Raw genomic sequence first — 72,089 nt, forward strand, 5'->3', positions numbered from 1 at the left:
ACATTGCATTCAGCAATCTTGTACATGAATTCCATATCTATGAGAACTTCACAAAGTTACTCATGAAATCTTCACGACTTAGTACTTCATCAATCGGTCCTATTCAGAATCACATAGTGAGTCCAAACTCTGACTTTCTCAAATGAGAATACGTAAGCTATGAAATGGCATGTCTCATTTCAAGATTAAGGTAAGCATGATGCAATTCATACGTAGTGACTTCAAGACATAAGAGGTTAAATGGTTTGTTCTTATTTTGTCTCTAGAAGTGCACTGGTCAATTCAGTACCTTCTAGAGATACCTAGAAGAACTATAGAGTCTCCAACTCTCAATGTCCCATAACCAGACATCATTGATTCTCCTAACAATCGTACTGAGGTCAATAGTCCTTTGACCCTTAGATTGCGAATATATCGTTTTAAGTAAACCATGAAGAGTTTGTTCATGCAAATCTACATTTGTCTCTTCATGTGCTGTTAGATTTGTTTATGGACTAAAGACTAAGGTTTTATCATAAAGCTTCAGACAAGGAATAATGAATGAACGTTTCAACTTTTTATTAATGAATAAGCAATTACAAGCAAGAGTCTTCGTGAGACTTTATTACATCAAATGTACAATAGTAAAGACTACAACTCTTCTTGTGGGCACCATAGACAACAACATAAGAGGTTAAATGGTTTGTTCTTACAATGTCTCTAGAAGTGCACTGGACAATTCAGTATCTTCGGAAGATACCTAGGAAGAACTATAGAGCTCCAACTCTCTATGTTTCATAACCAGACATCATAGATTCTCCTAACAATCATACTGAGATCAATAGCCATTTGATCCTTAGATTGTGAATATACTGTTTTAAGCAAACCATGAAGAGCTTGTTCATGCAAATCTATATTTGACTCTTCATTTGTTGTTATGTTTGTTTAAGGACTAAAGACTAAGGTTTACCATAAATCTTCAAACAAATAAGGAAGCATAGATGAAAGTTTCAACTTTTATTAATTATTCAGCAGTTACAAGAAAGTGTCTTCGTGAGACTCCATTACATCAAATGTACATAAGTTATAACTACTTCTCTTCTTGTGGGCAACAAATGCCAACATATTCTACGGTCAATACTAGTATAAGATGTTGGAATAGATCTAGGATTAAGAAAAGATTTATTGCTTCTAGCAAGCGGCGGAATATAAAAAATTTCTTTATAAACTCGTAAAACGTTTTTACAACCTAGACAAAGTGCATTAACATATAATTTAAAATTTTAAAACTAAATTTAGTTTTTATTCAGTACAAACCTTGAATGGAGCTTGAACGTAGAGAAGAATTAGGAAGGTTGAAACACTCGTCTCCCCACTCAGCGCGCCTCTCCCACTAGTCTTCTTGAACCTGTGAGCAACTAAGAAAGTTTCTACCACTCGAGCCTTTAGAGTTTAGGTTGGATTTAGTGTGTGGGCACTTTTAAACACTATGACTCAAGGTCTAATGAGGACCTAGGTGCCAAAAAAAAGGACAAGAAGAGATAGAGAGAGAGAGAGAGGGTCGGCGGCTAACAAGTCTAGAGAGAGAAGCTCCCAATCTCTAAAATTGTGTGTTGTGAATTGTATATGAGGTGGGGTATTTATAGGAGGAGAATTACCTTGAAAAGGTAGTTTCCTCTACTCTATTGAATATCACATATTCACGAGCAAATATTCATTTTCTCTTTTCCCATATGGACGTCCAACCTTGTCCATCAAATCCTTGGATTTGTTTCCTCATTTGTTTCCTTCTATGCATGCCGCCCATCCTATTGCTTCTAGAAGCAAATTTGTTTCCTCTTTTTCTTTTGGCAAGTATCTTCATACATAAATGCACAAAATAATTCTATTTTCCTCTCTATGTTGGACGGTTGGAAAGCTTCTACAACATGCTTCTAGATTTTTCTTTATTTGTTCATGACAACATAAGAAACATCACATTTAGAATTTTTACATAAAATTCCATGAAATGTCATCATATGACAATGTCAAAAAAACTTATTTATGGACATTCATACCATCCTATGTCCAAAAGGATAAAATTATCCTTTAGACAATTTTCGTAAAACTTGTCTAAATATTCCTTTACTTTATATATATATATATATATATATATATATATATATATATATAGAGAGAGACAATTAGATATGTAGTGCAATAGCTCACCTATCTCTTTTTAAAATATAACCAACGCATCATTTTATAAAAAAAAAAAAAAATAATCCACCAGATCGAACTAAATTAAATTAACTGATTCAGCTAATTTAATTTTTTCGGGCCGGTGACTATTGCTAGAATCTTAAGAGAAACTAAAAGATTGGCTAGTTGCAACAATATATTATTATACATGTATAATATATTTACTGAAACGTATATACACTAGTACAAAAAATAGTATTGGGTGCGATTTTTTTTGCACCTAAAAGTCAAAAGTCGCACCCAATGACACCTTTAGGTGCGACTTTAGGTGCGACTTTTCCGAACCCAAAAGTCCGCACCTAAAGGTCTTTGGGTGCGAAAAGTCGCACCCAAAAGTCACCAAGAAATGATGCTTTAGACGTCACTCTATTATAAAGTGACTTTAAATCTTTGAAAAACGTAATTATTATCAATGCTTTAGTTGTCACCTGATTTAAAAGTGACTTCGATTCTTAATTTATTTATAAAAATAAAAAGAAATTAAATACATGCACACAAACACCAACCGAGCCACAAAACACTCCAGAATCATCAAACTAATCTCAAAAATTAAAAGCCCCAAATCATAATTCCTCAACCCTAATTTTTTTCCAATTTTCGGCCAAAAATTCAAACACACGCTTAAAATTCCCAGCTTTAAAATCATGTTTTCAAAAATTCATAACTCACTCAAATCTCAACGGATTTACACGTTCTTGGTCATTTTAGAAAGCCCATAACGTCTACTTTCCAGGAAAAATATCAACAAATCCAAATTAAATAGGTATCGAACTGCCCACGTCAATTTACAGAGGCTGTTCAAAACTAACAATTCTCAGATTATTGGTTTTATATTCACAGCCAAACAATTCACACGGCCAAGAATTCACACGGACAAGCGCAATATTCAAAACCCAGATTCAATGAAAAGTAAACAACCTCTGCATGCTCGCGGCGGCGCTCACTCAACCTCGGCGTGCTCGAAGTGGTTGTATCAGTCTGTAATATAAAACATATGTACTTTTGAGTTGAACACCAAATAAGTTGAACACCCACAATTAAATCCCTAAATCGGCTAAAGCACGAGAAAACAATAGCGCGCAAACCACTCATGAAACAAGAGTCAGTAAATAGGTAATTGACTCGACGGGACTGTGAAAAATTCGTTAAAATAGCGCGTTAGGCTTGCCTTTCTCTTCTCATAGTATTCAAGCCTCAGGTGGAAAAATTCTTCAAGAACTGCAAGCCAAAAATGACTGAGAATGAGTGAACCGAAAAATTAATACAGGCTCAAATAAATAGTTTTTAAAAAAGAAAAAAAATACGAACTTTGTTCCGGCGTGTCGTATTTCTTGATCACGCCACTCGCATCAAACACGTGCATGTTGGTTGTGGCTATCGAATTGGTCAACTTGAGTTTTTTTAGAACGCCCTCTTGCTTAATCGCCAGCAAAACCTCCTCAGCCAAATGGATCAGCATATCCACTGAGCTGTGATCGCTGTGCTGCGTGAAACCATGCAGCCACAAAAGCACACATGAGAAAAGAACTAAAAAAATTACAGCTTAGTTTGAAATATTTGATAACTTACCTAGATGAAAGGATCTTTGGCGTTGTCGTTCCCGAGAGATATAGATTCCAGAAACTCCTTGTAATCCTGAGTCCACCTGCGAACTGGAAGCTCTGTCACTCTCAACATTGTCTCATTCAACTCCTCTATCGTTCCTGTCATAGTGAAGTTTCCATCCTTTAAATTTTTCACGATCGTCCCTTTGAATCCACGGTACCACGGAGTCATCGGTACCATTTCTTCTCCGGTCAGCAATCGCCTCATGTTGGCAATGATATCTCTGGGATTGTAGTTCGGGATGTATGAACTCCAACCCGTCCCGATACCTTCACTACCATTGACAAGGACGGTCGGGATTATAGGCATGTACCTAAAAACCACAACCAAACACACGGCCAATATTTCAATACATCAAACACACATGAACAATAACAATAACTCAAAACTCAAAACTAACAATTCTCAGATTCCAGATTTTATATTCACGGCCAAATCAACCTCAAAATGGATCACACAAACTTCACCAAAGCCAAACAATTTCACATGGCCAACAGTTCACACAGCCAACCCAAACTTACAATAACAACAACAACACTCGGCACAAACAAGACAAAACATCACTGAGAATCCACAGCAAAACATCAGAAACATCACAGCAGAATAACAACGCATCATCGGTCATATAACAGAGAACGAGCAACAACATATTGATCGGGACAAGCACAGGAACGAGAAGCCATTTTTGAAACCGAGCTCAGTTCTAAATTTAAGAGAATCATCACCGAATCAACGAGAGGATAATCCAAACATAAACCCCCAAATCTCCAAACCCTAGCTATATAATCTTCCTCAAATCCGAACCATAGAGGGACAGAATTTCAAAATCGAGCTTACCTTCTCCGTCGCCGTCTCTCTCTCCTCATTCTCCGGCGATTTTCTCTGCTCCGGCGTCCTCGGCGTGCTCGCGGTGGCCCTCGATCCTTCTCGGTCGCGCGCGCGAGGTGATGCTCGGTCTCGGTGGCTGCTGTCGGCCGCGCGTCCTCTCCCTCGGTCGTTCTCCTTCTCAGTCTCGCTCTCTCGCTCCCCCTCAATCTCTCTTTATCTCTCTCGGCCGCTCAGCCTCTTCTTCTTCTTTTCTTTTCTCTTCTTCTCTTTCCTTTCTCTTCTTCTTCTAAAGAGATAGAATTTGGCAGAGTAAGTAAAAATAGGGAACGAAATTTTAGAAGTGAAATAAGAGGGAACAAAATCCCGCTAAATTTTCCAAATGTTTTGGACTTTTGGGTGCGACTTTGTCGCACCCAAAGGTATGATAAGCTTTTGGGTGCGACTTTTCGCACCCAAATTTTAAAAAAATCAGCGAAATTTTTTGGTTACTTCAGTGACATTTGGGTGCGAAAAGTCGCACCCGAAAGTATTTTTGGTGCGACTTTTAGGTGCGAAAAGTCGCACCCAAAAGTCATCCGCACCGAAAAACTGTATTTGTAGTAGTGATAAAAAAGCATACATATGTGATTATGTATGTGCCAATAGATTCTTTTTAAATAAAAATATAATTTTAAATTGCTAGTAGTTTGCAACATGTAGTGTTTCAGAGAATACCAAGTATAAAAAATCCCACATGAATTACACACATCTAGTTTAAAACAGCCAAAGGATTATATAAAAGCGGTAATTTCGCTTGGAGTTTCACACCAATGAGCCTAATCATTTTGATAGTTTAAAATTTTAAAAAGTTGCCCAGGTCCATGAGCTTTAATTTTTTTTTAATTGTTTAGTGGGAATTGAACCAAAACCGTCCCCTTTTTGAAATAAAATTGAACCAAGCCGATTTTTGTTGAACCGAAAACCGGACTGTTTTTCATCCGGTTTACCCTGGTTCCAACGAAATTTGACGGTTTCGTTTGAACTAGAGCCGATACTTGTTCAAAATCCGATTTTCGATCGATTTTTGACTGGTTCCTCCGACATTTCAAACTTTGAAAAAACCACTAAAACATTATAAAACTTCGTATATAGGTTTTAAATCAAAACGGTTTTAGATAAAAAAAAAACATAATTTCAATTTCGAATTGAATGCATTTCAGTTTCTTATTTTGTAGTTAAAATGTTCTTTTGTTCTTCAAAAAACTCTTCAGTATGTAAATGGGGTTTGGATTTTTCATTTATTTATTTATTTATTTTAAATAAACCAATGTTTGAATGTGACAATTGGGTTTCTTTAAGTGTTCTTCTTACTCTTTCCTTAACTAATTCATCAAACAAATATGCACTTTTAATGCAAGAAATATCTCATTTAAAGTGTAGAAATATATTAATTTTTAAAAAGCTTGCCTGATCTATATATTAAAATCAACAATTTAATTTTTTTATCAAGGGAAATTAGTGTGGTACCTAGGATAGCCTAGTGGTAATTCCACACCACCTCCTATGTGGAGGTAGTGGGTTCAATCCCCACCGCAGCAAAGCTGACAAAAAAAAATCAAGGGAAATTAGAAAATTTATCCTTAAATATATAGGCTCATAGGCTATTTATTTAAAACCATATAAACTTGGCCTATTTTATAGTAGCCAAAACTTAATATGGCTATGGGCTTCCTTGTTCAAAAAATTATAGGGGCAATTAGGCCAATATCTCACCCTCTTTTAAAAAATGATCAAAATTTTATTTTATTAAAAAAATAACTAATAAAGCCGAAGTAAATTAAATTAACTGATTTAGTTACTTAATTTATTTCGGTCTGGCGGACTATTTTCTTCATAAAATAAAACTTTGTCTCGAATATAAAAAGAAATTAAGGGATTGGCTAGTTGCAATAAATTTTTCGAAATTATGTCAGTTTTGTGTACAAAAATATTTTTTAAAGTTGGAGTGTAACTTCAGGTATCATGTCTTACATAATTTATTTAATTTTATTTAATATTTAGATTTATTTTAGAATTAAATATTTAGCCTCTAACACTAGGACAAAAAACGTCATCCGGTGCGACGATTGTCGCACCGAATTCTTAATATGTCGCACCTAAGAGTTTATTAGGTGCGACATCAGGTGCGACAAAGTCGCACCGGATAACCCGTCGCAAAAGGCATTCGGTGCGACATGTCACACCTAATAAGTACACCTTTAGGTGCGACATGTCGCACCAAATGCCCAAGCTATTTTCCTGCCAAATTTAATAAAATTGGCGGGTAAATTCATATCCGGTGCGACATTGTCGCACCTAATGCTGTTCCCGCCATTATATTCGGCGCGACATTGTCGCACCTAATGTCATTCCCGCCATTATATTCGGTGCGACATTGTCGCACCGAATATGTTTTTTTAATTAATTTTTTTTTACAAAATTAGAAAACTAAATCAAAATTCATTTAGAATTAAATAAAAATTAATTAACAAAATTCTAAATTAATTAGAAATAATATTCTGAAAATAGAATTCTTAATTGAAAATACAGATTCTTTCTAAAAAGCGAAAAAATGAATTCCTAATTTTTTTTCCTATAAAACTTATCGATAGTAGAATTCCCTCTACCGAATAAATTGCCAGAACTTCGGGAACCGCTTCCGCGTCCTCGTCCACCGCTGCCTGACGCGCTGCTGCTCGCTCCACCGCTTCCGTAAGGGCGGTCTCGCAAGAAATCCATAGAACCAGGCGTAGAACCCGGCGTGGAACCTGGCGTCTGCTGATTAATCCCACCTGGTTGCGATGCAGGCGAAGGTTGGGGGGTCGTGGGAGGCTGGTTGTGCATCTGGCTGAGGAAAGCGATCTGTTGCCGCATCTCCTGCAGCTCGGCTTGTTGGGCATCCATCTGAGCTCGCATCTCGGCAACCAATGGATCGGTCTGAGATGACGAACTTGACGAGCCTCTATCTAGCGTTTGGGCAACACCCAGCGATGACCTTGGGATCGAAGGCCCTAAATCGACTTCCCAGTCTCTGAGTACTCCCAAAACTTCACGCATCGCGTACATCTCCGCATCTTCTTGAGAGATTACGGTGTTTTGCTCCGCTGCTTGTCGCAAAATATCTATCGTTTGGGCGGTGATTTGATCCTTAAAAAAAAACCACAAAAAACTTATCAGATAAGAATAATTTAAGTAATTAAATATAGTAAATAAAACAATTAACTTACGAATTGCGACTTCGCGAAGTCCGTCGTCCACGATCCCTTAGCGTCATGGTGTTTTTCGGACCATATCGCTAAAGCCGAGCCTATACTCCCATCTTCCCTTCGCTGTAATTTTTCAACATTAAAATATGAATCACATATATATTGCATACTAATATTAAGCGACTTACGTTCCTCGAGCGATGACCAAAAAACTAAGCGACCCTTGTCTCGTCTTCGTCTTCTTCATCTTCGAATTTTCCCGGTTGCGGAGAGATTTCGCATGCGAGACATAAATTCGTTAAGTTCAATTTTAAGAAATTCAAATAACCATCGGAAGTTCAACTCATACCTTATGCTCCGGCGAGTCGAACGTCTCCATTGCTTTCAACCAGGCTTCCTTGGTGTAGCCTTCGGGAGTTTCATTTTTAGCGAGATCCTTACTCCCGCAAAATGTCTTGAAGAAGAGCTGCGACAACCTCGACTTCTGGCCACGGCGCATCCTTTTCGCATCGCGAATGATAGCCATATCAATCTCGTTGCGAATAGGATCTGCAGGCACAAGCTCGCCACTCTCGGGATGTTCATAAACGAAGCGATACTCGTTATGAATCGAGTTCATAAGAGCCGCCACACTCTGCGCAGGTACATGATTCCAGTCTGGGAGGTCGACTGGAATGGTACTCTTGATCAGGTTTCCTAATCGGTTTTGGAACGTCCCGATCAACGGATTTTGCTCCCTGACGTCTTGGTTCAACGTCTGGGTAGTCTGATCGTAGCTAACTGTGTTCGCTCCAGGGGTCCCAACACGAGTTCTCGCAGAAACGACGCCAGTCGTTGGTCCCCGCTTCTTCCTCGGCATCTGCGGGGGGTCACGCTCTCCTCCTGATGGGTCCTGACCTGAAGTAGACATCCTGCAAAATGAATTGTAGTTAGTATTTTTAATTACTATGTAATTAGTATTCGACGACTATGTTTATTACATGGTGTTAGTCATTCATCATTGTCACTCGATGTAATGTTAGTATCGACATCAACATCGTCTCCCTCAAAAACGGCGTACGCCTCATCTTCTTCATCCACTTCTTCATCATCTTCAACAACTGTAACAAGCTCGGCCGTAGGGGTTTCGTGTCGATGATTAAGACGGTCGATATTTGACAATTCTATTGTCAATGGAATCGATGCTGAAGTGGTCGGATCAACTTCATAAATGTCCCATATCCCTCGTTGATTGCATTCCTGAACGATTTCTCATTCGCGACCCTTAACGAGATCTTGGATGTAAAACACTTGCTTCGCTTGAGTCGCGAGTATAAACGGCTCTTCTGTAAACCACTCTTTGGCGGTATACAAACTCGTTGCTCCGATGCTCTTATCAACGTGCACTATACGTCCTGCATTGTACTTGTCACCATACCATATGCATTTGAACAGTACAACACGACAGTTGTGTGTATAGTTCAGCACGATTACGTCTTCCATTCGACCATAAAAGTTGAAGTCGTTCACGGGCACACAAACACCGCTATTCTAGGTGATCTGTTGGTTATCACGACGACGAGTGATGAACTTCACGCCATTCACAAAGCAACTCGGATACTGATGAGCAATTTGCATAGATCCCGTAGACAATGCGTAAAGCTCTTCAGACACGTTGGAACCACTAACTTTCATGTCATAAATCTGAAATATGCAAATTAAGATGATGTCATTAGCAATTTTAGTATGCTTTTAGTATGCTTTCAGCAAATGAATCCTTTCAGTTTACCTTTTTCGCAAACCAAATGAATCCGTTCGTGCCACTGCATCTCAAGCGACGTGTGTGGAGAAGCGTACAATCGCTTCAATCGATCTTTCAAGGGAAAGTATCGTAATATCTTTTGTGATACATTCTTCCCGGTTGGCTTCCATCTACTCTCATTGCAAATTGGGCAAACTTCTGCTTTCTCGAGATCTTTTCGAAATAACACACAATCGTTGATGCACGCGTCGATCATATCGTATCCCATGCCGAAACGCTTCAGCTTCGCATTTGCCTCGTAGTGTTTTTCCGGAATTCGATTACCAATTGGATGAGACTTCCTCAAAAGCTGCAACAGTTCTGTAAACGACTTGTTCGTCCAATGGTTCGTGACTTTGATGTGCATCAACAAAACCAAGAACGACAAAGACGAAAACTCTTTGCATCCAGAGTACAATTCTGCTTCCAACTCGACGAACAAGTCTTCCACTTGCTCATCTGCACGCACTTCACTCGGAGTCGGATCCGTAAAATCGTCGAAGTCCTCGTGATCCATTATATCATGGAGAGCATCGTGCAATCCACCGACTCCTCTTTGGTTAGTCTCGCTGGCATCTTCTACTTGGGTAAGCACATGACGTTCGCCGTGATGATACCATTCGGTGTATCCCAGGGTAAACCCTGTTGTCAATGGTGCCCACAAGAAGAGTCGTAGTCTTTATTTTGTACATTTGATGTAATAAAGTCTCACGAAGACTCTTGCTTGTAATTGCTTATTCATTAATAAAAAGTTGAAACGTTCATTCATTCTTCCTTGTCTGTTTGAAGCTTTATGATAAAACCTTATTCTTTAGACCATAAACAAACTTAACAACTTACGAAGAGACAAATGTATATTTGCATGAACAAACTCTTCGTAGTTTGCTTAAAATGATATATTCGCAATTTAAGGGTCAAAGGACTATTGACCTCAGTATGATTGTTAGGAGAATCTATGATGTCTGGTTATGGAGCATTGAGAGTTGGAGACTCTATAGTTCTTCTAGGTATCTTCCGAAGGTACTGAATTGACCAGTATACTTCTAGAGACAAGATAAGAACAAACCATTTAACCTCTTATGTCTCGAAGTCACTACGTATGAATTGCATCATGCTTACCTTAATCCTGAAAATGAGACATATCATTTCATAGCTTACGTATTCTCATTTGAGAAAGTCAGAGTTCGGACTCACTATGTGATTCCGAACAGGACCTATTGGTGAAGTACTAAGTTATGAAGATGTCATGAGTAACTTTGTGAAGATCTCATAGATATGGAATTCATGTACAAGATTGCTGAAATGCAATGTATATCACCTCATGCTTTGTTCCTTGGAGTGTGAATAAATGGACTGGCCAGTGTCCAAAATTGAGTCTTGACTCTTTTGGATGAAACAATGTGACTTGTTAGCTCATCGTCAATACATTGTTTCTAACTTATTCACAAGCGACAAAGGAGTTCAGGAAATAACAACTAGAAGGGTAAAATGGTTTTGTAAATCCCGACTAGCTGATGATATTCATGAAGGGTAAACATAGATAATATTCAGTGGATCCGCTCATCATAATTTGGTTGAATTCTTGAGTAGAAAATAAATTCATTTGAACCGAGAGAATTTCAGTGTCAACTCTTTAGTGGAGTCAGTTGACATTAAGCTAAACTTGGAAATGGTTTGTGAACTTTTGAGTCCAAGTGTTTAGCTCAAGCTTTGTTCATTTGGGTCCATGAGGTCACTGTCACAAATCACATCGAGTAGGAATAGTTAAACTAGGAGCTAAGTCAAAACAAGAACGAGACAAGTTTTACGAAAATTGTCAAGAGGGTATTTTTGTCTTTTGAGACATAGGATGAAATGAATGTCAATAAATTTTTTTTGACATGGTCATTTGATGACATGCATCACTCGGCCAATATTAGTTTTATTGGGCCTTGTGGATGAATTTCATTTCATAAGAATTTTATTGAAATTTCTTAATGGGCCTTTTTCATGTTGTCATGAATAAATGGAAAAGCTACTGGAAGCCTTTTCTAGATGGTGTTGGGCGCCAACTACACAAGAGAAATAGAGAATATTTTGTGCATAAATGTATCAAGATACTTTGCAAAAGAAAAAGAGGAAACAAATTTCCTATGCATGGCATAGGGGAAATTCGGCCAAGACAAGTCAAAGGAGAAGAAAACATAAAAGGAAACAAATCCAAGGGCTTTCTAGAAGCTCCTTGGCCGTGTGACTCTATGGGCTAATTGGCAAATTTGGCTCATGAATATGTGATATTCTATAGAAGAGGAAACTACCTTATTGAAGGTAATCCCTCCCCTATAAATAGAGGCCTTATTCTTCTCATTTCATTCATCCAAGTTTTAGAGATTTGAGAGCTTCTCTCTCTAGACTTGGTCGACTCCTCTCTCTCTAGACTTGGTCGACTCCTCTCTCTCTCTTTCTATTCATTTTCGTTTTTGGTCTTGGCACCTAGGTCCTCATTTGACCTAGTGTTTTAGCTCTTCGACTTCAAGACTTGTTCTTAAGTCGTAGTGTTTAAAAGTGCCCACACACTAATTCCTTTTCTCTCTAGTGATTTAGTGATAGAAATTTTCGTGATTGCTCGAGTTGCCGAGGAAAGAAGAGAGACGTGCTGCGAAGGAGGAGACGAACGTTGCAACTTTCAAAAAGCTTCTCAACGTTCAAGCTTCCAAAAGGTTAGTAATCTTTTATGCTCATTATAGTTTTTATTTACATGTGCTTGCTCTTTGTCTAGGTTAGTAAAAACGTTTTACTTGTAAAAAGAATTTTTTTAAAATTCCGCCGCTTACCGAAGCGTTAAACTTTTTCTTAAATCCTAGATCGATTCCAACAAACCCCTTGTTCAAAAGGTTATTCTTTACGACCCCGATGTCCAGACATCTCACGTTATTGCAAGACTTACAAGGACAACGATAATGACCATTTTCGTTAGGGAGTTTGATTGCAACGCGGATAAACTCGTTAACCCCTATTTTATAGTGCAAACTCAACCGATTGTTCTCGGTAATCCAGTCCCTACTTGGATTTGACATTCTTGAATGAGACGGGAAATTGGGAGATAAAAATGAATAGTTAGAATTCATTTTGTAAGAGTGAATTATTGACATTAAGAGGTAAAAATTGAGAGTGAATATTTGAAATTTAAAGTGAATTGTTATGAAATTGAGAGTGATGAATTGTTAGGAAATTGAGAGTGACTCGTTAACATTTGAAAGATTCGAGAGCGAATTAGTGAGAGTGAAAGAGAAATTGTGAAAAATATGTATTAATTTGAAAAATGGTTAGAATTCGTTATATTACAAATAGTTATTATTCTACCGAAAATTCGGCAGAGTTTCCCCTAAAATATTGACTAACCAAAATCTGCAATTTAAAAAAAAAACACATATATAACCAACCAGGTCTATCCTATTAACATACTAAATACTAAACCGAGCCTCTGTGGCTCGGTCGCAATAAATTTCAATAATTACATTAAATGTAACATGTTACTAACCATTTTAAAATATATTACTAATTAATCTAACTACATATGATACTAATTAACTAGTTAATTAAATTTTCAACAAATTGCAATCAAACTACACGAACAATTAAACTCAACATATATCCATAAAACTAATTAACAGACGAATATCCATTTCAATATTCCAATTCAACATTCTAATTTCAATATATAACAATTTAACTCAATATTCCAATTTCAACATTTATTCATTTTAATTTCAACCATTTAACTCAATATTCTAATTTAAACATATATCCATTTCAAATTCAATTTCAATTTCAATTTTCATTTCAATCTAAATAACAATTATATAAATATTGTCACTAACCTTCAATGGCGAGGTAACACAGTGTCGGGGTTAAGGCTGATCACGTCGGGGCTGGGCCGGGGGTGGTTTAGCGGCGGCGGGTCAGGGCTGGGCCGAGACGGGCAGCGGCGGTGGGGGACGGCCTCGCTGATTGGGGTCGGGCACGGGTTGCGGCGAGCGGGCTGTTCACGGGCGGCGAGCGGGGCTTGTCGTTGGGAGCGGGACGAACCTGCAAAGAGACAGAGTGTGATGGCGATGAAGGTGAGAGAGAGAGACGTACCGGGGCGGCGGGGCTGGACGTGGGGCAGGGCAGCAGAGGTGGTGGGGCAGCGGGGTGGCAGGGTGGTGGGGCAGCGAGGCGGCCGGGATTGACGATGGGTGGGGCAGCGGGGCGGGGGGCTGGTCGGAAATGGAGAGAGAGATGAGTGATTGAAAGAGAGATGGGGAGAGAGAGAGAGACACACCTTGGAGGAGGACGACGAAGGGGTCACGGGCGGCGGGGGAGGTCACGGCAGAGGTTGACGGCGTCGGAGAGAGAGAGATAGATAGAGAGAGAGAGAGAGAGGCTGTTTGGGAGAGGAAGAAGACGCTCGGGTATTTAAAATACCCTAAAACTATTAGGTGCGACAGTGTCGCACCTAATACTCTTATTCGGTGCGACATGTCGCACCTAATATCGCACTGAATATAAAATTACAAAACCAAAAATATTCGGGGGGAATTTTCTAACCGTTTCAAATTTTAAACCCATTAGGTGTGACACATGTCGCACCTAACGGTATTAGGTGCGACATATGTCGTACCCAATAGTATCCGGTGCGACAGATTGGTATCATCCGGTGCGACAAACATCTGCGAAATTTTTAATCGCTTGGAGGACTATCTGGTGCGACATGTCGCACCTAATATGCACTTAGGTGCGACATTTAGGTGCGACATGTCGCACCTAATACTCTTCCGCACCCAATATGTTAATTTGTAGTAGTGTAATTTTAATAAAAGTAATTAGTAAATTGATGCAATTTTGCATGAATTATTTTAAACTTATGAATAAATTCAGTATAATTAGGTCTAATTTACTATTAAATAACTTATTTATGGGTTCGCTAGATATATAACCGTAGAAATATAATAAAATTGCTATATAGCCAAATTTTTGTTAATAAAATATAAATGACCATGCCTTTTTATTAGCATGACCAAATTTATGTAAATATCTAAAATTTGCATAATATACAAATGAGTATATATGGAATACTTGGATTGTCCAGATCATCTGAATAGCTATTTACATATCATTAACGAAAAATTAATTATTTAGCAATTCACAAATTTTTAGTTACTTAGAATTTTATTAATTTAATTAGGTAATTAATATATTATACATTTTTTTTAATTAAATAAGTCTTAAAATCTAGGTTAATCTTTGTGAATAAAAAATTAATTAATTAAAATTGTCCGATAGGCCAATATTAACAAAAATAGTAATGTTTGATTACTTTTAATCAGTTAACGGGTCTTACATAACGGTTTTTACATATAAGTTTGTTTACATAGGTTGTTACGTGTCTTAATATAAACTTTTACTCTACCACACTTGTGGCATAGCTTACGGTCAAATTTTGTTGCGACTCGTTCATGGCTGGTCTTACAATTATATTCTACCATGTCTTTCTTGTGGTTGGCCCTAAGGTCATAGTTAAGAAGTTCATGGAGGTAAATTTCGGAAAAGAAAAATTAAGTTTTAAGTACTTGAATAATATATGAGTGAACAAAAAAACAAAAAAAAACACCTTACTTGTAAAACAAGCTATCGTGCGTCTAATTTGTTTTGCTAAATGATTGCCACTGTTTCTTCTACCCCCACGTTAGGTCTAGTGCGACGGCGGCTTCATTTCGCTGTCGTGCCTTTGTCTCAAGAGGGTAAGATGTGGCGGCGTGGTTTAGGTAATGGAGGATGAAGCCTTCATTGAAGAGTAGTCCTTCGCTTATTGGAGTTATGGTCTTGCTCTTGCAGCGTGGCGGAAGAGGTAGCGTTGCTTTCTCCATCCGATGAGATGGCATGTTGGCGAAGTAGATATAATGCTTGGACACCCTAATGTTTGGGTTCCTCGAAGGAAGACACATCTATTCTCTTGACGAGGCTCTTTTGGCGTTCGAAAAAGACTGGACAGTTGTGGTTCACATTTTGTGACGGCTTCAATCGACACGGAAGACGCTTCGGCGGAGGAGCGGGCGGTGCCAGAGCAAGATTCGATTTTGGCAAAGCGGATTATTTTGGCGGGAGGTGTGGTTGTGGTTTCACGGTCCTTCATCACTGTTTGGTGGTGGATATCAGCCAGTATTATGTACTTCTATATCCGTAATTTCTCGTAGGAATATGCCTTATTCACACTCTTCGGACTACTATTGTACACCAAGCTCAACCTTCGTATTTGTTTTATTTTTTTATTTTATTTTATTATTATGCTGTGTTTGTTTATTTTTCATTTTTTTCATTGTATTTTACTGTGGATTGGATATAGAATAATTATCGTCTATTTTTCCGTTATGTGAGCACTGTTAGAGTTTTGTCTATACAGATTTCCATAGTAATCGAATAACGATAGTTTGATTTTCTTGATCAACCACTTCCATGGAGAGTAATTTGGAAGAACTGGATATGTGCTTGAGCTTTAGTATATGTCTCTGTTTCTTTTACACGTTAGAAATGTGTACGAATATGGTCATCATGTGTACATAATGGTAGATCTGATTTAATATTAATTCTTCGCGCCTTGTATTTGGATGCTTTATAATAGATTTCTACCAAATTTTTAATCGAATGTTTTCGTGTTAATTTTTTATAACGAAAACTATACGAATGACCAACTTTTAAATAATAATAAATTATTTATCAAAATAATAAATAAATATGAAGAAATGTTATCTTGTCTTTATTGAAAATGGAGTTTTCCAAAACTAGGAGTAAAAAAAATGCAAATGACTTTTTTGGACTTTTTTTTTTAATGACAGAAATAGGACCTCTGACACTTTTTTCATTTATGTAATTATCATTATATCATTATTTATTTACTTTTTGTAAATGTCAATGTCTCATGACCCCACTCTCACCTACCCCCCTCTCTCTCCCTATTCTTTGTCCTTATATGTTATAATAAAGTACATATAAATAATTAATAAAATAGACACGTTTTTTTATTTTTATGAAATTAGTTTGATTTAATTCCATGAAAATAATAAAGTACAAACATAAATAATTAATAAATTAGACACATTTTTTATTTTTATTAAATTAGTTTGATTTTATTCCATGAAAATATTAAAGTACACACATAAATAATTAATAAATTAGACACATTTTTTTTATGAAATTAGTTTAATTTAACTTCCTTTAAAATAATAATGTACACACATAAATAATTAATAAATTAGACACATATTTATTTTTATGAAATTAGTTTGATTTAATTCCATGAAAATAAAGTACACACATAAATATAATGCGAAAAATAAAAATATTAATGTGTAAATAATGTGTCATTTATCGTGAAGTGTTGTTGACACACATTAATTTTTTACAATTTCATCATTTCAAATGAGAAAAGAATGTTAATAGTCTAAACATATGAACATAGGTGAATGAGGTTTACTTACCTAGAAGATTATGAGGAAATAATGTGTCCTGTATTGTGAAATGTTGTTGACACACATTAATTTGTACAATTTCATCATTTCAAATGGAAAAAGAATGTCATATAGTCTAAACATATGAACATAGGTGAATGAGGTTTAACGTCATGTCGTCCGACATGTCGTTTTCCCCTCTGACTTATCTTTAACGTGGAAATTGATTGATAACTCATATATTAGCGTTGTTAGTCCTCCAAATCAACTCATTTAACAGTCTAAAAGCAAGTTTATGAGGACCAAACGAGATCAAATGAACGAAAGAGAGCATGTTTCATGTAATTGACATGTATATCTTGGAATTCGTGACTTCTATGTCACAAAAAATGGAGATTTCGTGACTTTCCTATCACGAAAAATGGGAATTTCGTGACTATCCTGTCACGAAAAATTGGGATTTCGTGACGTATCTATCATGAAACAAACTCTTCAAGTCACGAAACAGTACGTTTTCATGACATTTCAGTCACGAAATTGGATACTTTGATGAATTTAATGAGAAATCTCTCTTTTATTTCATTAAATACGTCTTAAGGGACCAATGGTTGTTATAAATTTAAAAATAAAAAATTGAAAAAATACATGGTAAGTCAAACTCTACTTACTTAGAAGATCAATGATGAAAGAATGTGTCATGTATTGTGAAGTGTTGTTGACATACATTAATTTGTACTATTTCATCATTTCAAATGGGAAAAGAATGTTAATAGTCAAAACATATGAACATAGGTGATGATGTTTAACGTCATGTTGTCCGTTATGTCGATTTTCCCGTCTAACTTCTCTTTAATGTGTGGATTTTATTGATAACGCATGTATTAGGATTGTTAGTCCTCCCAAATCCACTCATTTAACAGTTTAGAAGCAAGTTTATGAGGACCAAACGAGATCAAAGGATCGAAAGAGAGCATGTTTCACGTAATTGGCTCGGATTTCATGACTTCTCTTCCACGAAATTATGAGAATTCGTGACGTATTTATCATGAAAAATGGGAATTCGTGACCTTTATGTCACGAAAAATTAGAATTTCGTGACTTCTATGTCACGAAAAATGGGGATTACGCGACTTATCTGTCATGAAAAATGGGACTTCGTGACTTCTATGTCATGAAAAATGAGGATTTCATGACTATATCACGAGAATTTGGAATTTTGTGACGTATGTGTCACGAAACAAACTCTTCAAGTTACAAACAGTACGTTTTTGTGATATTTCAGTCACGAAATTGGATATTTTGATGGAGTTTAATGAAAAATCTCTCTTTTATTTCATTAAATACGTCTTAGGGGACCAATGGTTGTTATAAATATAAAAATAAAAAAATTGAAAAAATACACAGTAAGACAAGCTCTAGTTACCTAGAAGATCTTGAGGAAAGAATGTGTCTTGTATTATGAAGTGTTGTTGACATACATTAATTTGTACCATTTCATCATTTCAAATGGGAAAAGAATGTCAAGTATTCTAAACATATGAACATATGTGACTGAGGTTTAACGTCATGTCGTTTGGCATGTCGTTTTTCTGTCTAACTTCTCCTTAATGTGGGAATGTATTGATAAAGCATGTGTTAGGATTGTTAGTCCCTCAAAATCTACTCATTTAACAGTTTAGAAGCAAGTTTATGAGGGCCAAACGAGATCAAAGGATCGAAAGAGAGCATGTTTCACGTAATTGGTTTGGATTTCGTGACTTCTCTGTCACGAAATTCAGAGATTTTGTGACGTCTTTGTCAAGAAAAAATGGGATTTTGTGACTTATTTCACAAAACATTGGAATTTCGTGACTTTCCTGTAACGAAAAATGGGGATTTCGTGACTTTCATGTCACGAAAAATGGGGATAATGTGACTTATCTGTCACGAAACAAAACTCTTCAAGTCATGAAACAATACGTTTTCGTGACATATCAGTCACGAAATGGGACACTTTGATGGAATTTAATGATAAAACTCTTGTTTATTTCATTAAATACGTCGTAGATCAGGACCAATAGTTATTATAAATATAAAAACTTGAAAATAATAAAGTACACACATAAATAATTAATAAAATAGATACATTTTTTATTTTTATAAAATTAGTGTTTAATAAATAATTAATAAAATAGACACATTTTTTTTATTTTTTGAAATAATTTTGTGTTAATTTCCATGAAAATAATAAAGTACACACATAAATAATTAATAAAATAGACACATTTTTTATTTTTATGAAATTAGTTTTTAATAAATAATATCACGAAAGAATAAAATTTTGTGACTTTGCTGTCACTAAACAAATGGATTCGTGACTTTCCTGTCACGAAAAATGGGGATTTCATGACTTTTCTGTCACGAAAAATGGGGATTTCATGAATTTCCTGTCACGAAACATTGGGATTTCGTGACGTAGCTGTCACGAAAAAAAACTCTTCAAGTCACGAAACAGTACGTTATGTGAAATTTCAATCACGAAATTTGATACTTTTGTGGAATTTAAAGAGAAATCTCTCTTTTATTTCATTAAATACGTCTTCGGGGACCAATGGTTCTTATAAATATAAAAATTAAAAAATTGAAAAAATACATTGTAAGCGAAGCTCTACTTACCTATAAGATCTTGAGGAAAGAATGTATCTTGTACATTGTGAAGTGTTGTTGACATTCATTAATTTGTACAATTTTATCATTTCAAATGGGAAAAGAATATCAAGTAGTCTAAACATATGATTATAAGTTAATGAGGTTTAACGTCATGTCGTCCGACATGTCGTTTTCTCCTCTAACTTATCTGTAATGTGAGAATTTATTGATAATTTATGTATTAGCGTTGTTAGTCCTCCAAATCAACTCATTTAACAATGTAGAAGAAAGTTTATGAGGACCGAACGAGTCCAAAGGAGCAAAAGAGAGCACGTTTCACGTAATTGACTGGGAATTCGTGACCTTTTTGTAACGAAAAAATAGAAATTCGTGACTTCTATGTCACGAAAAATTAGAATTTCGTGACTTCTATATCACAAAATATTGGGATGTCGTGACTTATTTGTCACGAAAAATGGGGATTTCGTGACCTTCCTGTCATGAAACATTGGGATTTCGTGACGTAGTTATCACGAAAAAAACTCTACAAGTCACGAAACAGTATGTTTTCATGACATTTCAGTGCTATTGCTACCGTACATAAGTCACGAAAACGACCCCAATTTTGTGAAATAAGCTTTCTTTCGCTGTTTTTATTTCATTTGTGACGTAAATACATGCTTCTAGACTGTTCAATGAGTGAATTTCAGAATATCAATCCTATAATATATGATATTAATCAAACTTAAGATTAAAGAGAAGTTTGATGCATTTAAAGGATTCGCTTGGATCACAAGACAACGACATGGAGTAATTTTTACAACGTTTTAAATACCTAAATTACAAAGTTTATGAGTTTAGACTATATCTTATTATGTAAATTTTAAAATGATAACATTAGACGAATAAATGTTTGAACAAAACTTTGTAAGACATTACACGCAAATAATTTAAGATGGAAAGAGGTCAGAATCAAATACAATACATCTAACATTATATTTGTTAGAATGATATAATATTTTTAATGAAACAGCGATGGGGAACACCCGATGAACTCCGACACAACCATCGTGCTCTTCTTTGAACCATTCAGCTCGGAACCGGCGTCTGAGTCGGAGATCCCTTGCCTGCACACGATGTACTCGTATGACGTGAGGTTCATATTTATGTATCTAATTTCATAATTAAAAATAAAAAAAAAGTGTCTAATTTATTAATTATTTATGTGTGTACTTTAATATTTTCATGGAATTTAATCAAACTAATTTCATAAAAATAAAAAATGTGTCTAATTTATTAATTATTTATGTGTGTACTTTATTATTTTCATGGAAGTTAAACCAAACTAATTTCATAAAAATAAAAAAATGTGTCTATTTTATTAATTATTTATGTGTACTTTATTATAACATATAAGGACAAAGAATAGAGAGAGAGAGAGGTAGGTGAGAGTGGGGTCCATGAGATATTGACATTTACAAAAAGTAAATAAATAATGATATAATGGTAATTACATAAATAAAAAAAGTGTCAGAGGTCTTATTTGTGACGTTTTGAAAAAAAAAATCCAAAAAAACTCAAAACACTTTTTTTTACTCTTAGAGCAATTTCCCTATTGAAAATTCTTCATAAAGCCTAATACAAATGCAATCCAAATAAAGAAGCCCGTTTCTAGAAACATTTTCTAGAGGAGTTTTATCCAAATAAGTTCATCGAATTCTCAGTGAGATGAGGTTAAGATTATATTCTAGAAAGTCACTCGCTCGTTTGTCGTTGTGATGGAAAAGTTATACGCTCAGTGCTATGTTCGTAACATAAATAAATCTGTTATCTATATATAGTTGAGTTTGTGTATATCAAAACACTCACAATAGTACCAGCAGTCTTTTTATTTCTTAAGAAACTGAAAAACACAAGTCCTCAATTCATTTAAATTCTCTAGTCTCATCCAATTGGTCTCACCTCTCATCTATTTGTAAAGACATCCTCCAACCATCTTAAATTTTCTTCGGCCAAATCATACTTTTTTTTTCCTTCCCAAAAAATAAATAATAATAAATAAATTTAGTGATACTGCTTCAACTCGTATCCCCTTAATTATCCAATGGGACTCAGAGAAAGAGTTAAGATCGTTGAGCTCTGCAAAGTGGAACCGAACGGCATTGCCACGGCCACTGCTCCGAAACATATTCCTCTCAGTTTCTTTGATTTGCTTTTCTTAAGATCGTCTCCAGTACAACGCGTCTACTTCTTCAACACGTGTAGCTCTGATGTAATTCCGAGGCTCAAACAATCCTTGTCCCTCACTCTCCGCCACTTCCTTCCCCTCGCCGGAAACGTTGTCTGGCCTGAATCCTCTACCATTCCGTTTGTCCGCTACCTCGAAGGCGACAACGTTTCGTTCTCTGTGGCCGCGCCTGGCCCGGATCTCGACTTCAAAATTCTCTCCAGCATGGACGTGGCCTTCGAGAATGAGGCCTACTATGCCCTCGTTCCAGACCTGTCATCGTCTAATGAAAAAGCTGCGGTGGTGGCTTTGCAAGTCACGATTTTTCCGGGGGAAGGGTTCTCACTGGGCGTGACGCTCCACCACGCTGTGCTAGACGGAAGATCGGTGCACATGTTCATTAAGTCTTGGGCCCACGTTTGCAGGTAATGACAATTTTTTTTTTTTTTTTTTTATATTACATCAAATATTATGCATTTATTTGAAAAGATTTTTACACAAATATTACTAAACTAATATAATTTTTTATTACTAGATAATTTTTATTACAAAAATACTAAAAATAGGATAGATAACTTTTTATTACAAAAAATACCATTTGACTGTTTTCTTATTTAATGACTAACATGTTACGAAATATTAAAATTGTTCACGATGAATACAAAATCCTGTATTTAATGACTGATCTCTTATAAATGTTTGAACGGTATTCAAGTCAAATTTTATGTTGTGGTTGATTTAGGAAAAGAGACATATATTGAGTAATATCTATGTCCAAATCTGTTATTTGAAATGACTTTAATGAAATTAACGTTTATGTATTTATTAAAAATTTGATGATTTTTCGAAGAAAAAGTGCGTTGCAGATATTCTTGTTCAAAGGAAAATGTGCATTAGACCTCAAGTTTCTCTTTATTGTTTATAGGATGGTTTGCGGATTTTTTTGTTAAAAGGAAAATGTGCATAAGACCTCAAGTTTAGTTTCTCTTTATTGTTGTTAAAGATACATGTAACTTAAAAAAATGAAGTTTTTATATGTTATATCTGGTTTTGTAGGTCCCTCGACCAGGAGGGGTTTTCCTTTCCCCTGGCGGAGGAGCTAACACCGTTCTATGATAGAACCGTTGTCCGCGACCCACGTGGGTTCGCTGAGATTTGTGCGAGGAATTGGATGAGCATAGACGGACCTGGAAACCGAAGCTTGATGCTAATGGAGCACAAACCTTTGCCGGAATTGGTCCGCAGAAGTTTCACATTGACCCGTCGAGACATCGAGAAGATTAGCTTGACCATATGTCCTCAGATGACCAGGGTGTCCACGTTCTCTCTAGTGGCCGCTTACGCATGGGTGTGTATGGTGAAGTCCGAGGGAATGGACTCTGCCAATGCAAATGTGATGCTTGCGATCCCATGCGATTGTCGGTCCCGCTTAGATCCTCCATTGCCGACGAACTACTTTGGTAATTGCATCGCGGGTGGCATAGCCATGGCTAGAGGGAAACATCTTGTGGCAGATTGGAGAGAGGGTTTGGTTACGGCTGTGAAGTCAGTGGTGGAAGAAATAAAGAGCTTCGATGGCGATGGACTTTTAAAAGGGGTTGACGATTGGTTGCACCTAAAATGGGACTCTTACGATCCAAATAGCCTCGGAGACAAGTATTGTGCAATAGCTGGATCACCTCGGTTTGAGGTATATGCCTCAAATTTTGGATGGGGACGGCCAGCGAAGATCGACCTTGTATCGACCGAGTCAACGAAGATCCTTCTACAAGACGCCAAAGATGGAGATGGGATCGAGTTTGGGTTGGTTATGACGAACACTAAAATGGAAGCTTTTGCATCTATTTTCCGTCAAGGTCTACATTTATTTACATAAAATATTTTTTTTTAATATTAGTTTTGGGATTCCGACACAAATATAACTAAATTGATGTCACTTTTACCAAAGTTAACTAAAACTCAAAATTTGACAGTTCTATGATTAAATAGTTGTGCAAAAACTATGATATCCTTTATAATTTGCGATAGATCAGTCACGGAATATATAATTTCGTGATAGTTTGCTCACAAAATTCTATACTTCATGACCAATTTCAATTTTTTTTATAGATCGATCACGAAATAAGAAAACAATTCTGAAATCGTATTTTTGTAAAAAAAAAATTCTTATCTCTAATTTTAGTAATAATATTGTCAAATTTTGAGTTTTTGGTTAATTTTGATAAAGTAATATGAGTTTATAATATTTGTGTCAAAATTCTATAATTTTTCATAGCTACGAAAAATATAAACACACAAATTTAACTTAATAGTACGAGATCTACGCACGTTGAATGAAATGTGAATGTGACGTGTCAATAGTTCTAGGGTACACTCCACAAGGCCGGCATAACGAAATTAGAGGCCTAAAGCGACGATACGAAATCCGGCATTTTTTGAACACACGCAAAATAAATTTCACATATGGTAATCATAATAGCAATACCATGAAATAATAAAAATGTTTAATAAAAATATGTTTGTCAATAAACTATCACAACCATGAACTTCATCTTCAAATTCTTCACTCCGATATTTTTCGTTTTACATCACACAAAAAACGAAAAACCTGCAAAGATGAACAAAAACAAAAACACAACTTCAAAATTTTACTTTTCTTACATTTTGCGATGCAAAAATAAACTGGCCAAATCATTATATTCAAGTTTTCCCAACAAATCTTTTTTAATAGAAAACATAATAGTGAGAAAATGGCATTTATTGTCCCTATTTTGAGATTGGTAAATTTCTATGACTATTTTATCTTTTTCTCTTAAGAATACCTCACATCTAACACACAAAAATGAGCATCGATTAAAATAAAAACATAAAGTGGGGCATAGATGCCTACCACTAAAAAAATTGGGGCAATCTTGTCCATTCCTCTTCCATAGCCAGCCCAGATAATCGTTTTTATGACATTGTTGACCTCAAGTAAGATTTTATTAATTTCAACTTTGAAAAGCTTTTCTCTGCAGACGCAACAGTCGCGAAAATGGTTAATAATATTTAGTAAGCAATATACGCATTCACAAAAGAATTCACTATTTTTTTTATGTAATCAAGTATTCCAATTGGGTACCATTAGTTTGTTCTCGATAAACAACTCTTAATATTTTTAATTCTGAAAAGCAAGTATAAACCATCAATATTCCAAGATTCCCCATGTTTTAAAATATTTTCAAGATTCAACCAACATGTTTTCAAAACTTTTTCGTCCAATAATTTTAGCTTATCAAAAGTATATATAAAAAAGACCCAATTTCTTTACGATACTCTTGAAACTGCTCAAATCTAATTTGAATTGAAGAAGCAACTCGATCAACCGTATATAAAAAATAATCAATTTGAAATGATTCTTCAAGAGATTTAGAATCATCAGAAACTATTGACTCATCGAATTGTCTCTTTCTACGATTCGCACGTCTTTCACGAATTTGCGATTTTTCTCCCATGTCATTTGCAATTATTTTTGCCAAAATCATGGCAGATGTGAATCCAATTTCTCTATGTCTCTCAAAATATGAAACAAGACCTTTTAATTGATCTAATGCCACATCAATATGCATATCTTTACTTTGTAAACTCTTGCTAACAAATTAATAGCATGTAAGATATCATACCAAATTTTCATGCCTAGCAATAATTCAAAATCTCCAAGTTCATATACCGCTAGACATTTCATTTCACTCTTCATTTTAGGATTGTCGATTGCTTCTGCGAATTCTGATAATGCATCTCTAAATTTTAGAGCTTGATACCTAGTTGCTTTGACTGTTTTATTCGACTTTCCCAAAAAGATTGTGACAATAGACTACTACAAAACAGTTAACAGCCTACATTTAAACACCGTAGTTATAAAAAACATACTACGGTGTTTCCATCGTAGTCTTTCTCACCGTAGTCTATCTTCTTTACCATTGGTTACAGTCTATCACTGTAGTCTGATATAGTGAAAATTGAGTCACTTTTTTAATAAAACTACGGATTTAAACTGTATTGTTAAAAGAAACACTACTACAATACATTGTAGTCGTCACTTATGAATGAAGTCAGAATGAAACTTTTTAATGTAGTATAAAGTTATGGATTAATTTAGACTACCTATGTTTAACCGTAGTTCTCTATTTAGAATTCTGTTTATCTACTATTTTAAAATGTAGTCTCAACTTATGAATTAAGTCATACACTACAGCTTCTAAACGTTGTATGAAGTTATGGATTAATTTAAACTAACAATTTTTACCGTAGTCATATATTTTGAATTCAATTAGTCTACATCCTTAAAATGTAGTTTTAAATAGTTTAATATTAATAAGACTACACATTTAAAAATAGTCTAAATGTATGCACAAATTTCTATTTTTATACCATAATTATAATATTAAATTTCATATAAAAATATGGTTCAAAAAAGTAAAATCAATATACCAAAATGTAATGCGCACCATTCAATTTCATATAAAAATATGATTCAAGAAACTAGAATCAATATATCCATAGTGAATGTATCTAAATTTAAGTAACATATTCAATATCTAACTAAAAAAATTGCATGCCTAATTCAAACTTTGAAGGTTGACCGCCCATTCTTCGCGCATCACATCGAGCTCGGCTTAAGTGTAAGTGGTTTTTCCGTTGAACTGTTTACACATAAACAATATATGTCTTAGTTTTCTATTATACAAAAATAAGTTATTTATGTTGTCAATGGTGCCCACAAGAAGAGTAGTAGTGTCTCTTTACTTGCATACATTTGATGTAATATAGTCTCACGAAGACTCTTGCTTGTAATTGCTTATTCATTAATAAAAGTTGAAACGTTCATTCATTTTTCCTTGTCTGTTTGAAGCTTTATGATAAAATCTTAGTCTTTATTCCATAAACAAACTTAACAACTTACGAAGAGACAAATGTAGATTCGCATGAACAAACTCTTCGTAGTTTGCTTAAAACAATATATTCGCAATCTAAGGGTCAAAGGACTATTGACCTTAGTACGATTGTTTGGAGAATCTATGATGTCTGGTTATGGAGCATAGAGAGTTGGAGACTCTATACTTCTTCTACGTATATTCCGAAGGTACTGAATTGACCAGTGCACTTCTAGAGACAAAATAAGAACAAACCATTTAACCTCTTATGTCTCGAAGTCACTACGTATGAATTGCATCGTGCTTACCTTAATCCTGAAATGAGACATGACATTTCACAGCTTACGTATTCTCATTTGAGAAAGTCAGAGTTCAGACTCACTATGTGATTCTAAACAAGGCCTATTGGTGAAGTACTAAGTTGTGAAGATGTCATGAGTAACTTTGTGAAGTTCTCATAGATATGGAATTCATGTACAAGATTGCTGAAATACAATGCATATCACCTCATGCTTTGTTCCTTCGAATGTGAATAAATGAACTGGCAGTGTCCAAATCGAGTCTTGACTCTTTTGGATGAAACAATGTGACTTGTTAGCTCCTCGTCAATACATTGTTTCTAATTTATTCACAAGCAACAAAGGAGTTGAGGAAATAACAGTTAGAAGGGTAAAATGGTAATTTTGTAAATCCCGACTAGCTGATGATATTCATGAAGGGTAAACATAGATAATATTCAGTGGATCCATTCATTACAATAAGGTTGAATTCTTGAGTAGAAAATAAATTCATTTGAACCGAGAGATTTTCAGTGTCAACTCTTTAGTGGAGTCAGTTGACATTAAGCTAAACTTGGAAAAGGTTTGTGAACTTTTGAGTCCAAGTGTTTTAGCTCAAGCTTTGTTCATTTGGATCCATGAGGTCACTGTCACAAATTATATCGAGTAGGAATAGTTAAACTAGAAGCTAAGTCAAAAGAAGAACGAGACAAGTTTTACGAAAATTGTCAAAAGGGTATTTTTGTCTTTTTGGACATAGGACGAAATGAATGTCAATAAATTTTTTGACATTGTCATATGATGACAAATGAAATAAATTTTACTCCGCTATACTAGTGTAATTGGGCCTTGAGGATTAATTTCATTTTATAGAATTTTTCATTTTATAGAATTTTACTTGAAAATTCTTAATGGGCTTTTCTTATATTGTCATGAACAAATAAAGAAACATCTAGAAGCATGTTCTACAAGGCCAATTTCGTGCATACCATAGAGAGAAAAAGGGATTTATTTTGTGCATTGATGTATCAAGATACTTGCCAAAAGAAAAAGAGGAAACAAATTTCCTCCATGAGGAAAGGGAATTTCGGCCACCAACCAAGAGCAGGAACAAAAGAGGAAACAAATCCAAGGCCTTCTAGAAGGCATTATGGACGTGTAAGGTAAGGGGAAAAGAGGAAATACGATTTGCTCATGAATGCTTTGAATAAAGAGGAAACTACTTCTTTCTGAGGCCAACCCTTCTCCTATAAATAGGACCCGTATTCCTCTCATTTGATTCATCCCACATAAGTTAGAGATTGAGAGCTTCTCTCTCTAGACCTTGTGGTGGCCGAACTCCTCTCTCTCTCTCTCTCTCTCTCTCTCTCTCTCTCTCTCTCTCTCTCTCTCTCTCTCTCTCTCTCTAGTTTTCTTTCGTTTTTGTTTTGGCACCTAGGTCCTCATTTGATCTAGTGTTTTTAGCACTTCGACTTTGAGACTTGTTCTCGAGTCGTCGTGTTTAAAAGTGCCCACTCACTAATTCCTTTTCTCTCGAGTGATTCTTGTGATAGAAACTATTGTGGTTGCTCGTGTTGCTGAGGCAAGAAGAGAGACGTGCTGCGAGGGGAGACGAACGTTGCAACTTTTCAAAAGCTTCTCAACGTTCAAGCTTATTAAACCCTAGATCAATTCCAACAATTTATACCCTAAATAAACAAAACCCATTTTTTTTACTACACACACACACAGATATATATATATATATATACATATATATTTTATATATATATATATATATACTATTTTTCATTATATTATAACTTTGTATTTACCTTACCTTCTGTGGAGATGATGTATTGGTCAACAATGTCGTTCATATACTTTAGCACATGATATCCACACTCAAAAGTTGATGGTTGCTATGAATACTACAAGTCCAGACATAAGATTTAATAATGACTCATTTGTTGTCAATGGTGCCTACAAGAAGAGTAGTAGTCTTTTCTTATGTACATTTGATATAATAAAGTCTCACGAAGACTCTTGCTTGTAAATGCTGAATCATTAATAAAAGTTGAAACGTTCATTCATTCTTCCTTGTCTGTTTCAAGCTTTATGAAAAACTATAGTCTTTAGTAAATGAATTGTAGTTAGTATTTTTAATTACTATGTAATTAGTATTCGACGACTATGTTTAATACATGGTGTTAGTCATTCATCGTTGTCACTCGATGTAATGTTAGTATCGATATCAACATCGTCTCCCTCAAAAACGGCGTACGCCTCATCTTCTTCATCCACTTCTTCATCATCTTCAACAACAGTAACAAGCTCGGCCGTAGGGGTTTCGTGTTGATGATTAAGATGGTCGATATTTGACAATTATATTGTCAATGGAATCGATGCTGAAGTGGTCGGATCAACTTCAGAAATGTCCTATATCCCTCGTTGATTGCATTCCTGAACGATTTCCCATTCGCGACCCTTAACGAGATCTTGGATGTAAAACACTTGCTTCGCTTGAGTCGCGAGTATAAACGGCTCTTCTGTAAACCACTCTTTGGCGGTATACGAACTCGTTGCTCCAGTGGTCTTATCAACGTGCACTATACGTCATGCATTGTACTTGTCACCATACCATATGCATTTGAATAGTACGACACGACAGTTGTGTGTATAGTTCAGCACGATTACGTCTTCCATTCGACCGTAAAAGTTGAAGTCGTTCACGGGCACACAAACACCGCTATTCTACGTGATCCGTTGGTTATCACGACGACGAGTGATGAACTTCACGCCATTCACAAAGCAACTCGGATACTGATGAGCAATTTGCATAGATCCCGTAGACAATACGTAAAGCTCTTCAGACACGTTGGAACCACTAACTTTCATGTCATAAATCCGAAATATGCAAATTAAGATGATGTCATTAGCAATTTTAGTATGCTTTCAGCAAATGAATCCTTTCAGTTTACCTTTTTCGCAAACCAAATGAAACCGTTCGTGCCACTGCATCTCAAGCGATGTGTGTGGAGAAGCGTACAATCGCTTCAATCGATCTTTCAAGGGAAAGTATCGTAATATCTTTTGTGATACATTCTTCCCGGTTGGCTTCCATCTACTCTCATTGCAAATTGGGCAAACTTCTGCTTTCTCGAGATCTTTTCGAAATAACACACAATCGTTGATGCACGCGTCGATCATATCGTATCCCATGCCGAAACGCTTCAGCTTCGCCTTTGCCTCGTAGTGTTTTTTCGGAATTCGATTACCAATTGAATGAGACTTCCTCAAGAGCTGCAACAGTTCTGTAAACGACTTGTTCGTCCAATGGTTCGTGACTTTGATGTGTATCAACGAAACCAAGAACGACAAAGACGAAAACTCTTTGAATCCAGCGTACAATTCTGCTTCCAACTCGACGAACAAGTCTTCCACTTGCTCATCTGCACGCACTTCACTCGGAGTCGGATCCGTAAAATCGTCGAAGTCCTCGTGATCCATTATATCATGGAGAGCATCGTGCAATCCACCAACTCCTCTTTGGTTAGTCTCGCTGGCATCTTCTACTTGGGTAAGCACATGACGTTCGCCGTGATGATACCATTCGGTGTATCCCGGGGTAAACCCTGTTGTCAATGATGCCCACAAGAAAAGTTGTAGTCTTTATTTTGTACATTAGATGTAATAAAGTCTCACGAAGACTCTTGCTTGTAATTTCTTATTCATTAATAAAAAGTTGAAACATTCATTCATTCTTCCTTGTCTGTTTGAAGCTTTATGATAAAACCTTAGTCTTTAGACCATAAACAAACTTAACAACTTACGAAGAGAAAAATGTATATTTGCATGAACAAACTCTTCGTAGTTTGCTTAAAACGATATATTCGCAATTTAAGGGTCAAAGGACTATTGACCTCAGTATGATTGTTAGGAGAATCTATGATGTCTGGTTATGGGGCATTGAGAGTTTGAGACTCTATAGTTCTTCTAGGTATCTTCCAAAGGTACTGAATTGACCAGTGCACTTCTAGAGACAATATAAGAACAAACCATTTAACCTCTTATGTCTCGAAGTCGCTACGTATGAATTGCATCATGCTTACCTTAATCTTGAAATGAGACATGTCATTTCATAGCTTACGTATTCTCATTTGAGAAAGTCAGAGTTCGGACTCACTATGTGATTCCGAACAGGACCTATTGGTGAAGTACTAAGTTATGAAGATGTCATGAGTAACTTTGTGAAGATCTCATAGATATGAAATTCATGTACAAGATTGCTGAAATGCAATGTATATCACCTCATGCTTTGTTCCTTGGAGTGTGAATAAATGAACTGGCCAGTGTCCAAAATTGAGTCTTGACTCTTTTGGATGAAACAATGTGACTTGTTAGCTCCTCGTCAATACATTGTTTCTAACTTATTCACAAGCGATAAAGGAGTTGAGGAAATAACAACTACAAGGGTAAAATGGTTTTGTAAATCCCGACTAGCTGATGATATTCATGAAGGGTAAACATAGATAATATTCAGTGGATCCGCTCATCATAATTTGGTTGAATTCTTGAGTAGAAAATAAATTCATTTGAACCGAGAGAATTTCAGTGTCAACTCTTTAGTGGAGTCAGTTGACATTAAGCTAAACTTGGAAATGGTTTGTGAACTTTTGAGTCCAAGTGTTTAGCTCAAGATTTGTTCATTTGGGTCCATGAGGTCACTGTCACAAATCACATCGAGTAGGAATAGTTAAACTAGAAGCTAAGTTAAAACAAGAACGAGACAAGTTTTACGAAAATTATTAAGAGGGTATTTTTGTCTTTTGAGACATAGGATGAAACGAATGTCAATAAATTTTTTTTGACATGGTCATTTGATGACATGCATCACTCGGCCAATATTAGTTTTATTGGGCCTCGTGGATGAATTTCATTTCATAAGAATTTTATTGAAATTTCTTAATGGGCCTTTTTCATGTTGTCATGAATAAATGGAAAAGCTTCTAGAAGCCTTTTCTAGATGGTGTTGGGCGCCTACTACACAAGAGAAAGAGAGAATATTGTGTGCATAAATGTATCAAGATACTTTCCAAAAGAAAAAGAGGAAACAAATTTCCTATGCATGGCATAGGGGAAATTCGGCCAAGACAAGTCAAAGGAGAAGAAAACATAAAAGGAAACAAATCCAAGGGCTTTCTAGAAGCTCCTTGGCCGTGTGACTCTATGGGCTAATTGGCAAATTTGGCTCATGAATATGTGATATTCTATATAAGAGGAAACTACCTTATTGAAGGTAATCCCTCCCCTATAAATAGAGGCCTTATTCTTCTCATTTCATTCATCCAAGTTTTAGAGATTTGAGAGCTTCTCTCTCTAGACTTGGTCGACTCCTCTCTCTCTCTCTTTCTATTCATTTTCGTTTTTGGTCTTGGAACCTAGGTCCTCATTTGACCTAGTGTTTTAGCTCTTCGACTTCAAGAATTGTTCTTAAGTCGTAGTGTTTAAAAGTGCCCACACACTAATTCCTTTTCTCTCGAGTGATTTAGTGATAGAAACTTTCGTGGTTGCTCGAGTTGCCGAGGAAAGAAAAGAGACGTGCTGCGAAGGAGGAGACGAACGTTGCAACTTTCCAAAAGCTTCTCAACGTTCAAGCTTCCAAAAGGTTAGTAATCTTTTATGCTCATTATAGTTTTTATTTACGTGTGCTTGCTCTTTGTCTAGGTTAGTAAAAACGTTTTACTTGTAAAAAGAAATTTTTTTAAAATTCCGCCGCTTACCAAAGCGTTAAACTTTTTCTTAAACCCTAGATCGATTCCAACAAACCCCTTGTTCAAAAGGTTATTCTTTACGACCCCGATGTCCAGACATCTCACGTTATAGCAAGACTTACAAGGACAACGATAATGACCATTTTCGTTAGGGAGTTTACTTGCAACGCAGATAAACTCGTTAACCCCTGTTTTATATTGCAAACTCAACCGATTGTTCTCGATAATCCAGTCCCTACTTGGATTTGACATTCTTGAATGAGACGGGAAATTGGGAGATAAAAATGAATCGTTAGAATTCATTTTGTAAGAGTGAATTATTGACATTAAGAGGTAAAATTGAGAGTGAATATTTGAAATTTAAAGTGAATTGTTATGAAATTGAGAGTGATGAATTGTTAGGAAATTGAGAGTGACTCGTTTACATTTGAAAGATTCGAGAGCGAATTAGTGAGAGTGAAAGAGAAATTGTGAAAAATATGTATTAATTTGAAAAATGGTTAGAATTCGTTATATTACAAATAGTTATTATTCTACCGAAAATTCGGCAGAGTTTTCCCTAAAATATTGACTAACCAAAATCTGCAATTTAAAAAAAAACACATATATAACCAACCAGGTCTATCCTATTAACATACTAAATACTAAACCGAGCCTCTGTGGCTTGGTCGCAATAAATTTCAATAATTACATTAAATGTAACATGTTACTAATCATTTTAAAATATATTACTAATTAATCTAACTACATATGATACTAATTAACTAATTAATTAAATTTTCAACAAATTGCAATCAAACTACACGAACAATTAAACTCAACATATATCCATAAAACTAATTAACAGACAAATATCCATTTCAATATTCCAATTCAACTTTCTAATTTCAATATATAACAATTTAACTCAACATTCCAATTTCAACATTTATTCATTTTAATTTCAACCATTTAACTCAATATTCTAATTTAAACATATATCCATTTCAAATTCAATTTCAATTTCAATTTTCATTTCAATCTAAATAACAATTATATAAATATTGTCACTAACCTTCAATGGCGAGGTAACACAGTGTCGGGGTTAAGGCTGATCACGTCGGGGCTGGGCCGGGGGTGGTTTAGCGGCGGCGGGTCAGGGCTGGGCCGAGGACGGACAGCGGCGGTGGGGGACGGCCTCGCTGATTGGGGTCGGGCATGGGTTGCGGCGAGCGGGCTGTTCACGGGCGGCGAGCGGGGCTTGTCGTTGGGAGCGGGACGAACCTGCAAAGAGACAGAGTGAGATGGCGATGAAGGTGGGAGAGAGAGAGAGAGACGTACTGGGGCGGCGGGGCTGGACGTGGGGCAGGGCAGCAGGGGTGGTGGGGCAGCGGGGCGGCGAGGCGGCCGGGATTGACGTTGGGTGGGGCAGCGGGGCGGCAGGCTGGTCATGGCGGGCTGGTCGGAAATGGAGAGAGAGATGAGTGATTGAGAGAGAGAGAGAGAGAGACCTTGGAGGAGGACGACAAAGGGGTCACGGGCGGCGAGGGAGGTCACGGCAGAGGTTGAACGAGCGTCGGAGAGAGCGAGAGAGAGAGAGAGGCTGTTTGGGCGAGGAAGAAGACGCTCGGGTATTTAAAATACCCTAAAACTATTAGGTGCGACAATGTCGCACCTAATACTCTTATTCGGTGCGACATGTCGCACCTAATGTCGCACTGAATATAAAATTACAAAACCAAAAATATTCGGGGGGAATTTTCTGACCGTTTCAAATTTTAAACCCATTAGGTGCGACACATGTCGCACCTAACGGTATTAGGTGCGACATATGTCGCACCCAATAGTATCCGGTGCGACAGATTGGTATCCGGTGCGACAAACATCAGCGAAATTTTTAATTGCTTGGAGGACTATCTGGTGCGACATGTCGCACCTAATATGCACTTAGGTGCGACATTTAGGTGCGACATGTCGCACCTAATACCCTTCCGCACCCAATATGTTAATTTGTAGTAGTGTAATTTTAATAAAAGTAATTAGTAAATTGATGTAATTTTGCATGAATTATTTTAAACTTATGAATAAATTCAGTATAATTAGGTCTAATTTACTATTAAATAACTTATTTATGGGTTCGCTAGATATATAATCGTAGAAATATAATAAAATTGCTATATAGCCAAATTTTTGTTAATAAAATATAAATGACCATGCCTTTTTATTAGCATGACCAAATTTATGTAAATATCTAAATTTGCATAATATACAAATGAGTATATATGGAATACTTGGATTGTCCAGATCATGACACATCATCTGAATAGCTATTTACATATCATTAACGAAAAATTAATTATTTAGCAATTCACAAATTTTTAGTTACTTAGTTACTTAGAATTTTATTAATTTAATTAGGTAATTAATATATTATACATTTTTTTAATTAAATAAGTCTTAAAATCTAGGTTAATCTTTGTGAATAAAAAATTAATTAATTAAAATTGTCCGATAGGCCAATATTAACAAAAAATAGTAATGTTTGATTACTTTTAATCAGTTAACGGGTCTTATATAACGGTTTTTACATATAAGTTTGTTTACATAGGTTGTTACGTGTCTTAATATAAACTTTTACTCTACCACACTTGTGGCATAGCTTACGGTCAAATTTTGGTGCGACTCGTTCATGGCGGGTCTTACAATTATATTCTACCATGTCTTTCTTGTGGTGGGCCCTAAGGTCATAGTTACGAAGTTCATGGAGGTAAATTTAGGAAAAGAAAAATTAAGTTGTAAGTACTTGAATAATATATGAGTGAACAAAAAAACAAAAAAAAAACACCTTACTTGTAACACAAGCTATCATGCGTCTAATTTGTTTTGCTAAATGATTGCCACTGTTTCTTCTACCCCCACGTTAGGTCTAGTGCGACGGCGGCTTCATTTCGCTGTCGTGCCTTTGTCTCAAGAGGGTAAGATGTGGCGGCGTGGTTTAGGTAATGGAGGATGAAGCCTTCATTGAAGAGTAGTCCTTCGCTTATTGGAGTTATGGTCTTGCTCTTGCAGCGTGGAGGAAGAGGTAGCGTTGCTTTCTCCATCCGATGAGATGGCATGTTGACGAAGTAGATATAATGCTTGGACACCCTAATGTTTGGGTTCCTCAAAGGAAGACACATCTATTCTCTTGACGAGGCTCTTTTGGCGTTCGAAAAAGACTGGACGGTTGTGGTTCACATTTTGTGACGGCTTCAATCGACACAGAAGACGCTTCGGCGGAGGAGCGGGTGGTGCCAGAGCAAGATTCGATTTTGGCGGGAGGTGTGGTTGTGGTTTCACGGTCCTTCATCACTATTTGGTGGTGGATATCAGCCAGTATTATCTACTTCTATATCCGTAATTTCTCGTAGGAATATGCCTTATTCACACTCTTCGGACTACTAAATCCAAAAGATGTGACAGTATCGTTGAACTTGAGATACCATTGTCGGGAAGCTTGTTTAAGTCCGTATATTGACTTCTTCAATTTACATACCATATGTTCCTTTCCGTCAATCACAAAACCTTCAGGCTGATCCATGAACACTTCTTCATCTAAATTCCCATTCAGAAAGGCAGTTTTCACATCCATTTGATGGAGCTCTAAATCATAATGAGCTACCATAGCCATAACAATCCTCAGAGAGTCCTTTTTAGAGACAGGTGAAAAAGTCTCATTATAATCAACACCATCTTTCTGAGTAAAACCTTTGGCAACGAGTCGAGCCTTGTGTCTTTCGATATTGCCATTTGAGTCGAGCTTGGTCTTGAAGACCCACTTGCACCCGACTCTTTTACAACCTTCAGGCAACTCAACAAGGTCCCAAACTTCGTTGTGATCCATTGATTTTAACTCTTCTTTCATGGCGTCTAACCACTTAATAGAACTCTCACTTTCTATGGCTTGTGAAAACGAAACTGGATCATTATCAATTCCTAAGTCGTATTTCGACTCTTGTAGATAAACCACATAATCATCAGAAATAGTGGATCTTCGTTCTCTTACAGATCTTCTTAATGAGACTTCATGTGGTTCATCTATGATAGGTTCATTTGGTACGACATAATTCAGTGGTGCTTGGTCGTTAATTTGTTGTTCTTGCAAATCATTATCATGGTCATAATGAACAGGAACAACAACTTGAGAAGAAGGTAGAGGCAAATGTACTTGCACTCTAACTTCTTGGATTTCCACATTACGTGGTTCCGAACTCTCACTGACTTCACCATTTTCGATGAACCTAGCATTACCAGTTTCAACAATTCTCGTACTATGGTTAGGACAATAGAATCGATACCCTTTAGATTTTTCTGGATAACCAATGAAGAAACCACTGATTGTTCTTGAGTCCAGTTTCCTTTCATGTGGATTATAAATTCTTAATTCCGCTGGGCAACCAAAAACATGCAGGTGCCTTAAACTAGGTTTTCTTCCCGTCCACAGTTCAAAAGGTGTCTTAGGAACTGCCTTACTGGGAACCCTGTTCAATAAATATACAGCGGTCTTTAAAGCATGCATCCACAAAGATTTGGGTAAAGAAGAATTGGTTAACATACTCCTAACCATATCCATTAAAATACGATTACGCCTTTCTGCTACACCATTTTGTTGTGGTGTTCCTGGCATAGTGTATTGAGCATAGATGACACGGCTTTCTAGGAACTTAGCAAATGGATCAGGGCACTGTCCATTTTCATCATATATTCCATAGTATTCACCACCTCTGCCAGACCCGACAATTTTCACATTTCTATCTAATTGCCTTTCAACTTCATTGACAAACACCTCTAGGGTATCTACCGATTGAGATTTTTCATGCAACAAATAGACATATCCATAACGTGAAAAGTCGTTGATAAAAGTGATGAAATACCTTTTTCCACCAAGTGATGGAACGTTATATGGCCCACAAATGTCGGTATGTATAATTTGAAGGAGCTGTGAGCTTCTTGTGACTGCTTTCTTAAGCGTGTGTCTTGTGTGCTTTCCCTTAATACACTAAACACAAACTCCAAGATCAATCAGTCCAAATCAGATAGGATATCATTCTTTACCAACCTTTCGATTCTTTCTTTGGATATATGACCCAAACGTTTATGCCACAAGTAAGCAGACGATTCATTAGATAAACCACGTTTAGTACCAACATTATGATGCACAGTTAAAAGAGTTTCAGCAAAAAAGGTATCAAGCTTTAGTTTATACAAACCATCACAAAGAATACCAGAACCCAAGAAAAGATTTTGTTTGAATAAACTGAAACATCCATTCCCAAAATTAAAAGAGTACCCAGCTTTATCGAGTTTAGATATGGAAACCGAATTGCGAGAAACAGAAGGAACATAAAAGGTTTGAAAAAGGTCTAAATAATGCCCAGTGTCTAGGACTAAACGATAGGTTCCAATGGCTTCAACTTGGACTTTGGCTCTGTTTCCCATGAGGATGAATTTTTCATTTTGGCTTATGGTTTGGGTCGTAAGAAATCCCTGCATCGTATTTGAAATATGAGCGGTACAACCAGAATCAAGCCACCAAGTATTATAAGGAACTTCAGCAAAATTTGATTCGAAACATACAAAAGCACTAGGCTTACCCTTTCTTTCGAACCATGCCTTACGTTTTGGGCAATCTTTCTGCCAGTGACCAGTCCTTTTACAGAACCGGCACGCATCTTTGCTTAGTTCCTTCTTGTGGATTCGGACAGATGACTCATTAAGCTTTGATAGTCCTTGCTTGCCCTTTCCAGTCTTCCATGGTTTCTTTCTAGCTCCTTTATGACCAACGAGATTGGCAGAATGATTTCCCGATTTCTTAAGCCTCACTTCCTCTTGAATGAGCATACTTTGTAATTCATGCACATTCCATTTATCCTTCAGAGTGTTGTAATGCACATGAAATGTGCCATACTCAGGAGGTAAGGAATTGAGGATGAACGTTACTAGGAAATTTTCATTCACTTCCATTCACATGGTCTTCAGTCTTGCTGCAATGTTCTTCATTTTGACAACATGCTCATGCATGGTACGAGAACCATCAAACTTTAAGGTGGTTAACCTACCCATTAGTGCCCCAGCCCGTGACTTATCAGCCGAGTCGGACTGAGAGCTTTCTTCCACAAACTTCATAAATTCCTCAGCACTTTCAGTTTTCTTAAATGTGGACTTGATGTTGTCTTCTACAGTCATTCGCATAAACATTAGGCTCAGTCTGTTAGATCTTTCTCAAGCTTTATGGAATGATCTTTGGTCAGCGCTGCTAGCATCAGTTAGAGCAGCAGGTTTCTCACTTAAGAGTGCCGAATCAAGATCCAGAACACCGAGGTGAAACTGAACTTGTTCAGACCATTCAGATAAATTAAGACCATTGAACTTAATAACAGATGTGGCTTGCGACTGAAGAGAAACAGGAAAAGAGGCTGCAAAATTAAATAATATATGCTCACACATTAATGCTTTGAGTAATAAACGTAATCTATAATACAGATTCAGAACACGTAAAATAAACATACGGTACATATTGAAGTCACCTTTGGGTAGAACAACAATATATACAATAAGGTATACATAAATGATGCTAAAAAAATATTATTTTTTTCTCACATAATAGGCTATTGACATACTTGTATTAGATATATTTGCAATCTTTGGATATACTAAACATACCTAACCAAACATATCAATTTCCCACCATAATGTTCATGAATTATAAAACGAATAATCAACCTTTGGGCGATCCGAAAATATTTTATAACCATGAACTTTAATTTATTCATGACAAGAATCATAAAATACCATAATGTCTTTAACTTAAAAGCATCACATAAACATGAGTAAATAAATTTATTTTAATTTGATATCCAAAATAAAACGTTATAATTTGGCCACTTTGGTGACTAACAAATTAATTCCTAATATAGATATATATTAAAATAAAAAAATGACTAATATGTCAAACGATTTGGGTAATATCAAAATACCTAAAAGGCATACTTTATTTATCAATCGAAAATATATCTCGACATTTAATAAGATATATGAATACAGTAACCCTAATTACCAAATCGTCCATACACAGACTTCTTGATCTTTTCCGAAAGTAAAGCAAAATAACAAAGAAAAGTACATTACTGTGTTTTGTCATCATAATAAACAAAGAGATGTGTATTCAAGAGGATAGTTGAGACTATCACTGATTATATGCAAAAGAATAATAATTACTCTTAACATTAGGTAGAATACTCTATGCATATCAATCAAAACATAAACGAATAAAGTTAATATCCATCACTGGCACAACCAAAATTCCAAGGCTTTCATTATATTTCAATAAACGAAATTGCGTGAACTAAGAAAAGGAAATAACTTTATATATACACACATGAACTGATAAACGGTGGTATTGACTAGAACCATCAGATCAACTTTACGCGGAGCGTGAAACTTAATCCCAAATTCAATTTAATGAGACAACAAACACCGATTATGTATAGAAGGAATTTTGACAATCAACGATAAAGCAAGCAATATGAATAGATAAATTTGAGTGCGATCATAAAACAACCAACATAATTTCATCCAGTAATAACTATATAAAACAATTCATAAACGGAAAATCACAGTTCTATAAGCATGGCTCTGATACCACATGTAAAGCATAATTTAAACGATCCTAATCAGCCAAGATCTTAGAACTAGATGATTCTCACAGAACATTAGGGATTGAGAAAACCTACCTCGATCCATGACGAGAGCGACGGTGACGGCAGCGGATAATCACCGGAATTGATTTCTCTCTCTTGACCTCTTTAGACTTTAGAGTTTTCTTTTGATGGCAGAGGAAAACTACGTAATTGATTGAGAGATGACCAATCCCTAGAGTTTCCCTTTATATAGATCCACCATCAGGGTACAATAGGAATTTTACCTTTTAATTAATTAACCAATAGAATTTATCTTATTTATTATCAAACCCTAATAGGTAATACACTTGGGCTACATTATTTTCCACATACAAAGCCCACTAATAGGCTCTAAGAAATATATGGTCTAACAATATACATATATATATATATAGACAATTAGATTAGTAGTGCAATAGCTCACCTATCTCTTTTTAAAATATAACCAACGCATCATTTTATATAAAAAAAAAAAAAAAAATAGTCCACCAGACCGAACTAAAATAAATTAACTGATTCAGCTAATTTAATTTTTTTCGGGCCGGTGACTATTGCTAGAATCTTAAGAGAAACTAAAAGAATGGCTAGTTGCAACAACATCTTCTTATACATGTATAATATATTTATTTAAACGTATATAAAAAAGCGTACAAATATGTATATGTGATTATTTATGTGCCACTAGATTCTATTTAAATAAAAATATAATTTTAAATTGCTAGTAGTTTGCAACATGTAGTGTTTCAGAGAATACCAAATATAAAAAATCCCACATGAATTACACACATCTAGTTTAAAACAGCCAAAGGATTATATAAAAGCGGTAATTTCGCTTGGAGTTTCACACCAATGAGCCTAATCATTTTGATAGTTTAAAATTTTAAAAAGTTGCCCAGGTCCATGAGCTTTAATTTTTTTTTAATTGTTTAGTGGGAATTGAATTAAAACCGTCCCCTTTTTGAAATAAAATTGAACCAAGCCGATTTTTGTTGAACCGGAAACCGGACTGTTTTTCATCCGGTTTACCCTGGTTCCAACGAAATTTGACGGTTTTGTTTGAACTAGTGCCGATACTTGTTCAAAATCCGATTTCCGATCGATTTTTGACTGGTTCCTCCGACATTTCAAACTTTGAGAAAACCACTAAAACATTATAAAACTTCGTATATAGGTTTTAAATCAAAACGGTTTTAGATAAAAAAAAAAAAAAAAAAAAAAAAAAAAAAAAAAAAAAAAAAAAAAAAAAAAAAAAACCAAACATAATTTCAATTTTAAATTGAATGCATTTCAGTTTCTTATTATTTTGTAGTTAAAATGTTTTTTTTTTTGCTTTAAACAACTCTTCAGTGTGTAAATGGGGTTTGGATTTTTCATTTATTTATTTATTTTAAATAAACCAATGTTTGAATGTGACAATTGGGTTTCTTCAAGTGTGCTTCTTACTCTTTCCTTAACTAATTCATCAAACAAATATGCACTTTTAATGCCAGAAATATCTCAGTGTAGAAATATATTAATTTTTAAAAAGCTTGCCTGATCTATATATTAAAATCAACAATTTAATTTTTTTATCAAGGGAAATTATAAAATTTATCCTTAAATATATAGGCTCATAGGCTATTTATTTAAAACCATATAAACTTGGCCTATTTTATAGTAGCCAAAACTTAATATGGCTATGGGCTTCCTTGTTCAAAAAATTATAGGGGCAATTAGGCCAATATCTCACCCTCTTTTAAAAAATGATCAAAATTTTATTTTATTAAAAAAATAACTAATAAAGCTGAAGTAAATTAAATTAAGTGATTTAGTTACTTAAATTATTTCGGTCTAGCGGACTATTTTCTTCATAAAATAAAACTTTGTCTCGAATATAAAAAGAAATTAAGGGATTGGCTAGTTGCAATAAATTTTTCGAAATTATGTCAGTTTTGTGTACAAAAATATTTTTTAAAGTTGGAGTGTAACTTCAGGTATCATGTCTTACATAATTTATTTAATAAAAAAATTGGCTACGTAAGCCACCTAAACTATAGGAATTGTAAATTAGCCAACCTTTGGTAAATAATTTGTAAATAGCCAACTTGCATACGTGGCAGCCTATTAACTACCTAAAATATATGTTTGGTTGTGTTAAATAAGGCTTTTATTAATCTGTTAATAAGTTTACTTGGCTATTTACAAGAAATTAACCAAATGTGGGCTATATCTCAATCCACTATATCTGTGTGGCTATATAACTTAATAACCCTTATTTAATTTTATTTAATATATTTAGATTTATTTTAGAATTATTTATTTAGCCTCTAATTTTAATAAAAGTAATTAGTAAATTGATGTAATTTTGCATGAATTATTTTAAACTTATGAATAAATTTAGTATAATTAGGTCTAATTTACTATTAAATAACTTATTTATGGGTTCACTAGATATATAACCGTAGAAATATAATAAAATTGCTATATAGCCAAATTTTTGTTAATAAAATATAAATGACCCTGCCTTTTTATTAGCATGACCAAATTTATGTAAATATATAAATTTGCATAATATACAAATGAGTATATATGGAATACTTGGATTGTCCAGATCATGACACATCATCTGAATAGCTATTTACATATTATTAACGAAAAATTAATTATTTAGCAATTCACAAATTTTTAGTTACTTAGTTACTTAGAATTTTATTAGGTAATTAATATATTATACATTTTTTTAATTAAATAAGTCTTAAAATCTAGGTTAATCTTTGTGAATAAAAAATTAATTAATTAAAATTGTCCGATAGGCCAATATTAACAAAAATAGTAATGTTTGATTACTTTTAATCAGTTAACGGGTCTTACATAACGGTTTTTACATATAAGTTTGTTTACATAGGTTGTTACGTGTCTTAATATAAACTTTTACTCTACCACACTTGTGGCATAGCTTACGGTCAAATTTTGTTGCGACTCGTTCATGGCGGGTCTTACAATTATATTCTACCATGTCTTTCTTTTGGTGGGCCCTAAGGTCATAGTTAAGAAGTTCATGGAGGTAAATTTCGGAAAAGAAAAATTAAGTTTTAAGTACTTGAATAATATATGAGTGAACAAAAAAACAAAACAAAAAACACCTTACTTGTAACACAAGCTATCATGCGTCTAATTTGTTTTGCTAAATGATTGCCATTGTTTCTTCTACCCCCACGTTAGGTCTAGTGCGACGGCGGCTTCATTTCGCTGTCGTGCCTTTGTCTCAAGAGGGTAAGATGTGGCGGCGTGGTTTAGGTAATGGAGGATGAAGCCTTCATTGAAGAGTAGTCCTTCGCTTATTGGAGTTATGGTCTTGCTCTTGCAGCGTGGAGGAAGAGGTAGCGTTGCTTTCTCCATCCGATGAGATGGCATGTTGACGAAGTAGATATAATGCTTGGACACCCTAATGTTTGGGTTCCTCAAAGGAAGACACATCTATTCTCTTGACGAAGCTCTTTTGGCGTTCGAAAAAGACTAGACGGTTGTGGTTCACATTTTGTGACGGCTTCAATCGACACAGAAGACGCTTCGGCGGAGGAGCGGGTGGTGCCAGAGCAAGATTCGATTTTGGCAAAGCGGATTATTTTGGCGGGAGGTGTGGTTGTGGTTTCACGGTCCTTCATCACTATTTGGTGGTGGATATCAGCCAGTATTATGTACTTCTATATCCGTAATTTCTCGTAGGAATATGCCTTATTCACACTCTTCGGACTACTATTGTACACCAAGCTCAACCTTCGTATTTGTTTTTTTTTTTATTATTATTACGCTGTGTTTGTTTATTTTTCATTTTTTTTCATTGTATTTTACTGTGGATTGGATATAGAATAATTATCGTCTATTTTTTCGTTATGTGAGCACTGTTAGAGTTTTGTCTATACAGATTTCCATAGTAATCGAATATCGATTGTTTGATTTTCTTGATCAACCACTTTCATGGAGAGTAATTTGAAAGAACTGGATATGTGCTTGAGCTTCAGTATATGTCTCTGTTTCTTTTTACATGTTAGAAATGTGTACGAATATGGTCATCATGTGTACATAATGGTAGATCTGATTTAATATTAATTCTTCGCCCCTTGTATTTAGATGCTTTATAAGAGATTTCTACCAAATTTTTAATCGAATGTTTTCGTGTTAATTTTTTATAACGAAAACTATATGAATGACAACTTTTAAATAATAATAAATTATTTATTAAAATAAATAAATAAATATGAAGAAATGTTACCTTGTCTTTATTGAAAAGGGAGTTTTCCAAAACTATGAGTAAAAAAAATGCAAATGATTTGTTTGGACTTTTTTTTTTAAATGTCACAAATAGGACCTCTAACACTTTTTTCATTTATGTAATTATCATTATATCATTATTTATTTACTTTTTGTAAATGTCAATATCTCATGGACCCCACTCTCACCTACCCCCCTCTCTCTCCCTATTATTTGTCCTTATATGTTATAATAAAGTACATATAAATAATTAATAAAATAGACACATTTTTTTATTTTTATGAAATTAGTTTAATTTAATTCCATAAAAATAATAAAGTACAAACATAAATAATTAATAAATTAGACACATTTTTTATTTTTATGAAATTAGTTTGATTTTATTCCATGAAAATATTAAAGTACACACATAAATAATTAATAAATTAGACACATTTTTTTTATGAAATTAGTTTGATTTAACTTCCATTAAAATAATAATGTACACACATAAATAATTAATAAATTAGACACATATTTATTTTTATGAAATTAGTTTGATTTAATTCCATGAAAATAAAGTACACACATAAATATAATGCGGAAAATAAAAATATTAATGTGTAAATAATGTGTCATTTATCGTGAAGTGTTGTTGACACACATTAATTTTTACAATTTCATAATTTCAAATGAGAAAAGAATGTTAATAGTCTAAACATATGAACATAGGTGAATGAGGTTTACTTACCTAGAAGATTATGCGGAAATAATGTGTCCTATTTTGTGAAGTGTTGTTGACACACATTAATTTGTACAATTTCATCATTTCAAATGGAAAAAGAATGTCAAGTAGTCTAAACATATGAACATAGGTTAATGAGGTTTAACGTCATGTCGTCCGACATGTCGTTTTCCCCTCTAACTTATCTTTAACGTGGAAATTGATTGATAACTCATGTATTAGCGTTGTTAGTCCTCCAAATCAACTCATTTAACAGTCTAAAAGCAAGGTTATGAGGACCAAACGAGATCAAATCAACGAAAGAGAGCATGTTTTATGTACTTGACACGTATATCTTGGAATTCGTGACTTCTATGTCACAAAAAATGGGGATTTCGTGACTTTCCTGTCACTAAAAATGGGGATTTCGTGACTCTCCTGTCACGAAAAATGGGGATTTCGTGACTATCCTGTCACGAAAAATTGGGATTTCGTGACGTATCTATCACGAAACAAACTCTTCAAGTCACGAAATCGTACGTTTTCATGACATTTCAGTCACGAAATTGGATACTTTGATGAAATTTATTGAGAAATCTCTCTTTTATTTCATTAAATACGTCTTAAGGGACCAATGGTTGTTATAAATTTAAAAATAAAAAATTGAAAAAATACATGGTAAGTCAAACTCTACTTACTTAGAAGATCAATGATGAAAGAATGTGTCATGTATTGTGAAGTGTTGTTGACATACATTAATTTGTACTATTTCATTATTTCAAATGGGAAAAGAATGTTAATAGTCTAAACATATGAACATAGGTGATGATGTTTAACGTCATGTTGTCCGTTATGTCGATTTCCCGTCTAACTTCTCTTTAATGTGTGGATTTTTATTGATAACGCATGTATTAGGATTGTTAGTCCTCCCAAATCCACTCATTTAACAGTTTAGAAGCAAGTTTATGAGGACCAAACGAGATCAAAGGATCGAAAGAGAGCATGTTTCACGTAATTGGCTTGGATTTCATGACTTCTAATCCAGGAAATTATGAGAATTCGTGACGTATTTATCACGAAAAATGGGAATTCGTGACCTTTATGTCACAAAAAATTAGAATTTCGTGACTTCTATGTCACGAAAAATGGAGATTTCGTGACTTATCTGTCACGAAAAATGGGGATTGCGCGACTTATCTGTCATGAAAAATGGGACTTCGTGACTTCTATGTCATGAAAAATGAGGATTTCATGACTTCTATATCACGAGAATTTGGAATTTTGTGACGTATGTGTCACGAAACAAACTCTTCAAGTTATGAATAGTACGTTTTTGTGACATTTCAGTCACGAAATTGGATATTTTGATGGAATTTAATGAGAAATCTCTCTTTTATTTCATTAAATACGTCTTAGGGGACCAATGGTTGTTATAAACATAAAAATAAAAAATATAAAAAAATACACGGTAAGACAAGCTCTAGTTACCTAGAAGATCTTGAGGAAAGAATATGTCTTGTATTATGAAGTGTTGTTGATATACATTAATTTGTACCATTTCATCATTTCAAATGGGAAAAGAATGTCAAGTAATCTAAACATATGAACATATGTGACTGAGGTTTAACGTCATGTCGTTTGGCATGTCGTTTTTCTTTCTAACTTCTCCTTAATGTGGGAATGAATTGATAAAGCATGTGTTAGGATTGTTAGTCCCTCAAAATCTACTCATTTAACAGTTTAGAAGCAAGTTTATGAAGGCCAAACGAGATCAAAGGATCGAAAGAGAGCATGTTTCACGTAATTGGTTTGGATTTCGTGACTTCTCTGTCACGAAATTCCGAGATTTTGTGACGTCTGTGTCAAGAAAAAATGGGATTTTGTGACTTATTTCACAAAACATTGGAATTTCGTGACTTTCCAGTAATGAAAAATGGGGATTTCGTGACTTTCATGTCACGAAAAATGGGGATAATGTGACTTATCTGTCATGAAACAAAACTCTTCAAGTCATGAAACAATACGTTTTCGTGACATATCAGTCACGAAATGAGACACTTTGATAGAATTTAATGATAAAACTCTTGTTTATTTCATTAAATACGTCGTAGAGGACCAATGGTTATTATAAATATAAAATCTTGAAAATAATAAAGTACACACATAAATAATTAATAAAATAGATACATTTTTTATTTTTATGAAATTAGTGTTTAATAAATAATTAATAAAATAGACACATTTTTTATTTTTCGAAATAATTTTGTGTTAATTTCCATGAAAATAATAAAGTACACACATAAATAATTAATAAAATAGACACATTTTTTTATTTTTATGAAATTAGTTTTTAATAAATAATAACACGAAACAATAAAATTTTGTGACTTTGCTGTCACTAAACAAATGGATTCGTGACTTTCCTGTCACGAAAAATGGGGATTTCATGACTTTTCTGTCACGAAAAATGGGGATTTCATGAATTTCCTGTCACGAAAAATTGGGATTTCGTGACGTATCTGTCACGAAATAAAACTCTTCAAGTCACGAAACAGTACGTTATGTGACATTTCAATCACGAAATTGGATACTTTTGTGGAATTTAAAGAGAAATCTCTCTTTTATTTCATTAAATACGTCTTCGGGAACCAATGATTCTTATAAATATAAAAATTAAAAAATTGAAAAAAATACATTGTAAGCCAAGCTCTACTTACCTATAAGATCTTGAGGAAAGAATGTATCTTGTACATCGTGAAGTGTTGTTGACATTCATTAATTTGTACAATTTCATCATTTCAAATGGGAAAAGAATGTCAAGTAGTCTAAACATATGATTATAAGTTAATGAGGTTTAACGTCATGTCGTCCGACATGTCGTTTTCTCCTCTAACTTATCTGTAATGTGAGAATTTATTGGTAATTTATGTATTAGCGTTGTTAGTCCTCCAAATCAACTCATTTAACAATGTAGAAGAAAGTTTATGAGGACCGAACGAGTCCAAAGGAGCAAAAGAGAGCACGTTTCACGTAATTGACTGGGAATTCGTGACGTCTTTGTAACGAAAAAATAGAAATTCGTGACTTCTATGTAACGAAAAATTAGAATTTCGTGACTTCTATATCACAAAATATTGGGATGTCGTGACTTATTTGTCACGAAAAATGGGGATTTCTTGACCTTCCTGTCATGAAACATTGGGATTTCGTGACGTAGTTATCACGAAAAAAACTCTACAAGTCACGAAACAGTACGTTTTCATGACATTTCAGTGCTATTGCTACCGTACATAAGTCACGAAAACGACCCCAATTTTGTGAAATAAGCTTTCTTTCACTGTTTTTCTTTCATTTATGACGTAAATACATGCTTCTAGACTGTTCAATGAGTGAATTTTAGAATATCAATCCTATAATATATGATATTTATCAAACTTAAGATTAAAGAGAAGTTTGATGCATTTAAAGGATTCGCTTGGATCACAAGACAACGACTTGGAGTAATTTTTACAACGTTTTAAATACCTAAATTACAAAGTTTATGAGTTTAGACTATATCTTATTATGTAAATTTTAAAATGATAACATTAGACGAATAAATGTTTGAACAAAACTTTGTAAGACATTACACGCAAATAATTAAGATGGAAAGAGGTCAGAATCAAATACAATATACATCTAACATTATATTTGTTAGAATGATATAATATTTTTAATGAAACAGCGATGGGGAACACCCGATGAACTCCGACACAATCATCATGCTCTTCTTTGAACCATTCAGCTCGGAACCGGCGTCCGAGTCGGAGATCCCTTGCCTGCACACGATGTACTCGTATGACGTGAGGTTCATATTTATGTATATAATTTCATAAAAATAAATAAATGTGTCTAATTTATTAATTATTTATGTGTGTACTTTAATATTTTCATGGAATTAAATCAAACTAATTTCATAAAAATAAAAAATGTGTCTAATTTATTAATTATTTATGTGTGTACTTTATTATTTTCATGGAAGTTAAACCAAACTAATTTCATAAAAATAAAAAAAATGTGTCTATTTTATTAATTATTTATGTGTACTTTATTATAACATATAAGGACAAAGAATAGAGAGAGAGAGAGGTAGGTAAGAGTGGGGTCCATGAGATATTGACATTTACAAAAGTAAATAAATGAGGATATAATGGTAATTCACTACAACAAAGACGACAATTACCGACGATTTTTTTCGTCGGTAATAACCCAAGAATCGTCGCTAAATCTATTTAGCGACGATTATTATCGTCGCTAAATGTCCGTGCCTAAATATATTTAGCGACGATTGAGTCGTCGCTAAATATTTACCGACGATATTAGCGACGATAATGTCGTCCCTAAATGTCGTGACGAGAAGTTTTTTTACATTTTGAAACAGGTAATTAGCGACGACTTTGTCGTTGCTAATTCACGCGCGAAAATTTCCCGCGGGAATTAGCGACGACAAAGTTATCGCTAATTACTTCTGTGTAATAATATTTAGAGACGACTTTGTCGTCGCTAATTATAATTTTTTTTTCGTCATTAATTATTTATTTTTTATGGTTTTTTGTTTATGAAATTCTAAAATGAATAATCAAATAAAAACTAAATTATATTATCCAAATCAAGAAATATATAAAATCCGTTTACGTACGTTTTTGGTTATCGAGAAATATGTAAATAATAATCTACTATACACAAAATATCTAATAAAACACTAGTCGCGACGTTTGCTCTGTCGTCCCGCCGCTCGTTTTCCCCCTCCTCGACGTGAAACACTCTTTTGCTGGCGCTGAAGTTCTGCAGGCTGCGGCGTCGGAGTAGACTAACTTGGTCCGCCGGGCGTCGTCTGCTGGCTGGCGTCGGGAGTCCTCTGCTGGCCGCTCGTCGGAGTGTGAACGCCGGCCGTCGGAGTCTGCTGGCTGTGGGATGACGGAGCCTGCTGCGAACTCTGCGGAAATTGGGACATGAACGAGCTAAGGTTGAGGCCGGGCACCTGACTCTGTATTGTCTCGGCGAACGCAGCGAGGGTCGATGTCAACACCTCCTGCGAGATATATCCTGATTGTGACGTCCCAGCCTCCGAACCGTAGACTTCGGCGACTTCAGCCGCCATCCGTGCTCCTTGTGGCACCAAACGTCCGACGTCGGTCAAGTGATCAGTCCGCGAACCCATAATATCGCGGATCGCCTGCTGCTCTAGGAAGGAAATATCAACGTCCGCTCCTTGGTGCTCAGCCTCCGCTCGCAACGTGTTGAACCTAGCGACCAGTCGATCCTGATATAATTAACTAGTTAGTATATATTAATCGAAAAATAAGAAAAATAAATGTAAACTTACATAACGTGCGGAGGATTCAGGAGTCAGCCATTCGGACTTGTCGGACTGATGTTGGCGCTTGTAGTTCGCAAACAAGCTCTCGAAAGCGCCTGTCTCGGCGCTCTTCTGCATGTAAACAAAACGTCAAGTGTTAGATAATTTTAACGATTTGATGTATCATATAAGCATAAAACTTACGTTCTTCGTGCGGTGGGTCGAGAACCCAATCGTCCCCTGTCGAGTCTTTGTCTTCTTTTTCGCGCGATTCGCCTTGTTCTTCGCTTGTATAACCTGTAATATAAGTAAACGTACACGCAAATAACAAATCGTTTAATAAACATTCGAATAACGTAAATGATTTGATATTACCTTGAACTCATCGCTCGTATATCGTTGTATCAGCGTCTCCCATTCGGTGTCGAGCTTAACGGTCTTCGGTTTCAGCGACCGCGCTACCTGTACGCTGCTCTTGCAGTCGATGTCGAACCATGACCGCAACGTATGCCTCCAATCGCGAAGACGAGTCTTCGCGTCTCGAATGATTGTCGCATCGACAATCGCCTTCTTCTTCCCGGTTGCATCACCATCGACTCGAATGTCGTACTTGTCTCGAATCGCTGCTCGGATCTCGGCCTCCTTCGCCGGCCCCACGTTCGCAGTCGTCCACCTTGGGACCGTAGGCGAGATCTTGTCTCGGACGACCAACCCGAGCGTGTTCGCGAACGTCGCGAGATCCGGATCCATCTCGCGCTCTGGCTGCAAGAACGACTGAAACTCCTCGTTATAAATAACGACTTCCTTCACCCCGGGGCGCCGTGCACGCTCAGATAGAAGCCCGACCGTCGGCCCACGCACGGCCGGTTCGATATCCTCGTCTTCTTCTTCGACGCCATCACGTACGGGCGCCGACTGGCAATAATTCGGGAGACGGGCTAAGAAGTCATCCCTGCCTCCGCTGCCTCCAGCTCCTGTAGCCGCAGCCATCTTAAATTCAAAACAAAATTTATTTAGTTATGCATTCGTAATGATTTAAATCAGTTAATTTAGTAAGTAAATGAAAAACGTTATATACTATCAATCATCGTCGTCTGACAAATCATCTTCTTCCATCAAATCTTCGTCCTCAGTTTCTTCGTCATCGATAAACTCTTCTTCTTCAATATTTTCCACCAAGTTCACTGCGTCGTTGCTCACGGGCTCTGGTATCGCAGACTGATGACGCGTTGACAGTGAATCTAAATCTAACGGTTCTACTGACAACTGAACTGAAGACGAAGATTGACCAAGAATGAGGTCAATATCAGGAAGATCCCACACATTTCGATGATTACACTCTTCGACGATTCGCCAATCAGGACCATTCAAGTTATCTTCCAAGTAGAAAACTTGTTTCACTTGAGTTGCCAAAATAAATGGCTCGTCTGTGTACCATTCTTTTGCCACATACACGCTTGTCAAGTTATTGTCGTTGCGTGTCCTTTTCCTCGGATCTGATAGGTGCGTGTCGTACGTAGAAAACTCCTATTATCCCAACTAAATCCGAGCTTGTTCTTGGGTAGTTTTGAGGTTTTTCGTGTGTTTTGAAGGTTTTCAGGTCAAAAATGGGAATTCTATGATATCTGGGGCAAAGCCGCACGAATCGAGGCATTCGGGATCGAAAACGAGGCTAGAACGAAGAAGGAATCACCAAGGCGTCAGACCTCGCGCCGCGACCCACCTAGCGCGCGCCGCGAGGTTTGAAAACGCATCTCGAGTCGTCTCCGAGCGTCTAGCGCGGTCCGCGAAGGTGTGGGATTGTTCACCTCGCGCCGCGACCTCCAGACCGCGCGCCGCGAGGTTGAAGAACGTCAGAGTAGAAAATCCCCGAGCGTCAAGCGCGGAACGCGACCTCCTGAGAAATGCGACCTCGCGCCGCGACCCCAGTACCGCGCGCCGCGAGGTGCGCGAATCCAAAAAAAGGAAACGCGTTTTCTGGAGCGATCTGGGCCGTCGGATCAAGTTTTGTTACCCAGTCTACTCCGAAAATTAGAGGAAACACCCTAATTTCGACCTAAGCCTATAAATACACTTCTCAAACTTTTGTTTAGGACTTTTGCCACTTTTTAATTGTTTTCTTAGTGCTTGGGAGAGATAGAAGGGAAGAGGAGACCCGTTCTTCATCGATTTGGCGCCAATCACAGTTTTATTCTTTTCTTTTCTCTTGAACTCCCTTATTTTAATTTTCAATTTAGTTTTTCAAGTATGTTTTCTCGTTCTTCCTTTTCTTTTATTTTATTCTTGTTTCCTAGCTACGCCATGAACTAATTCCATTAAGGACTATGGCGTAGCGGGTTTAGGATTCGGTTATGGATATTATTTAATATATTGAAATTCAATTCCCATTCTCTACTACTTTGCTTAATTCAAATCCATTTTTAATGCTTGTTCAAGCTTAGCTACCTTGTTCATGATTTTATACTTCAACTTGATGCTTGAGAAAGATTAGGTTGTTAGTGTTTTGGTTTGAATTACTATGTTGCATGCCTAGGCTAGAGATAGTTAGGTTGCCATAGAATCGTGTGAATGCTCTTGGTATGAATGCATGTTTTTGTTAGGGATTGAGATCGAGAGAAGATTTTCCTAATTTTGACATAGGTTGTTAGATGCTCGAGAGAGATTTAGCAATATCATTATGTGAGTATGATTAGCAAATAGTAGTGAGTGATTATTGTTTGTGCGTGAAATTCATGTATCCAAACCGTTGAATAAACCCGTGAAGCCTTGGTCCTTAGCCTCTCCTTCTGCTTACAACTTCTGCTTACGTATTTTGTTATTTAATTGCTTTAAAACTTGTCATTAATTTGTGACATCTTTCCATCTTTCCTTTATGTTCAATTCGTGCTAGTGATTTGTTTGTTAATTAAGCTTGTTCCTCGTGGGATCGACACTCGTACTTAAATTCACTATATTACTTGGGCGACACGTGCACTTGCGCGCGTAAAAATCGCAACAAGTTTTTGGCGCCGTTGCCGGGGAACAAGTTTTTAATTGCAATTCAATCGACTAGATTTCAATTTGAACATTCTTTTATTTTTTTGTGTCTCACCTGTTTTTGCGTTATCTTTCTCTTTTGAAGGTTGATGCGAAAAGACGGTGATTCGAGTCTCCTTCCGATAGATTCCGAAATCGAGAAAACGTGCAAGAGAAATCGAAAGGGAAAGAAAAAAGACATAGACGAGGAAGACATTGAGGAAGAGATCATGGCCAACGAAGAGAGACCACTCATCGACTATGTGTTACCCACCACTCAAGGGTACCGCCCGGCCATTGTCAACCCGGCCATCGGAGGGAACCAAAGTTTCGAGATCAAGACGGGGACGATCAACATGATCCAGCAGAATCAATTCTCCGGAGCCCCGAATGAAGATCCGAACGAGCACATCTCCAACTTCAACGAGTTGTGCGGGACATTCCAGATCCACAACATCAACGCGGACGCCATCCGACTCCGACTGTTCCCATTCTCTCTCCGTGATCGGGCAAAATCATGGCTTAACTCGCTACCTCCCGACTCCATCACCACATGGGAGGGGCTGTGCAACACCTTCCTCGCCAAGTTCTTCCCGTTCGAGAAGACGGCCCGCCTAAGAAACGCCATCCACAGCTTCGCGCAAATGGACGGCGAGTCCCTCCACGAAGCATGGGCACGCTTCAAGGAGATGCTCCGGAAATGTCCAAACCACGGGGTCTCGTTGCCGGTCCAACTTCAAACGTTCTACTACGGACTCCTCACCTCGACAAAGACCTTAGTCAACACCGCCGCGGGAGGCACGGTGCTAACTAAGACGCCATCGGAATTCCAAGCTCTCCTTGAGGAGTTAGCGCGATCCAACGATCAATGCCCGATAGAGAGAAGAATCATGAAGGCCGGCCCCGCCACTGCTCAAGCCGCGATGACCTCGATTGATCCGGAGACAATGCAGCAGATGACATTAGAGATGGCAAACCTCCGAAAGGAGATGCGGGAGATGAAAGAGATGAAAGCTGCGGTGAATTCCACGCAAACGACTTGGGAGCCATGCTTCTGGTGTCAAGGGAGTCATTTCACCGACGATTGCCCGCACGCGAATGATGGCCATGCGGAGAATGCGAACTACGTGGGGAATTACAACCGGCCCACATTCCAAAACTCCAACAACTACAACACCGGAGCGAGGAACAACCACCCCAACTTCGCATGGAGGGTGCAACAACAATAAGGCTTCCTACAAAACCGACCACCGGGGATGCCGCACCAACATCAACAACAGGTGGGAGGCCAGAATCGTCCACAACAAGTTCAGCCCGCACCAAAGCCAAACATAGAGGAGCTCTTGGCCTCCTTCATCACCGAGTCTCGAACGAGAATGACGAATCAAGAGGCACAAATCCGGAACCTCGAGACGACGGTGGGGCAGCTAGCTCGGGACTTCCATGCACGACCTCAGGGCGTTCTACCAAGCAACACCGAGGTCAACCCGAGAGATCAATGCAACTCCATTACACTGAGAAGCGGGCTCGAGCTCAAAAGCGCCGACAAGGGGAAAGAGAAAGAGAAAGAAAAGGACAAGCCATCTTCCTCAACGGTTGCAACTCCAACGATCACGCCTCCCCCTCCCGAGGCCACAATCAAGACGGTGCCGGTGCCATTCCCGCAGAGACTGAAGAATGCGAAGCTCGACAATCAATATAGCAAGTTCATGGAGCTCTTCAAGCAACTTCGCATCAACATCGCCTTCGCCGATGTCATTGAGCAGATGCCCGCCTACGCGAAATTCCTAAAGGACATCGTCACGCACAAGCGCAAGATCGAAGATTGTAGCACCATTACACTCTCGGAGGAGTGTAGTGCTATAATTCAACGAAAGCTCCCACCGAAGCTCAAAGATCCGGGAAGCTTCACCGTTCCATGTGCAATTGGCGAGTTCTCCTTCGACAAGGCACTCTGCGACTTGGGGGCAAGCATCAATCTCATGCCGTACTCCATTTTTCGACGGCTAGGAATCGGCGAAGTGAAGCCCACGCGGGTGACACTTCAAATGGCGGACAGGTCGATCAAGCATCCTCGAGGCATCATCGAGGACATACTCGTGAAGGTCGACAAGTTCATCTTCCCCGCCGACTTCGTGGTACTTGACATGGAGGAAGACCGCGACATTCCCATCATCCTGGGAAGACCGTTCCTAGCCACCGGAGGAGCCCTAATCGACGTGCGGAAAGGCGAGCTGAAACTGAGGGTAAATGACGAAGAGGTCACTTTCAACGTCTTCAAAGCCATGAAGTACCCAAAAGCAAGTGATGACATATTCCGGGTAGACGTGTGCGAGGCAGCCATCCACGACCACTCCTTTAGCTCGGAGGAGCCCCTTGAGGTATGTCTCTTAAACAACTCTGATTTCACTAATGCGTTTGTCGCATGCGCAGCCCTAGAATATGCAAATCACATGAATGGCTTCGAGGCAAACACGAGAAGATATTTTGAGGAGCTCGGAGAAAGCAATAGACGAGCCAAACCATCGGTGGAGGAGCCACCGGAGATCGAGCTCAAGGAATTGCCCGGTCATCTCCGCTATGCATTCCTAGGTGAAAAGAAGACACTGCCGGTCATCATCTCCGCACAACTCATCGCATCCTCATGGAAGACAACTCTCGGCCATCCGTGGAGCACCAAAGGTGACTAAATCCAGCCATGAAGGAGGTGGTGCGCAAAGAAATATTGAAGTGGCTTGACGCGGGGGTGATCTACCCAATCTCCGATAGCGCATGGGTGAGCCCGGTTCAATGTGTCCCGAAGAAAGGAGGCATCACGGTGATCAAGAACGACAACAACGAGCTTATCTCAACGCGCACCGTCACAGGGTACCGGATTTGCATGGACTACCGCAAGCTTAACAATGCGACCCGAAAGGATCATTTTCCCCTCCCATTCATCGACCAAATGCTCGATCGGCTCGCCGGCCACGAGTATTACTGCTTCCTTGACGGATACTCGGGGTACAACCAAATAGCCATCGCCCCCGAAGACCAAGAGAAGACCACGTTTACATGTCCGTACGGCACCTTCGCGTTCCGGCGAATGCCCTTCGGCTTGTGCAACGCCCCGGCCACTTTTCAACGATGCATGATGGCAATCTTCTCAGACATGATCGAGAAAACCATTGAGGTATTTATGGATGACTTTTCTGTTTTTGGTTCCACTTACGATGCTTGTCTCGAGAATTTGTCTAAGGCATTAGGGCGGTGCGTGGAGACGAATCTGGTGCTTAATTGGGAGAAGTGCCATTTCATGGTCAAAGAAGGGATCGTTCTGGGACATCGAGTGTCACCGCAAGGGCTGGAGGTGGATCGGGCAAAGATAGCAACGATCGAGAAATTGCCACCTCCGGTCTCGGTCAAGGGCGTGAAAAGCTTCCTCGGGCACGCAGGCTTCTATCGGCGATTCATTAAGGACTTCTCAAAGATCACGAAGCCTCTCTGCGGCCTGCTCGAAAAGGACACAAAGTTCGTCTTCACCGACGAATGCATGAAAGCGTTCACCATCCTCAAAGAGAAGCTAAGCACGGCTCCCGTAATCACCGCTCCTGATTGGGCTTTACCATTTGAGATCATGACGGACGCGAGTGATTATGCCGTGGGTGCGGTCCTTGGACAACGTCGAGACAAGTCATTCCACACGATATATTATGCGAGCCGCACTCTCAACGACGCCCAAGTCAACTACACCACCACCGAAAAGGAGCTTCTGGCCGTGGTTTTCGCCTTTGACAAATTCCGGCCTTATGTCATCGGCAACAAAACCATCGTCTACACCGACCACGCTGCCATCCGGTATTTGATGAACAAGAAGGACGCGAAACCTCGACTTATCCGGTGGATGCTCCTCCTCCAAGAGTTTGACGTGGAAATTAGAGACAAGAAGGGATCGGAGAACCTCGTCGCCGACCATCTCTCGCGCTTAGAAGATCTCTCTCATGTCCCCGACCATCGCATGCACATCAACGACGATTTCAGGGACGAGAAAGTGCTAGCCTCGGAGGGAATCTCACCGCCATGGTATGCCGACTTTGTCAACTACTTGGTGTGCAACAAAATCCCTCCGGATTTCAATCATCAACACCGAAAGAGGTTCCTCTCCGACGTGCGCCACTACTATTGGGAAGAGCCTATCTTGTATCGCCATTGTGCAGATTCGGTGATTCGTCGATGTGTGCCTGACGATGAAATACTCCATGTGCTCTATCATTGCCACACTTTGGAGTGCGGAGGACATTACGGGCCCGATCGCACGGCAGCCAAGGTACTCCAATGTGGTTTCTTTTGGCCTAATCTAATCCGCGATAGCCGGAAATTTGTCGAATCATGCGACAGGTGCCAAAGAACGGGAAATATCTCAAAGCGAGATGAGATGCCATTAAAGAATGTCATGGAGATAGAGCCTTTTGACGTATGGGGGATCGACTTCATGGGACCCTTCCCATCCTCGTACGGCAACAAATACATTCTTCTTGCGGTCGACTACGTGACACGGTGGGTCGAAGCAAAGGCATGCCCGACAAACGATGGCAAAGTGGTGCTCAACTTCCTCAAGCACAACATCTTCACGCGCCATGGCACTCCACGAGCAATTATAAGTGATGGAGGATCGCATTTCTGCAATTGCCAATTCACCGCGCTCCTCGCAAAGTATAGCGTCACGCACCGGAAAACTCTCGCGTACCACCCGCAAGCCAATGGACAAGCCGAGGTCTCAAACCGTGAAATCAAGAAAATTCTGGAAAAGACGGTGGGAAGCTCTCTCAAAGATTGGGCCCAAAAGCTCGATGATGCATTATGGGCGTACCGTACGGCGTTCAAATCGCCGCTTGGAATGTCCCCGTACCGGCTTGTCTACGGCAAAGCTTGTCATCTCCCAGTGGAACTCGAGCACAAAGCACTATGGGCGATGAAGATTCTGAATTTCGACCACAAGGCTGCGGGAAAGCAAAGGCTCTTTCAACTCAACGAGCTCGATGAACTTCGACGAGACGCGTACCAGAATGCAATGATCTACAAAGAGAAGACAAAGGCGTGGCACGACAAGCATATCAAGCTCAAAGAGATCCAACCGGGACAACAAGTTCTACTATACAACTCCCGGTTGAGACTCTTCCCCGGAAAACTCAAGTCTCGATGGTCCGGGCCTTTTAAAGTCACACAAGCCTTCCCGTCGGGAACGTTCGAGATTGAGAGCGCTAGCGGAGACAGATTCAAGGTGAACGGACAGCGAATCAAACCGTACTTCGGAGCGGTTTTCGAGAGCGAGAAAGTGGTGGCCTACCTCGACCTCGTCTAGCAACAAAATGTGGTAACCCGTCAAGCTATTGACGTTAACTAAAGCGCTTCGCGGGAGGCAACCCGTGCTTTCTTTCGTTGCATTTTTTATTTCATCTCGATTTCTTTTCATCACGTTTGTTTTCTTAAAAAAAAAAAAAAAATTTAAAATTGGCATCTCCGAGGAACAGGCGCGGAACGCGCGCTGCTCGGATCTGTTACATCGCGCCGCGGCCCTTGGACCACGCGCCGCGAGGTAGCGAGTTTTTTTTTAACAGTCACCCCCGAGCAGCATGCGCGTTCCGCGAGGTTTTAAAATCTGCTACCTCGCGGCGCGACCCTAGTACCTCGCGCCGCGAGGTCCCGTTGTGTTTAAATACAAATGAGCGGTTTTACACATAATTTTTCAAATTCAAACCATTTCTCTCAAACCCTCTCCGACTTTTTCAAGACCCAAACCTAAAATCTCGATTTTTCTTCCAACAAAACTCTAATATTCACACATCCATTCCATTGTTCATCACATTGAGTGGATTTCTTGTTCAAATCGTGATTTATCCTTGTGTGTTCTTCATTCTCATTTCAAGCCAACAAGGTAACACTCTCTAAACTCGCATTTGATGATTATTTGGTGTGAGATTCGTGTTTTAGCAATGAGTTAGAGTAAGTTTGTTGTTTGGGTCGAGCCATTTTATGCCAAATTTGTCAATATTAGTGTCCGCTTGGCTCGCCCACCACGTGTTCGATGAAATGTCTAAACGAAATTGGGATGGAATTTGTGATCAATCGGGGCTTGAATCCATGCGTAATAATGAGATAACGAGGGTTAAGGCTCAAGTTTGGGGGAAGTGAGTCATTACGCTCGAATGTGATTGACTAATTTTGGGGTTTATTTGTCTTGTAGATGCATCGAGCCGCCTCATCGTCTCGACCCAAGCGAGCCCGACACTCACTCCCGGCACTGCCACGCCCCCCCACACTCATTGACGGTGCCGGCGAAATATGGGACAAGATTTGTCAAGTGAATTTGCTACCCGAGAAGGCGCTCCGACCCGACCACCGGTGCGGAAACATGGAGCACCAAATTGCGAGCCGCCATTGGAAGAAACTCGCCGACATCGAGATGAGAGCGGCACCAAAGCTCGTTCGGGAGTTCTACTCGAACCTCTCCGTCACCGTCGACAACTTCGTTTGTGTGCGGAACGTGGTTGTCAACATCTCGTCGGTCGCGATCAACGCCTACCTCGAGATTCCGGAGCCGGACCATGACGAATACGCGCCACTCCTCTTGCACCCACAATGGGAGGAGTGGATTCGCTTGCTAGCACATCCCGGAGCCCAATACCAAACGAAGCGGGTGCGTGGTCAAGTCGTCCCCAATTTTCTCGCCATCTCCGACCTCAACCGGTATGCCAAGGCGTGGCAACACTTCATATGCTCGACGCTCCTCCCGTGCAAGAGAGAGCATGTCGTGGACCTCCCTTGCCTCGCCCTCCTCGCGTGCATTGTAACCGGTAAAACGATCAACATCGGGAAGGTGATCAAGGAGCGACTCGTTTTCTGCGCCAACCGCGACACCGAAGTGACGCTCGGGCACGGTGGCATCATAACCGGCATGTGCCTAGAAGCCGGGCTGAGAATCGTTCACAATGAAGCCCGGCTTGGTCTTGGGGACCCAATTGATGCCGAGAGAATAATGAAGCTCCGGCAATGGAAGCATGGGCACGCACATCCGGATGGGGCGGGATTCATCAACATCCCGGAGCAACACCGAGGCGACCCAAATGCCCCCATTCTCGGACCACCTGATGAACCGGAGCACGCCCCGACCCACCATGAGCGAGACAACAACTATGATGAGGTGATGATCATGATGAACCGGCTCGACTCCCGTCTGAGCGACACCCACACCGCACTAGGAGGTTTCCTCAACGACTTCGGCGAGCGACAATGGGAGCGGGACGAGTTTCAACAGAATGTCTACAACATGTGGACTGCGCATCAACAGACCATCTACCCGGACGCCCCGAGCTACCCGACATATCCTCCGCACCTAATGACGCCGTACCCCGCGTTCCCTTCGTGGGATTCGGCCAGCTACAACCCTCCGCAACACGACGATGAGGGCGTCCACGACGAGGACGAGTAGGGGAGCTCGGCCACCCCCGCAAGGTAAGTCCCCTTTCCATCATTTTTATTGTGTGATTACATTGAGGTCAATGTAAGTTTTGAGTTTGGGGGGGGGGGGTAATTGCTTGTCTTGCGGGGGATTTTTGTACATTAGTAGTTGTTTTTCTAGGTTGTTTTTGTTTTGTGTTAGGATAATTGGTAGAAATTGGTGTTTTGTGTGCTTTAACTGATTCAATAAATGTTTGCCGATGATATGGATAGTCTTAAGCCGTAGACATGTAAAAAAATCTGTGAATTACCGAGTGAAAAAGAATCTTGTTGAGTTTTGTGTTATCGCTTAAAGCCCGAATAATGTTTGTCTCGATGCTTAGACGACCTTGAGTAGTAGTTTAACTCAGTTTTGAAAAGTGACCACCGAACACACTAAGAACCTTTTCGGACCCCTAGTCGAAGCGAAATTGAGCGTACATTGATCTAGTAAGAATGATATAGGCGTTAGGAATAACCCGTCGAGCCAAAAAGCCAACCCAAGATTTTTATCAATTAGAACCCACTCACAAAAAGCCGAACGATTTAGCTTTCTCGATACTTAGTCAGAAAAAGCCGAGCCAATGATTTGAAAATCCCACAAAGAACCTCATTGACTTTAGCGACTCTTGAGTGACATTGTTGAGTGAAATTTTTTTATTTTATGACATGTTCTCCGACTCGTCTCTACATATTACATTGTCTACTAGAACACCACGCCGGTGTTTATTTATATTGTTATGTACCGAAAAAAAAAGAAAAAAAAAAGTGTTTATTTATGTCATACATTTTTATTTTGGCGTGGTGTTCTATGTTTTTGTTTTAGAGACGTGTCGCTTATTGTTGTTGAGTTGAAGTTTGGGGGGGAAACACGAGAAATAAAAGACTAAGTAAAACGTTCTTGTTAGGCGAAATTTAATGCCAAGAACGAGGGGAGGTGAGTGAACGAGCTTTGTATGAGGGTTGTGATTTTGGTGAGAGGTTTGAGTCGCTAAGGTCGATGTTTTAGCTACTAAAAATTCCATTCCATACCTTTGACCCTAGCCTAAAACATTACAAGCTTTAAAGACCTATTGACGAGCTAGAAATGACATGTGCGCATTAGTGGAGATCAAGGGTGAAGAGAAGGCTTATGGTGTGTCGAATCGAATAAATCATCATCATTCATAGAATCGATTTTTGTGGTCGCAAATTAGGATTGGGAAAGGCTACGAATCTTGGGAATCAAAAGCTAATCGAGACAAAGAACATTGCAAACGGCTTGAGCTAACACGAACTTGTATGGATTCTTTTACATTTGGTAGTTGACTTAGAGTTTAAAATCATGGATTCCCGTGTCAATGTAAGTCTGAAGGTTTGAAATTGAGGTAAATATGAGTCAGTTAGTTCACGTAAAGCATTAAGATTTACCAATTTAGTGTAGGTAACTTCTTTGGTGTGTTTTTGTTTTGTGTCTATTATTTTGTCGCTTGAGGACAAGCAACGGTTTAAGTTTGGGGGTATTTGATAGGTGCGTGTCGTACGTAGAAAACTCCTATTATCCCAACTAAATCTGAGCTTGTTCTTGGGTAGTTTTGAGGTTTTTCGTGTGTTTTGAAGGTTTTCAGGTCAAAAATGGGAATTCTATGATATCTGGGGCAAAGCCGCACGAATCGAGGCATTCGGGATCGAAAACGAGGCTAGAACGAAGAAGGAATCACCAAGGCGTCAGACCTCGCGCCGCGACCCACCTAGCGCGCGCCGCGAGGTTTGAAAACGCATCTCGAGTCGTCTCCGAGCGTCTAGCGCGGTCCGCGAAGGTGTGGGATTGTTCACCTCGCGCCGCGACCTCCAGACCGCGCGCCGCGAGGTTGAAGAACGTCAGAGTAGAAAATCCCCGAGCGTCAAGCGCGGAACGCGACCTCCTGAGAAATGCGACCTCGCGCCGCGACCCCAGTACCGCGCGCCGCGAGGTGCGCGAATCCAAAAAAAGGAAACGCGTTTTCTGGAGCGATCTGGGCCGTCGGATCAAGTTTTGTTACCCAGTCTACTCCGAAAATTAGAGGAAACACCCTAATTTTGTTACCCATCCAAACTTTTGTTTAGGACTTTTGCCACTTTTTAATTGTTTTCTTAGTGCTTGGGAGAGATAGAAGGGAAGAGGAGACCCGTTCTTCATCGATTTGGCGCCAATCACAGTTTTATTCTTTTCTTTTCTCTTGAACTCCCTTATTTTAATTTTCAATTTAGTTTTTCAAGTATGTTTTCTCGTTCTTCCTTTTCTTTTATTTTATTCTTGTTTCCTAGCTACGCCATGAACTAATTCCATTAAGGACTATGGCGTAGCGGGTTTAGGATTCGGTTATGGATATTATTTAATATATTGAAATTCAATTCCCATTCTCTACTACTTTGCTTAATTCAAATCCATTTTTAATGCTTGTTCAAGCTTAGCTACCTTGTTCATGATTTTATACTTCAACTTGATGCTTGAGAAAGATTAGGTTGTTAGTGTTTTGGTTTGAATTACTATGTTGCATGCCTAGGCTAGAGATAGTTAGGTTGCCATAGAATCGTGTGAATGCTCTTGGTATGAATGCATGTTTTTGTTAGGGATTGAGATCGAGAGAAGATTTTCCTAATTTTGACATAGGTTGTTAGATGCTCGAGAGAGATTTAGCAATATCATTATGTGAGTATGATTAGCAAATAGTAGTGAGTGATTATTGTTTGTGCGTGAAATTCATGTATCCAAACCGTTGAATAAACCCGTGAAGCCTTGGTCCTTAGCCTCTCCTTCTGCTTACAACTTCTGCTTACGTATTTTGTTATTTAATTGCTTTAAAACTTGTCATTAATTTGTGACATCTTTCCATCTTTCCTTTATGTTCAATTCGTGCTAGTGATTTGTTTGTTAATTAAGCTTGTTCCTCGTGGGATCGACACTCGTACTTAAATTCACTATATTACTTGGGCGACACGTGCACTTGCGCGCGTAAAAATCGCAACAGGATCTTGGTCACCGAACCAACGACATTGAAATAAGACGACGCGACAATTGTTCTGATACGTCAAGACAATGACGTTTTCTACTTGACCGTAGAAGTCGTGACCTCCTTCACTTGGTACACATACCCCGCTATTCTGAGTCGTTTTTCTGCTATCACGTTGACGGGAGATAAATTTAACTCCGTTCACTACACAACACGGATACGTCTGTGGTGCAAAATGTGGTCCCAATGCCAATGCATATAATTCGGAGGTAACGGATAATCTGTCTTGGGTCATGCGAAATACCTACATACAACCATTAACGAGTCGGTTATTAGTTATCTCATATTCTTTGAGTTTATTAGTCAAATACCTTTTCCCAAAACCATTTTGGGAACTCAAGTCGATGCGCTTCTTCAACATCTGGCCGACCTTCTAATTCCATAAGATCTATGTGTTCACTGAAATAAAATTCATGTTCATTTAATACATCACTTCGTATAAATATAATTCAAGTTCATTTATTTCACTCATTTACCTCATGAAATCGTCAATTTCGGGACAATTTCGTAAAATGTACCACTCAGCGAGCAATCGTATATTCTCATCTAAGCGTATCGTGGTCATCTTCCCGTAAGGCCGACAACTTGATGACTGAAACACCGATAACTCCTGTTCGACACCTTCGAAGTTAGACGCGACGTCTGTTCGTTGGGGCATGTTGAAACGATTCTCAACGCCTTCTAGATACCTTGAGCAGAATGTCAATGCTTCATCTACAACATAGGCTTCGGCAATTGAACCCTCTGGTCTAGCTCGATTACGCACAAAGTTCTTGAGCGTTCCAAGGTATCTCTCAAATGGATACATCCACCGCATATGAATTGGACCTCCGTTAATTGCCTCCTCCGGTAGATGCATTACCAAATGAACTATGATTGTGAAGAAATCAGGCGGGAAAATTCGTTCCAACTTACACAATATAAGCTTCACATCCTCTTGCGCCTTCTCAATGTCTGAAATTACCAGCGTTCTAGAGCAAATAAGTCTGAAGAAGTTGCAGAGCTCTATTATGGCGTCTCGAATTGTTCGATCCAGAAAAGGACAAATAGCAGGAGCCAAGAGGCGCTGCATAATCACGTGACAATCGTGAGACTTCTAACCCGTCAACCTCCCATCCGCGGTAACATTCTTCTTCAAATCCCCCACAAAACCATCGGGAAATCTGACAGATCTCAAGAACTCAGTAAACCGCTTCCGTTCTGAAGGTGTCAGAGTGTATGACGAAGGCGGTTTCATCCATCTATCTCCTTCTTGGTACAAATGAAGCTCGTGCCTTATGTTCCAGTCCGTCACAGTCAATCGCGCCTTATCTGTGTCTTTCGTCTTCCCCTCAATGTTCAGCAAGGTACCCAGAAGATTCTCGCATACATTCTTTTCTATATGCATTACATCGAGGTTATGCTTCAGCGTAAGACTCGACCAATACGGCAACTCAAAGAAAATACTTTTCTTTGTCCAATTCAGCTCACTCGCATCGCGCTTTCGTTTCTTCCCGCCGAAGTCAGGGTGCTTCACCGGGGTTGCATCTCCCACTAATCGCAATTGTCGAAGTATATTGCTCGCTGATTTTCTCACTGGTGGTGGTCGTTTCTCATTTCGTACCTCGTACAGTTTGCTCTTTCTCATCGGGTGTAACAACGGCAAGAATCGACGATGATCGCAGTAAACAATCTTGTTTCGAGCCTTGAAAGATGGTGTGTCGTTGTTACACGTCGGACAAGCAAGGTACCCTTGACCACTCCATCCCGACAAACTGCTTCTCGCTGGAAAATCATTCACCGTCCATAGAAGTACGGAAAACAACCTGAATAGCTCACCGGTCGAACCATCTCTCAACACAACTCCGGTTTCCCACAATTCCTTCAGCTCATCAATCAGCGGTCGTAAGAAAACATCCATGTCTTTTCCCGGCGCACTACGACCTGGTATAAGCAATGTTAACATCAAGTACGATGTTTTCATGCACAACCACGGCGGTAACTTGTACGCAGTCAAGACTACCGGCCACATATTGTACGATAAACTCATGTCATCAAATGGGTTGAAACCATCGGCGGCAAGTCCAAGCCGGACGTTCCTCGGTTCTGCCGCAAACATGAGATATTTTCGGTCGATCTCCTTCCACGTTGCTCCGTCTGCCAGATGTCGCAGTACACCATCCTCTTTAATGCGTTCATTCTCGTGCCACTGCATCTCTAGAGCTGTGTGCCGACTCGCGTACAGTCGCTTAAGTCGATCTTTCAGTGGAAAGTAGCGCAACACTTTATGCGCTACTTTTTTTCCACCGTCTTTCTTCAACCACCGGCTCTCATTACAAACTGGACACTCGTCTAGATTGGCGTTGTCCTTCCAAAACAACGCGCAATCGTGTTTGCAGACGTGAATCGACTCGTAACCCATACCAAATCGACGCAATTTCGCCTTTGCTTCATAGTGTGACTCTGGAATCGTGTTGCCGATCGGATGAGATTTTTTCAGTACTTTCAGTAGCTGATCAAACGACTTATTCGTCCACTTGTTCATCACTTTCAAATGCATCAACGTGACAACAAATGAGAGTGACGAATACTCCGTACAACCCGGCCATAATTCTGTGTTCAGGTCGCTGAAAAGGTCATCGAACTGTCCACTCTGGTATTCTGCATTCGGGTCAATACTGTCATCGTCACCGTCTACGTCATTGTGATCTAAGATATCGTGTACAGCATCAAACATCCCTCTTCCTCTGTACTCCGTCTGATACTGCATTTCGTCATCTTCTTCCTCCCCGTGAAAGTTCCACCTCGTGTAATTCCTCTTAAATCCTCTGATAAAGAGATGATTCTCTATATCAGGAATTTTTTGCATCAACACGTTGTTACACCTCTTGCATGGACACTTAACTCGTCCTTCGACATTTACGTGTTGTCGGGCCATTGCCATGAACTCTGTCAAACTCAACGCTTAAACGTTGGTCCTCGATTATCCAATTCCTATTTGGATAACTCATTTTACCTATAGATTGAACATTTCAAAATTTAGTAGTTTTCAGATTTTATTTTATAATTTCACGATCGATCCTACCGAAATTTCGGCAGAACCTCCCCTATAAACTTAACAACCCGGCATCAAGCCTTTAACTTTAAAACCTGCATAAAAACATCATAAAACTAACAATAAATCCAACCTCAGTGGTTCGATTATTAAAATTCATAATCCATCACATTTTTAATCATTTCTAACAACAATTAAATACAATTCCATTTAATTTACATAAACTAACTAATTGTTTTTACATAATTTTACCAAATATAAAATTTATAACAAATATATAATTCATTTGTAACTAATTAATTAATTTATAATTTATAACAAATATATAATTCTAAAAATATAAATTATGTAAATATAACTAATTAAAATAAATTTATAACTAATATATAACTAAAGTTTATAATCCTATATATATTAATCATATATAACTAATATATAAATAAATTTATAACTAATAAATTTATAACTAATATATATTAATCCTATAACTAACTAATATATATATATATATATATATATATATATATATATATAACAACAATTAAATACAATTCCATTTAATTTACATAAACTAACTAATTGTTTTTACATAATTTTACTAAATATAAAATTTATAACAAATATATAATTCATTTATAACTAATTAATTCATTTATAATTTATAAAATTTATAACAAATATATAATTCTAAAAATATAAATTATGTAAATATAACTAATTAAAATAAATTTATAACTAATATATAACTAAAGTTTATAATCCTATATATATTAATCATATATAACTAATATATAACTAATATATATATATATAAATTTATAACTAATAAATTTATAACTAATATATATTAATCCTATAACTAACTAATATATATATATATATATATATACATATATATATAAAGTTTTAAAAAACAAACTTACCGATCGGTATAAGAGGAGGGAGAGCGCGCGGCCAGAGAAGGGGAGCGGCGTCGGCGTCAGTGGTGGAGCGGCGTCGGCGTCGGCGGCGGAGCGGCGGAGGAGCGGCGGAGGAGGAGCTGCAATGGGAGAGAGAGACTTTAGGAGAGAGATGTGAGGAGAGAGAGAGAAGTAGTGAGGAGAGAGAGACTTACCGGGGAGGCACACGGCGGAGGAGCGTCGGCGGCACACGGCGGACGAGGCACACGGCGGAGGAGGGAGAAAGTAGAGAGAGAAATGTAAATTTTAGGGTTTGGAGCGAATGGGGAAAGCTGGGTCGCGATCTGGTATTTAAAGACATTTACCGACGATTTTTTCGTCGCTAATTGATTTCATTTCGTCGCTAAATGAACTTACGTTAACCAGACATTTAGCGACGATTAAATCGTCGCTATTAGTAAATTTCAAATATTTAGCGACGATTTTATCGTCGCTAAATCATTTCGTTTTAATTTAATGGGAGGGATTTTTCCCTCTTTAAAATTCGTTAAAATTCGAAAACATTTAGCGACGATATTTTCGTCGCTAAATGAATTCAGAAATAATTAGCGACGAATTTATCGACGCTAATGTTTTCCCCGCGAACTTAGCGACGACAAAAAAGAATTAGAGACGATAAAGTCGTCGCTAATTATCATTGCCGCCAACCTTTAATATTTTTCGCACCAAAGAAGTAGCGACGATATTATCGTCTCTAAAAGGGTGATTAGCGACGATTAAGTCGTCGCTAATAGTTTCGTCGCTAAATGTGGTATTTCTTGTAGTGACTACATAAATAAAAAAAAAAGTGTCGGAGGTCTTATTTGTGATCTTTTGAAGAAAAAAAAATTCCAAAAAAGTCAAAACACTTTTTTTTTACTCATATTTAGAGCAATTTCCCTATTGAAAATTCTTCATAAAGCCTAATACAAATGCAATCCAAATAAAGAAGCCCGTTTCTAGAAGCATTTTCTAGAGGAGTTTTATCCAAATAAGTTCATCGAATTCTCAGTGAGATGAAGATAGGTTAAGATTATATTCTAGAAAGTCACTCGCTCGTTTGTAGTTGTGATGGAAAAGTTATATGCTCAGTGCTATGTTCATAACATAAATAAATCTGTTATATATATATAGTTGAGTTTGTGTATATAAAAACACTCACAATAGTACCAGCAGTCTTTTTATTTCTTAAGAAACTGAAAAACACAAGTCCTCAATTCATTTAAATTCTCTAGTCTCATCCAATTGGTCTCACCTCTCATCTATTTGTAAAGACATCCTCCAACCATCTTAAATTTTCTTCGGCCAAATCATACTTTTTTTTTCCTTCCCAAAAAATAAATAATAATAAATAAATTTAGTGATACTGCTTCAACTCGTATCCCCTTAATTATCCAATGGGACTCAGAGAAAGAGTTAAGATCGTTGAGCTCTGCAAAGTGGAACCGAACGGCATTGCCACGGCCACTGCTCCGAAACATATTCCTCTCAGTTTCTTTGATTTGCTTTTCTTAAGATCGTCTCCAGTACAACGCGTCTACTTCTTCAACACGTGTAGCTCTGATGTAATTCCGAGGCTCAAACAATCCTTGTCCCTCACTCTCCGCCACTTCCTTCCCCTCGCCGGAAACGTTGTCTGGCCTGAATCCTCTACCATTCCGTTTGTCCGCTACCTCGAAGGCGACAACGTTTCGTTCTCTGTGGCCGCGCCTGGCCCGGATCTCGACTTCAAAATTCTCTCCAGCATGGACGTGGCCTTCGAGAATGAGGCCTACTATGCCCTCGTTCCAGACCTGTCATCGTCTAATGAAAAAGCTGCGGTGGTGGCTTTGCAAGTCACGATTTTTCCGGGGGAAGGGTTCTCACTGGGCGTGACGCTCCACCACGCTGTGCTAGACGGAAGATCGGTGCACATGTTCATTAAGTCTTGGGCCCACGTTTGCAGGTAATGACAATTTTTTTTTTTTTTTCATTTTTTATATTACATCAAATATTATGCATTTATTTGAAGAGATTTTTACACAAATATTACTAAACTAATATAATTTTTTATTACTAGATAATTTTTATTACAAAAATACTAAAAACAGGATAGATAATTTTTTATTACAAAAATACCATTTGACTGTTTTCTTATTTAATGACTGACATGTTACGAAATATTAAAATTGTTCACGAATACAAAATCCTGTATTTAATGACTGATCTCTTATAAATGTTTGAACGGTATTCAAGTCAAATTTTATGTTGTGGTTGATTTAGGAAAAGAGACATAAATTGAGTAATATCTATGTCCAAATCTGTTATTTGAAATGACTTTAATGAAATTAACGTTTATTTATTTATTAAAAATTTGATGATTTTTCGAAGAAAAAGTGCGTTGCAGATATTCTTGTTCAAAGGAAAATGTGCATTAGACCTCAAGTTTCTCTTTATTGTTTATAGGATGGTTTGCGGATTTTTTTGTTAAAAGGAAAATGTGCATAAGACCTCAAGTTTAGTTTCTCTTTATTGTTGTTAAAGATACATGTAACTTAAAAAAATGAAGTTTTTATATGTTATATCTGGTTTTGTAGGTCCCTCGACCAGGAGGGGTTTTCCTTTCCCCTGACGGAGGAGCTAACACCGTTCTATGATAGAACCGCTGTCCGCGACCCACGTGGGTTCGCTGAGATTTGTGCGAGGAATTGGATGAGCATAGACGGACCTGGAAACCGAAGCTTGATGCTAATGGAGCACAAACCTTTGCCGGAATTGGTCCGCAGAAGTTTCACATTGACCCGTCGAGACATCGAGAAGATTAGCTTGACCATATGTCCTCAGATGACCAGGGTGTCCACGTTCTCTCTAGTGGCCGCTTACGCATGGGTGTGTATGGTGAAGTCCGAGGGAATGGACTCTGCCAATGCAAATGTGATGCTTGCGATCCCATGCGATTGTCGGTCCCGCTTAGATCCTCCATTGCCGACGAACTACTTTGGTAATTGCATCGCGGGTGGCATAGCCATGGCTAGAGGGAAACATCTTGTGGCAGATTGGAGAGAGGGTTTGGTTACGGCTGTGAAGTCAGTGGTGGAAGAAATAAAGAGCTTCGATGGCGATGGACTTTTAAAAGGGGTTGACGATTGGTTGCACCTAAAATGGGACTCTTACGATCCAAATAGCCTCGGAGACAAGTATTGTGCAATAGCTGGATCACCTCAGTTTGAGGTATATGCCTCAAATTTTGGATGGGGACGGCCGGCGAAGATCGACCTTGTATCGACCGAGTCTACGAAGATCCTTCTACAAGACGCCAGAGATGGAGATGGGATCGAGTTTGGGTTGGTTATGACGAACACTAAAATGGAAGCTTTTGCATCTATTTTCCGTCAAGGTCTACATTTATTTACATAAATATTTTTTTTTAATATTAGTTTTGGGATTCCGACACAAATATAACTAAATTGATGTCACTTTTACCAAAGTTAACTAAAACTCAAAATTTGACAGTTCTATGATTAAATAGTTGTGCAAAAACTATGATATCCTTTATAATTTTGCGATAGATCAGTCACGGAATATATAATTTCGTGATTGTTCGCTCACAAAATTCTATACTTCATGACCAATTTCAATTTTTTTTTTATAGATCGATCACGAAATAAGAAAACAATTCTGAAATCGTATTTTTGTAAAAAAAA

At 37.8% G+C, this 72,089-nt stretch overlaps 2 protein-coding genes across 2 annotated transcripts; both read left to right on the top strand.

Moving 5' to 3' along the window:
- The first annotated feature begins 21,849 nt into the window (after positions 1-21,849).
- On the top strand, positions 21,850-34,204 carry LOC149407479 (malonyl-CoA:anthocyanidin 5-O-glucoside-6''-O-malonyltransferase-like). Its single transcript, XM_089620311.1, has 3 exons — positions 21,850-22,403; positions 23,035-23,834; positions 33,999-34,204. Exons 1-3 carry the CDS (start codon positions 21,856-21,858, stop codon positions 34,202-34,204), a joined length of 1,554 nt encoding a protein of 517 aa, XP_089476437.1. The 5' UTR covers positions 21,850-21,855.
- Positions 34,205-69,797: 35,593 nt separating this feature from the next.
- Positions 69,798-71,802, top strand: LOC149407480 (malonyl-CoA:anthocyanidin 5-O-glucoside-6''-O-malonyltransferase-like). The gene is made up of 2 exons (XM_089620342.1): positions 69,798-70,351; positions 70,983-71,802. Exons 1-2 carry the CDS (start codon positions 69,804-69,806, stop codon positions 71,800-71,802), a joined length of 1,368 nt encoding a protein of 455 aa, XP_089476468.1. The 5' UTR covers positions 69,798-69,803.
- The last annotated feature ends 287 nt before the right edge of the window (positions 71,803-72,089 follow it).

Source organism: Urtica dioica, chromosome 1, assembly GCF_054948205.1.
Source record: "Urtica dioica subsp. dioica isolate 48M chromosome 1, U.dioica_male_clone48M_v1_H2, whole genome shotgun sequence".
Taxonomy (NCBI): domain Eukaryota; kingdom Viridiplantae; phylum Streptophyta; class Magnoliopsida; order Rosales; family Urticaceae; genus Urtica; species Urtica dioica.

Coding starts and splice junctions, on each gene's coding strand:
- LOC149407479 (XM_089620311.1), top strand. CDS start 21,856: ATGGGACTCAGAGAAAGAGTTAAGATCGTTGAGCTCTGCAAAGTGGAA. Junction 22,404..23,034: donor TCTTGGGCCCACGTTTGCAG/GTAATGACAATT, acceptor CTGGTTTTGTAG/GTCCCTCGACCAGGAGGGGT. Junction 23,835..33,998: donor TGCATCTATTTTCCGTCAAG/GTCTACATTTAT, acceptor GAGGTAACACAG/TGTCGGGGTTAAGGCTGATC.
- LOC149407480 (XM_089620342.1), top strand. CDS start 69,804: ATGGGACTCAGAGAAAGAGTTAAGATCGTTGAGCTCTGCAAAGTGGAA. Junction 70,352..70,982: donor TCTTGGGCCCACGTTTGCAG/GTAATGACAATT, acceptor CTGGTTTTGTAG/GTCCCTCGACCAGGAGGGGT.